A 52,543-nucleotide genomic window follows, 5' to 3' on the forward strand; every position below is an offset into this window, starting at 1 on the left:
TCCGTCGATCAGTTGAAAACTGTTAACCGGAAGAAGTAGAAAATTGAACCTGATTTCTCTTAAGTCAATTTTCGGTATTTTGCAGTCCACAAAAAGTTAAATAGCACATTTTCTTTGGTCAGTTGGAACTAGTGAAACGATTCTGTGTTGCATTGTTAATGCAACCTTAAACGTAAACATTACTGCCAAGGTAGTGGTGTATATAGAATACATCGTGTAGACCAGGGGTGGGCAAACTACGGCCCGCGGGCCGCATGCGGCCCGCCAAAGGAGTTTATGCGGCCCGCCAAATGTTTCCCAGTAACGCTGAATAGTACTATGAGCACAGGCGCAGAGTTTTAAAAATACCGGGGGTGCGACTTGCCGATACCAATGCCATATGCAGTATCTGTACCCGTTCGATACTTTGGAACTAAACACAGATACTTTTCACGTGCTTTAGCCTGTTGTTTCTGCCACGTTATTATGCAAATCGTTACTTGACACAATTTGTTCGTTCGATAAAAGTAAAAGCGATTCACGTTTTCAAAAACAGCCCACTTTGCACTGTTGACGCCCAAACTTTGGTCACTTTGGATCATGTTTAGGTCGTTGCAGTACTTTTTGTTTAATGTTGGCACTCGGACTTTATTAACAAAAAACGTGGTTCAGCCTTTGTTGCAACAAACGCTTGTTTTTTTTGAAACAATTACAATTGCAGCGTTTCAACCAATGTTTGTACAGTCATGAACAAACGTATTTGCATAAAGCTGAAAATATACTATGTAATAATTTTGCGCAGGGGTGCACAACCTGCGGCCGCAATCTATTTTGCTAAATATTTTGATTTTTAAACTGCTAAAACAGATTTCGTGGGACTGGAAAAAAGATTAGCAGTCTTGTAACCATATGTGCCAGGCTTTTTATATGCTTATTATGTGCAAACAATGCGAAAAAACAGGCACTGCAATCGTCACAATACAGTTTATGACGTCATAAACAGTTAGCGCCGTTGAGCTAAATTTATGCACAAGTTAGAAATTGTTAATCGGAGCATTTTAGGCGACTTTAAATGGTATATATATGATACAAACCTTATTCTTTGCATCAGTTGTTTTAAAACAAAACAACAAGCATGCAATTGGTGGTCGTTGGTGAAATACTATGCGGCCCGGTAAGATTATAAACTTTTGAATGCGGCCCTTGCACTGAAAAGTTTGCCCACCCCTGGTGTAGACGTTTCGACAATCTCTGTTGTCATCATCAGTACATGTTTTCAATCAAGCTGTAGAACACGGTATATAAAGTAGTGATGTACCGAATCGGCAAAATTTCGATTCGGCCGAAACCGAATATTCGGTGGTTTTGCCGAATAAATTCGGCCGAATCAACCGAATCATTTATGACGTCACGCGAAGTCGTACGCTATGCGTTTGACATGAAAATATATGTTTATCTACCAGGCAATTAGTGCAGAATGGTTGTGTTTAGCCCCTATTTTAGTTCTGTGGGGTTTAAAATTGCCTCATGCATGATTGCCAACCCGACAATGAATTACTGATTACTTGTCTGCAGTGGTAAAAACGATAATGTGTAAAAAAAGATAATGATTGGCGCGATTTTCGTTGGTACTAAGCAGAAAAGACACGTTTAACGCTTTAAATATGCGTTCGTAAAAGATTCGGTTTCGGCCGAATCGCAACAAATTATTCGGCCGAAACCGAATCTTTGCAAAAGTGGCCGATTCGGACGAATAAATTCGCAAACCGAATATTCGGTACATCTCTAATATAAAGCACTAAGGAAAAAAAGGGGAAGCCAGATGTGTGAAGTGACGTCACAGACGATAACAGGGAACGACGTTTAGAACGGTAGCGTAGACGAAAAGATAAGAACCGGAGATATGGGTCAGGTGTTGAACAGACGCAAGGGCATGGAAACTGTGTCGATGTTGAGCTCGGGTTCATGCCTTTGAATAAAAAGCGATTCGAGAAACAACAGTCTCACGCGGTCTTGGTTTGCGTCCAAAATCTCCGGCTCGGCAAAATTAACTTTATGTGTCGGATTCGATAAAATGTGCCGGCACACTTCTGATTTTTGGTCCATGCGATGTTCTTTAATTCTTACAGCGAGATTTCGCCGCGTTTCCCCAATGTATGAAGCGCCGCAGTTGCAAACCAACCGGTAAACAACGTTAGTTCTTTTGATGTGTTCCTGGCGCTCTTTTATAGGAAAATGTCTCTAAACAAGACTGAAGTTAATTACAAAATAATTTGTATTTAAAATATTTTCAAAAAGTACTTTGAACTGTCATAAACAAGATTAGCAGCACGAACAATCTAGGATTAAGTTCAATACCATTTAGGATGACCTTTTGGGTTTACCCAAATTTGGCTGAAATATTTTGACCGTTGTGGCCCAGAAAACCCAGTACTTTCTCAGAACTTGGCAAGGCTCAACCCACAGCAATGATGAAAACGCTAGCAATTTAGCGACCAATTCAAAAAGTGTTTTACGCTTTAAAAAGTCGAATTTGGCGGAATCCTGTTATTATTTGATTTGGCAACCATACATGCCATGGTTGACTTTACTGCAGAACATCTTGCATAGTATCACATGAAACACCGCATTGGAAATAATTTTTAACACTAGAACGGCCGAAAAAAGTGTATACCTTCAACAGCCGATGGTGTCGAAAACGAGATCATCATTAAATTTCAATATTTTTTATTAATTAACCCCAACGGAACATGTATAAAGTGAACATAAGGCATGTATTTTACAACGCTACAGTAAATTTACACTTTATGACCTTGCTCAGATAATTCATTCTCAGAGGCTAAAATGCAAAAAATATTGTATAAAAGGTCAGTTTCCAAAACACAACATTTTGCAGGCTTTCGCCCTAAATACCTCTTGCATACTGTAAGGCAGGGTGCCGCATGAATTGCAAAACTGTGGGCCGCATGAATCGCAAAACATTTTCGGGCGGGCCAAATATTTTTTTATTTTCAAATTCCGTGTTATAATACCCTAAGCGAGTGGTCGGCAACCGCCGGTCCGCGAGGAGTTCGTTACCGGGCCGTATGGGTTTTCAGGTTAAATCCTATTTAACATTTTGCCCATGTATCCCGGGGATGATAAACTAATTTAGGCGTATTTATTGCTAAATATATGTAGTTTTTTTAAAGACCGGTCCGCAATAAAATTTTATTTTCAAAAACGGTCCGCATTGCAAAAAAGGTTGCCGACCCCTGCCCTAAGCACACAAGTGATTTTATATTTCATTGCTCCAGTTTTGATTTTTTCTTTGCTATTACTTGTTTGCAACAAACAAGGCATACAGGTTTATCACTTAATTCGACTAAAATCTGTCCATTCTTTCTGGAACACCCTGGCACCATTCTATACCGAATATATTTTATGTAACAATATAAGGATCCACGCTAATAGCTCTAAAATCAATTTAAAACTAACACCAGATGGCAAACGATTTATTACAGCACGGAGAGACTATCGAGTGACTGTTACGTCACAAATACAGCAAGAGGTTGAATGTGTGGCAATTTTAATAAGTTTGGCGTCAAATGTAAAAATGTCTAAGTCTTCAAGTAAATATTTGTACATAAACATTTTATTGTTGTTGTTTTTTGATGCTATGTTTTACGTTGTACTTCAACAAAATTGTCACGCGGGCCACATTAAAAACGCAAGCGGGCCTCATGCGGCCCGCGGGCCGCAGGTTCCCCACCCCTGCTGTAAGGCGATAAAGGCTACCAGTTTTTCCATTGAAAAAACGAAGTTGGGTGCAATTCTTGCAGCTTCCGTCATTGTATGTGCTTTTATGTTTACCAACATAGGATTGTCGACGAACAATTTCCAGCGATCATAAGGGCCTTGTAGCGAACATTGGGATTGCTACCAGCCTTGTAGCGAACATTGGGATTGACACCTGATCTCACTCGCACTAAATTCGAAGGACTTAAACCGACTGTTCTGGTAGATAGTAAATGGGTCCATGTCTCTCCGTTTCTTGAGGTATAGGGATGTAACTGAACATTCATTATCATTTTCATCCTCTGATGAAGAACTCCCCATTACTCAAAGACTCAATCTCACATACTACAGAATCTTCCATTTCATCAGAGTCGGATTCTTCATTAAGGATTGTTAAAACTTCTGCTGCCGTGTATCTACAACGGAATTTCTGCGATGACATCTTATATCTGAGCAGATTTATGTTATAGCTGTACGATTAGTCTTTTAGCAACAAAGTATAACACAATTGTACAGTATATTCTACTTGCATAAAGCGGTTCTGTGACGTCATAAACTATGAGAAAATGCTGTATCAGTATGTAAATGAGATGTACAAACACGTATTTATGAAAACTTGGTTTCTCCCTAGTTTTATGCCACTGCATTCAGGTTAACAAGGAAGAGTATAAATTATTTTCCGCCTGAAATGTCATGGTGTCGATTTTGACACCTCGGTCGTTGGAGGTAAAACAGGTTGTAAAAAAAACGGAAACACACTGTTAAAGCAACTGCATTTACTAGCAAAAAATACACATCGAAATTCAAAAGTTGTCGATTTCGACACCACGGCCGTTCTAGTGTAGGTCTCATATAAATGTGAGCAGTAGACTTTACATGTTTCATTTAAACCACTTTTTATGCATTTGAATTGCGCAAATAAATCAAGCATTTAAACACAATTCAGCACCAAGCATTTCGGGATAAAAAGTTGTTTAAATTTGTAATTTCATTGATGAAATTTTTATTCTGCTGTTTCCAAACTGTGTTTTAACGGCAGCCACTGGTGTTGTTTAATTTTCTTACTCATTTCAGCCCTTTGCTTCAAATACTTCTCACAAGAGGTAAAGAAGGCTTTCGTGCTCTAGTTGATGGTCTTCGATCAAGATATGGTGCCTGGCAAGGATATCTTGCGGAAATGCTGGAATCAAAATGCCGTAATGAAACTATTAAAGGTGGGAATGTACTTTTTGTGGTTCTGTATAGGCCTAGATCCAATTTTCTCGGTAAAGGTAATTGTTGGATTGTGAAAGTTACTTCCCAGCAGACACATGTACGTCATATAGACGTCGAATTGTGGTCACAAATTGGTACATTTTTGGTGAAAAATGCAAATTCAAAAGACGTCGATAACGCTCCCAAATTAAGACGTATTTAACTGGATGTTGGATTGACGTCGAAACTTATTCGTTTTTTCTACTAGTGGTCGAAACCTGGTACGTTTTTGGTCGAAAGTGCAAATGCAAAAGACGTCGATGACGGTCCCAAATTAAGACGTGTTTAGGTGGACGTCAATTTGACGTCGAAACTTATTCGTTTTTTCTACTAGTGGTCGAAACCTGGTACGTTTTTGGTCGAAAGTGCAAATGTAAAAGACGTCGATAAGGGTCCCAAATTAAGACGTGTTTAGGTGGACGTCAATTTGACGTCGAAACTTATTCGTTTTTTCTACTAGTGGTCGAAACCTGGGACGTTTTTGGTCGAAAGTGCAAACGCAAAAGACGTCCATAACGGTTCCAAATTAAGACGTGTTTAGCTGGACGTCAATTTGACGTCGAAATTCATTCGTTGATCTCCTTTCGGATACCTATTCTGCGTCGATATTTAGTCGAAAACCCATGTCCAAAAGACGCCTGTTCTCGCCTATCGACGTCCATTTTTCGTCTGTACAAGACGTCAAATAGCCGTCGTACGTAGTCCACAACCTTCAAGTTAAAAATATTTAATGAAAGGAAACGAAGATGTATGAAAAGAATGCGAAAAAGTAAAATGAACAACACCACTGGTCCAGTTCAATTGGTACCCAACATGAAAAGTTCAAGTGGGCGAACTTGAATTGGAGGACAAGCGACCTCCTTTTCTAGCAGGCGCATGTTTCAAGTAACCCCCAACCCAACGTCCTTTGTATATGCGGTCTCCAGCACATGTGGATGAAGTTCCAGCGCTGCCTCTGCAAAAAATGGTTTTGTAGGAACAACAAGCAAATCTATATTATACAACATGTGGCACATGCAACAACACACGAGAGAATAGGTCAATTTTAAAATGGGGAACGCAGAAGGTAAAAATTGGGAAAGAGGACCCATAATAAAATGCATGCAACATGTTGCTTTAATGGCAAAGCAGAGTAGTTGCCTGAAAGCATGCCTGAAATGTATACATGTAGAAAATAAATATTGTGACAAAAGAAGCAACTTACCAAGTATATGGGGATAATAATGCGGATTTTGAAAAAGTCACTTTTTTATGCCCTCCTTGAAGGTTCATGTTTGCCATAAACGAATTTGTAAACATTCTACAGAAAAGGATACAGAGTTAATTTTGTTATTGCATTAATTCAAAAGCATCTGCCAAAACCATTTTTACCTTTTCAGAATTTGATTGACACTGTCTTTAGCTGTGTTCCTACCAAAAAGTTTCAGTTGTAGTCTCTGTAGAACATTAACATAAATGGATTGTTTTCAACTGAGCAAAATGCCTGTGTTACTGATAGCATTTGGAACAAAAAAATGAATTTTAAAGTGGATTGGAAACCACATATTAACGGGGTGGTACTAAACACTGTATGGTACCACATGTTAAGTTCTCAAAAAGCTCTTCTCATCAGCATTTTTGAGTTAATTATGAATGTACAAAAATTTTCTGTCAAAATGTTTATTTTTTTGCAAAAATGAGCCATGCTTGGCTATTTTTTTTAAAATATTCAGAAAACAATTTATGCCGCAACTAGTAAAGTTTGTTCCAAAACCTATTTGTTGGTATATGATGTTTCACACACTTTCCTGAGATACTGTGCAGCGTTCGGTACCACCAGATTAAAGTGTTGACATTTAAAGTTGACCAAATGTTGACTACCAATAAACTAATTTGGGTAATAAAGAGAAAAATGCATTTTCAGATATTATATTTGTGTTTTATGACAAACTTTTTAAGAATTAATCAAAGTACCTTTTATGAACATTACAAATCAATTTGTAATTGGCTTGCAAACAAAAATACTTACCAGCGGGTTTTGCTGTTTTTCATTTTCAATCTGTAACTCTATTGTTTAAACCCTTCTATATTACTGATCTTCTCAAGATGAAATGGATCTGTTTGGGGGAGGTGATTTCGTCCAATTCCATCAATCTATTGTGTAATGTTTTGGAGCATAAACAATACCTTTCTTTGAAAACCTAAATAACGTTGTACTTTGTTGTACTATACTGTATATGCTTACTTACAGTGCAGTATATTCAAACAAACAAAATCACAATCAAGACAAACCATTTTCTACCCACAAACCAAGTTTTACCAATTACAAAAAACATTAAAACTCAAACTTACGAAGTTGTGACATAGCAGGTTTTGCCGAAAGCCCTCCATTTAAGTTGGTAGAAGTTGTGCTGATATCTGCACCATAAAAAAGTTTAACTTGAAAGGAAACATTTTTGCACCATGATATGTATACATTCTTAACGACAATGCAAAAAGTAAATTGATTGCCATAAACTTGGTGGGTACCAGGGACAGGTGACTCACAGAGTTCATCAACAAAACTTATATTTAATTCTTTCATTCGATGCATGTTCTGGAAATGCAATACATTTAATGTTGGTCAACTATCGGGGCAGCACATACATGTACAAAAACCCTAATGTACACATGTTCATGGTCACTAATTAAATGAGAACATCAACCATGGAAATAATCAAGCAAAACACAAAAACTTTGTAAACCTTTTCAGCATTGAGGTAATTCATTTCTTCCTCTGGAACATCAGGAACTGGTATTACCTCCAGTTTGCAGTCACCAGATTCTGAGGGTTCTTTAAACAATAATTTACTATGCAGGAGTTAAATATACAGTTTTTTAACCAGCTGCAGCAAATTTGTATCAATTTAAAAACAAACAAACTTAATTCCCATTTTCATTATTTAACATATCATAAAGTAAAGTTGGCTGTATACTAAAGAGACACAGTGCAGATTTTAATGCGCCACCCAGCGGTACTAGAAAAAACAAATTTATTTTTCGTAATTTCTGAATCTTGTTTACGTTCAAACAAGATTGCGAATATAGTTCAATCGACAAAATCATGGCTAATTAGATGCCTCCAGCAAAAATAAACTAATTTTAGCGATTGCAATGACTTAATTATCCACGAAAAAAACGCACATATTTCGGTCGGGAATCCCGGGAAATAAAAAAATAATTTCCCAATTCCCGGGAATTAAAAAATCCGGGAAATAGAGGAACCCTAATCACTATCACTTGATGATGGTGAAAACATGACATTAACTGCTTTATTCAATTTCCTGTATCGCCTCCAATACGCCATAATCTCTTTAGACACAATAACGGTACTTCGTTAATAAAACAACAAACCTATAAACAAAAGCTACAACTGACTTCGCCTGATACCAGTTACCACGTTCGGTTCCGCGATGCTTCTTTCTTTCTCACTGGGCTCGAAGTTTGCGCGGGAAAGAAAATACGTCACAGATTTTGAGCGAGAACAAAAAAGTCGCGCCCAATTTAAATTCAAAGTCCTGACAATAAGTTTGATGGACATCCCGGCATAAACATTGCAGCGATAACAGCTGGGACGGGGTCAAACATCAAATGATTTTTCCATTTGACTGCATCGATACCCAAGGGAGTAGCTGATACAAAAGGCTTCATGGAATATTTTGGCGATGTGAAGAAAAACTGTTTCTTAACGCAGAAAATCCATTTAACTTGCACTGAGTCTAAAGTACAGTATTTTTGAACTCGCAAAGAAAGGATTGTTGAAAAACATCGTTGTCGCGACACAACTTTATGCCAAGTTTTCAATGTCCCAGACTCAAATCACACAAAATTTAAAAAAAAATCAGTTACAATTTCTACGTGTAAGGACGTCGATAACTAGTTCATAAGCGACCGACCGAAAATCTACTGATTTTTGACCTTTATTGGATGTAGGCCTACTTCAAAAGACCATAAAATGACGTCGAAAATCAGTTAAAATTTCTACGTCTAAGGACGTCGATAACTAGCTTATATGTGACCGACGTGAAATCTACTAAATATTGACCTTTATTGGACGTACTACAAATGACCAAAAAATGACGTCGAAAATCAGTTAAAATTTCTACGTCTAAGGACGTCGATAACTAGTTCATATGGGACCGACGTAAAATCTACTAAGTATTGACCTTTATTGGACGTACTGCAAATGACCAAAATTTGACTTCGAAAATCAGTTAAAATTTCTACGTCTAAGCAGTGGCGTAGGAGCATATGCTGCCACCCCTGGCTTTCGTTGAAAATGCCGCCCTAAGTAGACTGCAGCAAATTTTAAAATAGTTTCATGTTCAAGCAATCTTTTTAATAAAAATAATTACAAATAATGTGCCGCGTCTCAGAAGTTCTTTATTGCTCGAGAAAGAAGCCTCACTGTCTCAGCGTCGAGGCCAAAAATAAAAGACCAAAAATGGAGAACAAATGTATTAGGCAAATAAAAGATCAATAGCCGCCTCAAAATTGAACTTTTCGAGCTTTCGCCGAAGCAAAATCAGCGATAATATCTTCGAAATCAAGTTTTTGAACGTAGTCTCTTTCTCTAGAAAGAATCGATAGAGCTGATAGCCGATCATCATTCATGGTAGAACGTAAATACGACTTTATCATTTTGAGCTTTGAGAAACTCCTCTCACAGCTCGCAATTGAAACACCAATGGTAAGATAAAGTACTGAGTTCACCAGAAAAACAAAGATCAGTTTTTCGCTCCAGCAAAAACCTGTTGGAAATGGTTGAATCTAGCTGTTTGAGTTATTTTTTTCTCAAGGGACTTGTGTTTGTAAGAGACAACCATGTTCTCTGTGCTTTACAACTGGGGGTGCCCCTAAAGGTCTTAGGTGCCTCACTTTGAAGTGAGTTTTGACAAATAAATAATTTGAATTATGAAAAAAAGGCTTACAGATTAAGAATACTGATAAAATTTCCTTTTTCATAGGAACAAAAACGTTTTTTGAAAAATATTGACTTTTATGCAGTCTTTTTGCCGCCCCCTTGCAGCCTGCCGACCCTGGCGCAGAGCCAGAACCGCCAAGTGGCTGCTACGCCACTGCGTCTAAGGACGTCGATAACTAGTTCATAAGTGACCGACGTGAAATCTACTAAATATTGACCTTTATCGGACGTACTGCAAATGACCAAAATATGACGTCGAAAATCAGTTAAAATTTCTACGTCTAAGGACGTCGATAACTAGTTCATATGTGACCGACGTAAAATCTACTAAATTTTGACCTCTATACGACGTCCAAAAATGTCCAAACAAATGACATGTGACTTGGCCCGTATTTCGACCAAATATGTAAGTCGAAAAGACGTCTGAACTTCGACCCTCTGGTTTGGTCCGATATTTACCAAAACTGGACGTCTAATAGACGTAGTAATCACGGACAAATAACGACCGAACGTCGAAATTCGTCGATTCGACGTCGCGACATCATTTCGACATCTATTCAACGTCGATAGGACGTCGTGTGTCTGCTGGGTTGGTTCTATTATAAAGTAACATTAGGTTTTTAATAGACCACCTGGGTATGTATATGTGTTTCTGTTGTATGATTATCTAAAGCAGGTTTATCAACAAATACACCGGATAGTTTAATTTTAACTCTCGTACGGTTGAACGTTTTTATGTCGGTAACCGAAGGCAGGGCTACTCAAATGGCGGACCGCGGTCCATATCTGGACCTTTGAGGCGTTGGATGTGGACCTCGACGGTATTTTGATTACGGCAACATATAGAGACTATTCATTTGTGTGGTAATTACTTAAACATTGCTATGCAGACGCAGTTTTTTAAGTGGGGTCGGCATAGCGATTGATCGGCGGGCTGCGAGGAGCCTAAAGTCTTGCCAAAATCTTATGTGAGTTCAGATTGTCCAACTGTGACGAAAAAATGGTAGATTATTCCATTATACAATTAACAAAGCGGCGATTGTTTGCGCACTATTGTATCAGAACTGAATTTTAAGTCATTACCTTACCAAGCAATCCTGCCAGTGTTGCCTTTTTATTCAGGTTTTTATTGTAAAGGTTAATCGTGACTTTTCAAAGTGTTAGATGACCTTTTTCTTTTTCAAGGTGGTAGATACACTTTCTAATTCAATGATAACTGCAAAAACTGAAGCCCGTAAGTGCACTTACAGTCATCTTAAAAATTCACGACTAACCTTCAAACAAATAAATTAAAAGATGGTAAAATAATTATTTAACTGTACTCACTGTCGAACATAAGAATATAGCAAACGGGTTTGGTTTTGGAGCACAATATAGACCCGGAACAGACAACACAACTACAGGCCGGTTCACACGCTGCGTGATTGGTGGAGCTGCGCGAGTCGCAGCACCCTGTCGCCTATTTCGCCCGGCATGTAGCTTTTCCAAGTGCGCATGCGCACAAGTGCAAAACGTCATGAAACGTCACGATTCGTCATGAAACTGGAGCTGCAGTTCCAAATTAGATAACATATTAATGCCACAATTTTAAAAAAAAAATGAAAAAAATGCCGATCAAGGCGGAAATTATACTTATAAAAATTATACTTAAGAATAAAAAAATAAGTATTATGAAAGTTATCTGTATTGTTGTGGTAGGAATATTAAGTAAAAATATCTAGGGGGTGCTGCAGCTCCGCAGCACCCTAGCACGAGCCGCCCCTGGTAAAAAGTTATCGTGTATTCAAATTTGCAAATTCTTAGGGTGGCAAAGACCTACAACAATTGGAATAGATTCGAACGAATTTACTTAAGTTTTTGTATTCATGAATTGTTGATTCAAAGTTAACAAGTAACACCAACTTTTCAAATTGTATTCAATCACTACCGAACGAAAGCCAAAATCACGAATTGTTCCATGTCTGCCTACAGTTAAAGTTTAAAGGTATTTAGTAAAACAAATTTTGCCTAAAAGGGAGGGGTAAAAAGCATTCTGTTGATGTTAAAGTCGGTATTGCGCCCTTGATTTTAACCTCTTAAAAATTCGGATCAACGCTATCGCTCAAATTGCAACTTTACATTCACCAAGGTTTGACTTTTGTAAAAAATAACACGAAAATGTCATTGGACGAGGCCTTCGTAGAATGTATATATTGATATATCAACCTTACATTTCGAATGGACGAGTTTTGGAGTGGAGCAGCTTGTTTAGACACCGCTCACTTATGTGCAAGTGATCACCGTAAAATGGTTTTAAATCTTATTCCGATTGGTTTATTTAAAGGTACGATACGTTTCAAATTTTAAAATTTGGTACAGTATGTTCGTACCGTACGCTTTTCGCAACGAGATATAAATACGTACCGTATTGTCGTCCTTTGTCATCCAGGGGCGGCATTACGAACACATCTCGCTAAGTTTAGCGAGCTCGGTATTGACGCACGACCTCGTTAAGTTGAGATTTGGTATTACGAACCCCCGTCTCGCTAACCGTAACTCGCTAAACTCCTCGCTCACTAACGAGGACCTCAGACCACTCGCTAACGCTAAATTGTTGTTGACAAAGCCACACAGTCACGTCGAAAATCAATTGTGGCTACGTATTTTGTTGGTAAAAGTTTGTACAAACGAAGAAAAATCGCAAATGTCGGTTTCAATTTAATTTTAAAATGGAGTTTGCGAAGAATAACTGTATTGGATTGATGCCATCAATTCACGAGGATTTACACATTTTCCAGTTAAAATAAGTTGCAAAACTTCCGGTAAAAAGTATGTGATGCTGGAAGAACAAGTCCTTATTATATGCTTCCTTAAGAAATCTAATTTGGGCAAACACAACATTTAAGCTATTGTACTAACTGTCCGTGTGGTAGTGACTCAAAGTTGTTTACACCCTCCATATTTTCTTTCAACACTCTAGCTATAAGATGCACGTGTCAAAATAGGTTGTTTTTATTGATCACAGTAGTTATTTTGTGTTAAATTGATAACATTGTCATGTATTTTTTAAAATACTTGTCTGTTTTGTAATGTGTCTCAAATCTCTGCCTGCAAACACTGCCATTAGGGAACCGCCACAACAAATGTAATGATCTGCATGACAATATTGCCAGATACTGAAGTGATTCCATTTTAATAACATGATTATTCAAACAACATGTACTTGTGTTTATTAGAAACAAACAGTGACAGTGTAGCATTACATGAATAAAATTGAAATGAAAGAATCGAGAAAACAAATAAAACACAAAAACTTTGAACAAATTGACAATTAAATTGTTCTAAATTACCATGTGAGGTGGGTAATAGACAGAAACACTAATGCAAATAATACAAACACCATGTACAGTATTAACACTGTACTTTTTTCAGCTTTACAGCAGTCATATTTGACCTGAAATTTTGGTCACAATGCTCCAATTTGGACTTATTTTGTGTGTGTCCAGCAAGCCTCTTTCTGCATCATGGTTTTGGTCTGTCTCTTTGTAATGAGGACACTGGTTCTTATTTTGTTTTAAATCTGTAATTGAAAAATGAATATGTAATATTGGGATGGTTAATTGAAGATGCAAACCATTAAACTTTATAATATGAGTTGTACAAAACATGTGTTTAGGTATAATAAAGTTGTCATTGTTTCAAACATAAATGAAAATCACCCTCATGTCACCAGTTAGAAATTGTAAATCATTTTGTAAAGTACAAACTTACGTTAATCACAGATCTTACCGTATTGTTATAAAGCTCCAACGTTTTCTTTTCATAAAAAATTATACCAAAAGATGTTTTGCACTTTTTCTAAGATATGAAACTTCCATTTCAACTGTTGTCCACGTTTCAATAAATTCTTGCAGTGTTTCTTGATGTTCTTATGCTACTTTATCAAATAAACAAATTCCAAACTGTCCGTAAATTAGGAAATCCAAACATTTTGAGGTTATATTGCAAATTTACATTAAAAACAGCATAAATGACAGGCGAAAATTGTTTGTCGCAAGGTGTCGCATAGCGCGGCGTGACGATTTTGCTGAGTCAGACGTCTTTTTTCTTACGATTTTGACGCATTCTCTCGTATTTGCGTCAGGCTTTAGCGAGGCGTTTGCGAGGACACTTCGTAATACCAAATACGTTACCGAGTTGCTCGCTCGTTAAGTCCTCGCTAAAGATTTTTTTACCGAGCTCGGTAAGTTAGCGAGCGATGAAGTGTTCATAATGCCGCCCCAGGACTACTACAACAACAACAAACTCCTTTTGTAACTTTAAAAAACAGTAGACGATTACACGTAATTGGGTGCATATCAGTTTTACTATTTATGGACCCTGTTGCGGTGCACCGGCTACATCCCCTGTCTCGTGGAGTATACATGAAAGGGATATACCGGATTAATTGCATTCATTCAACCATAAAAACATACCAATTCTTAATGCGGGCGGTTTAAAAGCTGATGTTATTTTCAACACCGAAGGGTGTTGGAGGTAGGCCTATTTTTTTACATGTTGTAATATTTCTGCCACAGGCATCTAAAATGTGTGTCTGCAAGAGCTGGGATAACCCTCTTCAGTGGTTGTTGTATGAAATACTCCAAATGTAATCATGAAACTGCTGCCACAAATGGGTTAATTTAAAAATAAGTTTATATTGTAAAGCTAGTATTACCACCAGATGTGGTCAGTTGTCTGTTTGATCTCTTAGGTTTATTCGACGTTCTAAAAATTACCTGCCATGATTTGACAAAAAGTAACCCGGTGGGTTGGACAGCGTTACCACGACAACTTGGCATCAGGATTAAAAGTATAGAAAAGGTAGGCATTGTAATTATTCTGCAACTATGTTTTACAGAAAAATACGTTGTTTTGAGTTTTTTTTAGAATGTATTGTTTTTGTATATAGGTTATGAAAGCGCAGCAACTTTACTAACAAAAATTAAATTTATGAACACTATACACGGACTTGAAAAAGTAATTGAATCAAAATCATAACTGCCAGAGTACTTGTGTACATGAATACATCATGCAGACTTTTAAACAATCGATTTCATCATTATCAGTGAAAGTTGTCAATCGACTTAGAACTGGGTTTATATGAGCACTTAGGAAAAAAAGGTGAATGCAAAACAGAGTTGTAAACGGGCCGGACCTAACCCGAAAGTATAAGCCTGAAACCCGGCCCGAATCCGAATCGTTTTTAAGAAGTCCGTTCACACAATAGAAAATTGGTCTTGAACAGGCGTTTTAAGGTTGTTTGGAATTAGGTCAGGCCCGAATCAGGACCGTTTTTTGAAGAAATCTAAGCCCAAACCCTGCCTTTTTGTCTAACGCTGGTTTGTTTCACTCATTTGATCAATAAAGAGTGCTTAATTTTTGAAAAACGTAGTTAGTTTAACTTGTTAAATTATAGTTAGTTATCCTAAAGTGATTCACCAGAAGTTGGACTTTTAGTTAACCAAGCGGTTTACTTACAGGCCCAGCATTTTTACTAATTTAAGCTTACTAGCTTACTAACATGCCTTAGAAAATTATTACTTTGTTGGTTGGTGTGTTGGTTTAAAGCAGCGGTTCTCAAACTATAGGGTCCGCGGTCATTTAGGGGTCCGTGAGGCAATGTTGGGGGGACCGCAAAGCGGTTGAAGTAATTCTATAATCTCATTTAGCGTCAGTTTGTGCCACTAAATAAGTTTAAATCAAATTTGAATTGAGAATCGACTGTCTCTATCGGTGCATCTAAAATATACAGGATCGCTTGGATCACTTGGATCGCTTGGTGCATTATTATTACCACTTGGCACACCTTAATATCGCTTGATGCACATTTATATCACTTGGTGTACCTTAATATCGCTTGGTGCACATTTGTATCACTTCATGCACCTTAACATCGCTTGTTGTACCTTTATATCGCTTGGTGCGCATTTATATCGCTCGGTGCATGATTATATCGCTTGGTTCTCCGTTTTTCTGCTTGGTGTACCCTTATTTTGCTTGGTGCACCTTTATTGCGCTTGGTGCACCTTTATATTGCTCGGTGCAACTTTACCTAGCGATATAAATGTGCACCAACCGATATAAGGGTACACCAAGCGATATAAATGTGCACCGAGCGATATTAAGGTGCACCAAGTGATATAAATGTGCACCAAGCGATATTAAGGTGTGCCAAGGGGTGATAATAATGCACCAAGCGATTCTGTATATTTTAGATACTTCCCTGTCTCTATTGCTAAACAATAGCCTTTATTGGATAACAACTATCAAAAATGCAATTGTTCGCGCACAATCGTAATGTTTTTTTTGTGATGTCACAAGCTCTCTTTGGATCATTATTATGCGCAACTAGCTAAAATCCTTTTGCATAACTAACTAAAAATGCAATCAACTTTCGTTTTTCTGAAATACACGTTCCAGCTAAAGGACCGCGTGCCCTCGAAATAATGGCAAAGGGACCGTTTTGAAAAAAACACAATCAAAAGTTTGAGAACCACTGGTTTAAAGCATTTTGTAGGTTACAGTTAGATATATATACGCAAAAATGTCGTTACAGCTTGGCTGGGCTTGGTTCGATGAATAAGGCAGCTGTTTTAACGTTAACTTGAAAAGGTTAGTGAGAGAGAAACGTTGATGACGTTGCTGTTGTACAGGTCCAATTGCGCTTTAATCTTGATCCAAATCTCTGGGTGGGTTTTGTTTTGTCCAGTAAAGTTAAGTTAGATTTGGGTTAGGTTAGGTAAAGTTAAAAAAAAATGCGTCAAACATTTTTAAATTTACACAGACTATATAGTTAGTTATCAGAAGTTCATCTTCCTTACGTTTTTTGACCCAGTAGTTCACCCACAGGCTCCCAAAACGTGAAATATTCACTAAAGTTCATGATCCAGAAGTTTTCATTGTGCGCTGTAAATTGTTTTAAAACATTGTGCAACTTTTGGTTGGACTTAACCTGTTTTAACCTTTTAACCGTAAATATCAGTTTTTAGGTTTACATGTAGGCTATACTTCAATGTCACAAATGTTCAGACCTCCCGACAAAAGATGTACTGCGGCCGATTGTTGCATACGCTGTCTCGTTTTTGTTAATGTCAAACATATCACCTCACCTACATTCACTTGGTGCAGCTACCATGGTTTTATCTGTACAAAATGGTCACGACGAGTTAACACCCTAAACTCTAGCCATTGTTCCAAAGAGTTAAAATTCGCTCATTAGTATAGTCCAGCGGTTCTTAACCTTTTTTGTCCACGCCCCCCTAAGGTATTTGTCGGGCACTTCACGCCCCCCTGAAACAGGCAAAAAAACGGCAGTTTTTTCGAACACATGCAGCAATGGAACTACCAGAAGTTTGTTGTAAACCAGGGATCACCTAATTACGCCCCGAGGGCGTTAAAGATTGTGCAAACATTCATAATACATTTTACCTGGAACAAGATTACAAGGCATAGTATCATCCAAAAGCAGTTTGTTACGTCACAGACAAAAGCAAAGAATAGTAATTGTGTGCGAACAATTGCCTTTGTAGTTCTTTGTGGTAGAATAAACGTGCATTGGTTGGTATGTGACACTTCTATATTTTTCATAATTTTACAATTAAACAGCGGCACAATCTGAATACAAATAAGATTGTGGGAAGACATGAACCATTTGCGGTCTCGTCAAAATCACCTCGCGTGTGCCAGTTTGGGAAAGGCTGCGTCAGAGCTTGTAACCCATGCGGCTCTCGAGCGTGATTGTTAAACTTATCAGGCCCGTAGTTAAAAAAATTGGTGACCCCTGTTTTAAACTGACAAACTAAAAACTTTGCCACGTATGTCATTACTCAAAATTTGTGTTACGCCATAAGGTATTGCATCATCATATTCGTTTCTTTTTGAAAACGTTTGTGGTCGCAAACAATACACTACACTTGCAAAATTAAAGTTAATTTAACTTTTGGCTCACGCCCCCCCTTGGAAATGTCTGGCGCCCCCCTAGGGGGGCGTGCCCCCCTGGTTAAGAACCACTGGTATAGTCGCTATTGGTATGTAACTTGTGTTTGTATTATACAAAGACTATAATTGTAACCGAAATTAGTTAGGTAAACCCGAATTTCGCCCAGGGTTTTTGGGAAAGGCGAACAGGTTAACTTATTCTTACCTCAGCTCAGAGTGTCTTGTGATTTAAAACTTGAGGGAATAATGTCGTAGTTGCACAGGTGTAACTTGATTGTCGCGGTTGCGCTGTTGTTGTACGTTAAAGAAGTTGCTAGGTTGTACAGTTACCGAACTTAAGTGCAATTTCCTGTATCCTACTAAACTTGTTTTTGGCTGGGTCTCTGTTTGGCGAGACCATATCTAACTTTTGAATTTAGCAATAAGCATCTATAACGCTGGTAAAATTTACCATTAACCTTACACTTCAGACAGGCTAAATGATGTATAGCCTATGCCCTATGGCCCTGTGCATCTTCCATATAACTCTGTAATTATCACTTGATACACTTTTAAAAAGCCTCCAGCACTGTTTAATTATTTTATCGTATATAGGATATGTTGTTTTAGACCATGTTTGCCTTTATGAATTGTATTGGCATTTTTTTGTTTGATTCACACCCTCTACGATTTAATATTTGCAACTTTATTAAGGCGCGACAACAGAACAAGTTGCCATGTAATCAGCTAATGCAAACATTGTTGCAATGGATTGGACAAAAAAATGACCAAAGGCACATCCTTTCAGAAATTATTGATGGTTTAAACAGAATTGGCAGGTCCGATATAGCAGGTTAGCATATCGGTGACGTAACAAAATAGAACTATGTGCTCATTTACATGTCTAAACCAAACTTTTATTATATAAGTTTTATTTTGATATTAGTGTATTTCTTAGCCAAGTTGTTTGTATTTTCTTGTGCAAAGATACCCAAGTAAAATGTTAACAAAACAATCATTTACATTTACCAAAACCACATGGGAAAACTTTAAATAGACCGGGTTCATACATGCAGAAACTAGTAGTCAATGAAAAACGTCGAATATAACTTCAGATGTATGCTTCAAACTGATTTAAACATTTATTAGAGACATACATCTGAAGTTATCATACTGACTTTAGAACCGGGTTTACCAAGCGGTTGACCCACGGGCCCCCCAAACATTAAAATTTTAAAATAAAGTGTCGAAACTGACACATGACTCACGAAATACAATCTCGCATGCTTTGTCTGGCATAATCGGCTGGTGGAAAGCAAGCAGTTGCAGATTGCACATTAGTGTGCTGAGCTGTTCTTTGTACTACTTTTTTAGATTCAGTATGTAACAATTGTATGATTGAAAATACTTCTTTCTAAGCATTGGTGGTATGCGGTGACCATGCGTAACCTTAAAGTGGTAGGCGACGACAAAAAGGTTGAGAATCACCGATGCAACCTGATTTTAAGTTTTACGTTATGTTAAAAAACAAGTACACAGAGAACTTTGGTTGTGACGTGACGTAAATGTATTTGCAGTGCAAAGTAGGCAGTATTAGGTTATTGTCAGCGTGTGTCAAATTCCGAAAGCAAACACCTCATAAATTGGGTGCAACAATTTAAATGAGACAAGTTTATGTGGTAAAACAAAGCTTGGAATTTTTACCGTTTCTTTTCACGGGGTTTGAACCCAGGACTCTCCCGGGGACGAATCCCGATCAGGGTTTTTTATGTCTGTATATGGGTACGGTGGAGATAGGAAGGTCAGGCGCTTTTATCTCCTTACGTGCACGTGCCCCCTTGGCCCTTCCTGCGGACGACCATGGTACAGACATAATTGTTGCAGAAATCGGTTATGTGCGGTAATATCAGACTGCACTACGGGGAATTGTTTTGGTTATTAGTGCTAACAATTGGACTCCTTAAAAGTTAAAAATACATTTGTACTTGCTTCGGCAGTACATATACTAAAATTGGAAGTTAAAAATACATTTGCGGCGCAATAACTAAACGTACCCGCTTCCAGTAGTTAGCTACAACCGTCTGAATCAGAGCGAGTAGTCTTGTCAAACGTCCAAATAGGCTGTTTCGCAAGATATACGCGGTCCAAGATATATAAATTAGAAAACAAAATATTTTTTTAGTAAGCTTACAAGCAGAGCTTTATTTTAGAACAGAAAGTTATTTACTCGATGGAAATACACTGCAATGACATATGCATGGTAGACTTCATCTGTTTTTTCCGGATTACGTTGCATTGGAAAGATTATAAGTTTAGCACATCAGAGTTGCAAGCGGGCCCGAAATTTGAGCCCGAACCCGGCCCGAACCCGGCCCGAACCCGGCCCGAACCCGGCCCGAACCCGGCCTGAACCCGGCCTGAACCCGGCCCGAACCCGGCCCGAACCCGGCCCGAACCCGAAAGTATAAGCCCGAAGCCCGGCCCGAACCCGAAACGTTTTTGCAAAGCCCGTTTAGGCCCGAAATTTTGATTGACAGGCCTATCCACGAAAGCCTTGCAACAAAGGATGACAAAGAAAAAAGATAAAGACAACAAACACAATGAACAACAGTAGACGATTCGAGAAGACCAGACTGGATCGCTGCTGTGTAAAAGAACGCAGCTCGGGCGGTGCCACTTGTACTAAAATTCTTTTCTGATTCGACAATGAGGCTTTCAAATCCCAAATCTTGTGACCTCAACCTTAAATTATTCGCTTTGACCTCTTCTTGCACTGTGGTTATAGAAAACTTTACCCACTTTCCTTGTTACGGATGGTTCGTTTTTTTAAGTTGCAATGTAGCTTATTTTCTGGCACAAATCACACATATTTTTTAGTCAAAAGCCCTAACTAAGCGCTTGCTAAAGGTAACGAACAATAAAAAACACGCCCACTTCACGCTACGGAATTCCGTACACTGATTTGCACATCGTCAACATCACAGGTGATGTCTATTTATAACCCTTTAACTGTAGACCTTACAGCTGCCTGTTTGGCACCGCGGCCTAAACTGCAAATTGCTCCGAATGTTGCCGGACAAGCACATAGTCAAAATGATCATAGAGCTTGTCCACAACCGCAGCTTTGTACTCAAGACCAGCAACGGCCAGCAAAGCAGGTTACGCCGCCCCAAGAACGGCGTGCCCCAAGGATCTGTTTTAGCTCCCCTACTGTTTAATATCTACACAAGCGATGTACCAACTACAGTCTGTAAGAAGTATGCCTATGCCGATGACCAGGCTATCATGCATTGCGATAATGACTGTGGACACTTGGAAAAGACTCTTAGCCAGGACATGTCGGTACTGTCAGGATACCTTCGGATGTGGAGGCTGAAGCTCAGTGAGACTATAACAGTTTCAGCGGCCTTCCACCTTAATAACAAGGAGGCTAAACGCAAGTTGTCCGTCCAGTCTAATGGGAAAACTTTCACGACGTACCAACTTATCTCGGTGTGCAGCTAGATAGGTCACTTACCTACCGCCAACACCTTGAAACGACGCGCAAAAAACTCACCTCACGCGTTGCTCTTGTCAGGAGACTGGCTGGCACAGGTTGGGGAGCCAGCGCGGATATCCTCCGCGTGCCTTACCTTGCCCTTGTCTACGCCCCAGCCGAATATTGCGCTCCTGTGTGGGGAAGAAGCGCCCATACCCACCTTGTCGACAAGTGCCTTAACGACGTCATGCGCATCGTCACTGGTTGCCTGCACCCCACACCAGTCGACCTCCTACCCATTTTGGCAGGCATCCAGCCGGCTGACCTCCGCCATAAAGGAGCCACCTTGCGTTTAGGACGCCACGCTCTAATGGAACAACATCTTCTCCATCCAAGATCAAAGAGCTGGCCCACCTCAATCAAAGATTAAAATCAATGAGCCCCTTCGTGCCTGCTGCCGTTAAAATACTCGGCGACAAGAACGGCTCAGACGCAACCGACTGGATGACCACTCAATGGAAAATGAGATGGGGAAACATCAGCACCCCACTCCACTACTACTGTCCCTACCCATCAAACAAACCATCAGAGTTCGGCCTGCCTCGGCGGGCCTGGACCCGCCTGAACAGGCTGAGAACAGGGGTGGGCCGCTTTAGATCATCCAGGTACAGGTGGGGTCTGGCTACTTCTGCGGCATGTGAGTGTGGCGTGGAGGAACAGACAGCCGACCACATAATATCACGGTGTCCGCTATTCCGTCCACCAAGTGGAAAGAGCGGTCTGACGGCCTTGGATGACGAGACAGTCGGCTGGTTGCTCGACAACTGCCCCGACATTTGAACGACAATAACATGTCCAACAGAAAGAAGAAGAACTGCTGAATTTGTTTTGACAAAAATTAATGTTTAGACATGCTCTTGCTCCGTAAGGTTTTGTGCAAAATCGATAGAAGATAGGGAAAAACTTTCTCAGGGAAAGTTGTTGGGTATAAAATTTTCTACAATTTAAAGATAAAAAAAATTCGATGACGTCATCACTTACGAAATGTTCCAAGTTGTTTCACAATCAATTCCTTTGGCCTGTGCAGCTCAGTTGGTAGAGCGCGAGTCCCGGAAAGACTCCTGTCGTGGGTTCGAATCCCACCGCAGGCTAGATTTTTCTAGCCTACGCCTTGCCATATTGTGGTGAATGCTTGGTGACCGGCTGATTCGGTATAGCGCATTCAATGGGCCTGGCGTACTGTGATTTGACACTTGACTGACTTATTTTTGTGCTTACCAAATGGTTGCATCCACATAATGCATTTGTTACATAGTTATTACGTCACATGTGCTCTGTGGCGCCCCCAGTGTACTTTCTGTAAGTAGCGATACTCGTCGTGGCAAGGAATGCACGTGATAGTCGTGTTTGGTCGTTGTGCAAGACAGATGTGATATTCCTGTCTCGATTTTATATGCCGGTTTTTATATTGCCAATAAAGATTGCAACAACTGAAAACTGCAAGTCTGCACCGAAAAGAAAAAGGCGTGTTACAAAATTGGCGAGCACGCCAGGACCTGCTTCAGTTGTTTGCAAATATCTTGAGGAAGATATTTTTATTCCTTTTTTAACATTTTAATCCGTCAGAATGAATTTTTATTATCCCCCACCGCGCTTTGATAAAGGGGGCAACTTTATACATTTTTTGGCAAGTTTTGAAAGCTTCTGCCAAAGCATGGATGCTAACGAAGTGGCCAAGCGCCACGCGCTTTTAGCAAGCTTGCCGGAAGATGTAATTTTTGACATGAAGCAAGCAAGCGGCAGTGCCTTGTACACGGCTGATTACAAAGACCTGAAGGCACTTGGAATTAACGTGACCGGCGGCAATGTGTTCAGGAACAAGGCCAAACAAGATCTGGTAGAAAGGACGCAGAAAGTTGAAGAAACAGACAGAATGTTTATTATGGAGCTTTTCCAGCTGGGTCAAGCCGCATGTCCGGATGACGATAATCTGAGAAATCAAATGTGTTTTTTGGTGCTGACCAACGGTTTAAAAAATCGTTTTTTAGCCGATAAAATAATATGGGAAAACTCTTCTTTTTCATCTGCTTGTCAAATTGTTATGCAATCGGAGTGCTTTGCAAGTCCAGCTAATATGGGCATATGTGCGATGTCAACCAACCAATCTTTCTTAAACCAAGCTGTGCTGCTTGAAATGGTTGAAGAACTGCGTCACGAACTTCAAGACTTGAAAGATAAGGTTGGTTTCATTGTTGACAGGAACTGTCAGAATAACAAACCCTTGTGCCTTCACTGTGGGAAAAAGGGCCACATTCGAGCAAATTGTGGGGACGTATATAACCCTGAACCAACTACACCTCTGCAGAGCACGGCTGTATGTGCTGTCAAACGAAAATGAGAACGGACTAGAAGAGGCGGGTGTGCCGCAGGTAGCCGAGACGTTGTCAATGAGTACAGGATTTGTTCCGCAAGCATGGTTGCTTCAGTCAAAGGCGGTCACAAACGAGAAAAAGTTGGAAACTCTGGCGGCAACCATGAAGTGTTACCGCGTTGTGTAAATGTTGTTAAAGTTTCTCGTAATGGCTTAACCGAAGCTCCATATCTTGTACAAAGGAATGGATGCACGGTGACGTCGAATTTTGCCCGTGGCGTGTATGTTAAGAGAGGGTTGAGAAAAACATGTGCTGTGCATTTGAAGAACCCTGGACCGAAATGGGGTGAATTGTGTCAACAAAGTGTCCACGAGAAAGCCGACGATCTATGTTATGACGCAAACAAGAATGCCGACGGTTTTCTATCACTGGGTGCAAACTTTGCACCACGAAAACATATTCCACAGTTTGTGGAGCGCGTTAATATACGACCACCGAGTATTGTTCGTCATAGAACATTTTACCCCGCCGCCGTGACCTAATAGGTTCGTTTGTTATGTTTTTGTGTTTTGTTTGTGTTTCACTTAATTTCACGTTGTTTGTTGCAGGGGCGGCTCGTGCGAGGGGGCTGCGGAGCTGCAGCACCCCCAGTATTTTTACTTGACATTCCTATTCCAAGTTGTTATACCAAACAATCTTTACATATAGTTTTTATGTTTGATCAGTGTATACTAAGAATAACTTTTATGGCATTAATCGGCATTTTATTAAAATAAAATTAATAAAAATTTTGTATTATTTAAAAATTAAAAAAATAATAATAATAATAATAATAAGTTATCTATGGCGGAGCTGCAGCTCCAGTTTCGTGACGTTTCATGACGTTTTCAGTTGTGCGCATGCGCACTTGAAAAAGCTACATGCCGGGCGAAATAGGCGAGAGGGGGCTGTGGCTCGCGCAGCCCCTCCCGTGACGTAGCGCTAGTTGTGTTGTCTGCTTCGCGTCAGTGAGCTCCAAAGCCAAACCCGTGTACTGTGTTTTTAAGTTCGACAGTGAGTGCAGTGAAATAATTATTTTGCTATCATTAAATTTATTGTTTGACTGTTAGTCGTGACTTTTTAAGATGACTGTAAGTGGGTTTCAGTTTTTACAGTTATCATTGAATTGAATAAGTGTATCTCACACCTTGAAAAAGAAAAAAGGTCATCTAACACCTTTTAAAGTCACAATTAACCTTTATAATAAATAACTGAATTAAAAAGATTTATGAAAGTATGGGACAAAAAATCTGCTACTCAAATGTCATGCAGGAATAAGCAACAACAAGAAATACTCAGTTTTAGTTCCTAATGCTACCAAAAAAAATTAAATTTGTGACTGTGAAGTTAAATGCCTCACTGAAATTCAGGCAATATCAAATGCAGAACAAACAACTGCAAGCAACAGGAATTTTGAAATGAAGACAAAAAAAGAGTGAAGACAATTTAAAGTGTGGATTTCTTAACACACCATGTGGACAGTATTTGCAACCAAGTGCAATCATGTGTATTGATATAATGGACATGTACTGTTTGTCTAATCTAAACAGTAGCTGCTAAATTGCTTCACAGGAAGTGTTTCTTAAGAATGAACATTCTACAGACAAGATAGTAGTGACACCAAGCACGTCCTATTGTTGACAAAGAAAAGCTAGTTACTCAAATGAAAATGTTTCTGTAGATCTGATGTTCATGATTACTTTGAAAATAATTAATCTAGAGATGATGTTTTGACAAGTTAAATTACTAGGATGAAAAATCCTTTTTGCTGTTTTCATAATTCCTTCAAAGGCAAAACAGTTCTTTTTAACACTGAAAAAGATGCCAATTTTTCTGGGGAACACCAATATTTCCAAAAGACTTGCACTTGCAGTGCTAGTACTAAATAGAAAAACAGTTTCTTAGTTATCATTTGGGATTAAGGAAGAAGCTATCAATTATCATGCCCAAACTATAACTTCATGATTCATTTTGGTTGGAAAAAGGAAGCACAAGATTTAATAATATGGTTTAAATTTAAGTGAGAGTGTTGTAAATTTTAAAGCTTGAAGGCGTTTTGCACTTAAAAAAGAAATTATAAGCTATTTGCCAGCAAGCAGCAATTATAGCAGTTAAGAAACTAAAATACAATTAATAGTCTGTACACAAAAATTCAAGAAAGATGTTTAAATGAACAAGTTCTGAAACCAATGTAATGTGGTTGTTAAATTTGTTAGTTATGATACCAATAAAAAGCTGTATGGCTAGTTTTTTTTTGTCACAATAATCTGTGAAGTGTCATAGAATATGTTGAAAACGCTGACTGTGGCTAAATTTACTTAAATGAAACCTGACAATTTTTGTTGTCGAACTGAAATACTTCGACCTTTTTCGACTCATTTATATCTATTTTTTCTATTACTTTTTTTTCTATATTCCTGTTGTGTTTTACCGTATTTACAACCGCTTCGTTTCGAAGCTGTGCCACGTGTGCTTTTGTTTTTCACATTATTACTGAACGTTATTGTGTTTGGCCCGTCGCTGTGCAAGTAAACAAAATACACAAATGATGCCGTCTGCTGTTTACACTCGTGTACATTATTGCGTAACAAAAATTACGTCACAATGGAGTTGCTAATTAAGATTTGTATTACTTGTTTTTCTGCACAAAACAAATGGCTAGAAAACTAGAAATGTAGCTTTTCAATATATTGCCAACTCATATATATTCAGTAGAGGGGGGGCAGCACCCCCACAAATTTCAGGCACGAGCCGCCACTGGTTTGTTGTCATTCAAATCAGACTTATAGAATCTTTGCGTTGTGTCTTGATTTTGTTTAACTGTTTTTACTGTGTTTTGTTGTTAATTTACTACTAGTTTACTGTGTTTTGTTATTTGCACAACAATGTTTTCACGATTGTTCACTGACTCCAATTCTTTGTATTTGATTTTGGGCATTAATGTAATTAATAATGCGTTACTCATGCACTTATCACATCGTATGTTTATTTATTTTGTGCCCGCTTGGCAGTTATTGCTTTAATTTGTTTAAGAGCGATTTGGTGTAAAAACTGGTTGCGTAAAGTCGTACGTTCTGTGCTGTCATATGCGTTTTCGTGGTATGTCGTATTGAGTGTGGACACTCTATTTTATGTGTTAGGGGGAGTGTGTTACATAGTTATTACGTCACATGTGCTCTGTGGCGCCCCCAGTGTACTTTCTGTAAGTAGCGATACTCGACGTGGCAAGGAATGCACGTGGTAGCCGTGTTTGGTCGTTGTGCAAGACAGATGTGATATTCCTGTCTCGATTTTATATGCCGGTTTTTATATTGCCAATAAAGATTGCAACAACTGAAAACTGCAGGTCTGCACCGAACAGAAAAAGGCGTGTTACACATTCACAAGCGTTTGTACATGGGATGTTTATTACACATATAAAACTTGACTACACAGTTCATAGAAGTTAGCTGAAAAAACACAATGCCAAGCATTCCCAAGTACTTTGCACTGATTCTTCTGTATTTTTTGTCCAGTCATGAGGCCTAATTGTAAGTTTTAAGGCCTTCGCCTTGCGTGTACACGCCTTGGACCGTGACACCGTAGAACTTAGTTGGTTTTTGTTTATTGATTCTAAACTGACCAATATGCCAACAGCAGAAATACATTTGAGAATTCAACGTTGAGTAAATCCGATGGTACAATAGGAATAGGATAGCAATATGGAATGAATCTCGTCACTAAGAACTTGCTAATATATCACACGACTAACGTTACGTTTTTAAGTACCCTTGGGAGCGCACAATAGAATGCAAGACTATCGTCCTGTAGTGTAGCGGAATGTAACTGGGCAACCGCAAAAAGACCCTTGTCGAACACAGTATAAAAGAACTAATTACATGATTACAAGTGACCAGAGGGCTATGTAGTTTACCAAACTAGAACATTAGGCAGGAGGACAAACAGCGTTTCGATGTGTTCATTGTGTCAATCAGCGACTTTAAGTTTTGGCAGTGGAAAACTACATGAAAACATCAAACAAACTACACTTAATTAATACCAATTCGTTACAAAATCCCTCCATGATATGATAAATGTAAATGCAGTTGAGGGACAGACAATCAAAATATCAGTCAGCAAGCACCAACTTCCAAAGCCAGTGCTTCTACTACAGTTGTTTTCTTGATAAACAACTGCTGTCACCACTAATAATAAAGTTAAATTGACTGATACAGTTGTATATTCAAGCAAATCAAGGCAAATATACAGCCTTCAACTACTCACTTTCTAGCCCAATTCAGCTCAACACATATCAAACAAAGATCGCCGCAACACACGCGGAAAGCCCTAAAAATAAACTCCAAACAGCTGTCTGTCAACCAAGAAAAACGGCTCGTTAGAAAAATATGTATTTTCCGAATTTTCACTTTCTCCTTACTGTAATTATTTTTTTCCACATACAAACATATCATTTTTTTCGAAAAAATTGAAGCCAATATGCATAAGCAAGCCAACGCACCCCAGTTGGCATATCTCGATGCGCATTTATGCGCCTCCCGCAGTGAAAAGTACCTTTTCCTATCTTTAACTAAACCAGCGGTTCTCAAACTTTTTTAATTTTTTGGTTTAACAGTCCCTTCGCAATTTTTTCGAGCACTCGTGGTCCAAGCTAAATATTCATAAAATTTATAATACCTTGGCAAAATAAACTGTCCTGTTAATAAACTAAAAGTTAATTTATTCCTTTCGAAAGCATTCCCACAACAACATACAGAATGAATTTAGTTTAGTTTCGTAAGATCACTTTGCATGGAAATGTTTTAAAGGCAATTTTTTACGTCACAAACAAGACTAAAACAATATTAATGTACTGCCCTCACGGTGTACAAATGTTAACACTCCGTCTATCTGACTCCTTTAACGAAGAAACTAATTGCTGATCCAAACTTGCTAAAACTACTACAACGTCAAACACAATAGTTAAGTTCTCAAGTCTGTAATTTAATTCATATCGCGAAACAAACATCGACACTTATTTAAGATACGCAACACAAAGTAAGTTAGTTCTGGTCTAGTCTGTTCAGTTAAGCTTAGTCTAGTTCAGTTAAGTCTAATCCTTAGTTCAGTTAAGTAGTTAAGTCTGGTTATTTAGTGTCTCAAGTACTACGCATACATAGTAAACCAAGTGACGATGACGTAACTGTACAGATGTAGAAGGTGCTAATTGGTGACAAGTGACAACTGTATACAGTCAAACTTCGATACTATGCCACCTTGCTATTATGCCACCCTCGCTACTATACCACTTTTGATCGTCATCAACTAAATTTAATAGAAAATATATTTACTATGCCACCCCTTACCCTCGATACTATGACACATGAGAGAACAGTATTACTGTATTAACGGTCTGGTTATGGATTGAAAAATTGGGCCTTCTGACAACTTTCGGTTTAAGCTCATGATAAAACAGAGAAAACCCGAAAAACAAATCGTTGAATAAACAAACGTGGCCATGTTAAGAGGTTTCACGGCTTTGCAGCGAGTTATGTAAACACCGTTCTTTGCTTGTGTCACGGCAAAACTAACAGATCTTGTTTGTTCTAGGCACGATCTATCCGTATTTTTGTAATAAATTATACTGTATACTGTAATAAATTATAATCGTACAACACAACGTGGCATTACAGTACAAGTCACGTCACAAGTTTTTATGTTTAAAAACAACCCTCGCTATTATGCCACCCTCGCTACTATGCCACTTTCTCTCGGTCCCAAAGGGTGGCATAGTATCGAAGTTTGACTGTATATGTAAAAGGTAAAACAGATGTAAAAGGTGTGACAAATTGAATGTGACAAATGGAAATTTAGGTAGAGTCCGAATGAAAGTTCGATATATAAACATAGTGCGCCAACAATCGCCTCTGTTTGTAACTTGAAAAAGTAATAACCACTTCTTGTCATAGAAAGTAGAAACCCTGTTTTGTTTATCTAAATTTTGCTTATACTCTCGCAAGATCTCATATTACATAAGATTGTAGAAATACTTTAAGCTCCCCGCGGTCCCTCTGAAATCGCGTGACGGACCCCTAAGGGACCGCGGACCCCAGTTTGAGAACCGTTGAACTAAACAGTTTTTAATTGTTCCTGAACAACAAATATGTTGAAAAACGCATTCTAATTAGACATGCAGTGGTTTGGTTCATGACTTTTTTCGGTCTATAGATATGTTTGACAACATATTGTTTTATTTTCTATTTTTACAAGGCACACAAACCCAACGTTATACAATCTTGACTGTGGTCATCATTTGGTTACTTCCAGTGTTTGCGAATTGTAATAATGAAACATTGCTCAAAAAAGTAAATTGCTTAAAATACTGTTTTAGCTGGACTCTCTCTCCTATTGGTTTCTACTGCTTCAGATTTCCAGAAACTTCATCATTCAATATTTTGTGAACAGGAAAAGGGTTTTCAGGTATTTACCTGCTGTTAACAATATTGTTTTATAATGATGAGTCCAATAATTGTTTTTCGCATTGAATATGTTCACAATTTTAACCTCGAATTCTTCTCTGACAATAAGGTTTGGGAAATGCTCTTTGTTGCCGATAAGTTTGCTTTCTCAGGTTTATAGAGCTCCTCTGGCAAGTATTTTTGTTCCGACGTTTCGATGTCCTATACAGGTCGACTTCATCAGGGCTTACCCTCTATAAACTTGATATTATGCCTGGCATCAATAGCTTATATAAGTTTGTTTTTTATTATAATAAACCTTTCTGGTTTATGACTTAGGCCTTCCTACATTTTGTCAATTTTATATACCATTTAGTGTGGTAGCTGGTTTTACATTAACTGAATAGAAAAAAACTAGGAAAGCCTGAAATTATTTGGGTGGTGTCATTGTAACACGTCCATTGTTATTTCAATTTGTGTTTGTATGTTGAGTAGTGTCAGCGTAATAGTTTAGTTGTAATTTTTCGTCATGGACACTGCAAACCTGTTAGTTAAAAAAAAAAATTGTGAACTGAATCTCCGCTGCACTCCTTATTACTGTGGTTCTTAACCTTTTTATAACGGCCGAACCCGACATTCTTCAGCCTTCTTCAACTCAAACTGCTTCGAGGGCCAAAAACAAACTTTTGAGTAAGTCGAGAGCCGCACTATAGAAACATTTTTTTACAATGTCACATGACAATAAAGATATTGCATGAATAAAAAGTGAAATGTTCATTAATGCCATTAACATCATATTAAAACTTTGCATAAACCACTATTAGATCATATAAACTCAATGGTCTGACAGGGTATTCCGTCTGAGCAAAACACATAATTTCTAAATGATACTAGGCCGCACAAAAAAGAGAGAAAATATTGAGCCGTCTTAAGGTGTAACGCAGTGGTTCTCAAACTTTTTAGGCATGCGGCGCAATAAAGAACTAAAATTTCCTTCCGCGGCACACTTCGCAGGTGAACATAACAAAAGTTGTTTAAAGAATGTTCATTTTCAAATTTCTTGTGTAGGGAAAGGATGCTTTTTATAACCAGTTACAAAAATATGAGCTTTAAAACGTTGTCACGCACACGAGTATTTCGTCATAAAGTCCTAAAACACCAGTGAATGTTTGCACTTTTAAATGGAAAATATTTCTCGACACGCTTGGAAATCTCTCACAGCACATTAGTGCGCCGCGGCATATAGTTTGAGAATAACTGGTGTAACCTATTAAAGATAAAGAACGCAATACACAAAGACATAAAGTACACAAGAAACCGTACGATAACGGACAAACATGATCACAATATCATAACATATAACAAAGAATAAACATAAGACAGACATTGCGTAATAGTACAAAATATAAGTTATGTCAAATTCATCATTTCGATTTAGAACAGTTATGCTTAAACTGTTTGTTGCGACTTACTAGTGCACCCCGAGAGATTTCCAAGTGTGCCGCGAAAGTTTCGAAAATTCTTTTGTAAAACCAATAGTCTTATTTTCTTGTGAGATCTGTGTAGTTATTAAAATATAAAAGTGTTGCAAATTGCATTAGAGTGTGTGAATAAAAAATGGGCCGACACAGCAAGTTGATTGACTTCAATTTGCAAATCTCCAATCTTTTCTAACAAATGTCTTTCATTGTTTTAGACAAGTACAATACAAATGACAGTATACTGCTATAGCAGAAAATCGTAAAAGATGTCTTAGTATGTAAACAAAACCTGTTAAGAATTGAAAATGCAATCATCCATCGGCGGTGAAAAGGAGACTCATGATTGATCAAAAAGGCCCCGTTTGCAAAATAATTTTATTTAGAAAATATGCAAACGCGTTTGCGCTTTATTGTTGCGTAAATATAAAGTATGTTTGATTATAGTTTTACAGAAAAGGATAAATGTTAAACTTTATTGTTGGATCTACATCAATGATTTATGCTAATACAGACAACATGCGACAAAGGGCGTGAAGTTGCGGCTTTAGGTGACGTACCGGCTTAAAATCTTTTCTATCTTTACTTGGGAATTAAATTCTGCCTCCACACCGATTTGGCAATTCGGTTTTCTAAACGTTGGAGCTATAATCAAGCAATAAGAATAGCAATTGTAAACTCAAATATCCGTTAAAAAATAAGTAAGCACAAACTTTTTTGCATTTTTTTTATGCAGAGACATCCATGTGAAGAAACCAAACCACCAATAAAGCCTAAAAATGGTATTTACTGCATTTAATATTTGTGTTAGGCATTGCCTAGGTGTTTATTTGTATTGTAGTGTCAATTTAAAGCAGTGGTTCCCAACCTTTTTGTAGTCACGGACAGTTTTTTTTTTTAAGGTTTGGTTTGGGTGACCGCTAAGTAGTTTTAAGAGACCGCAAGTGTTTCATTTAAATACCAAAAAATAGCCATATTTGCTTAAACGAATTATTTATTAGGCTACTGGCAAATTTTGGGAAACCGCTGGAGAAATTTGGGACCTTTTTTTAAACACCTTAAAAAAACACACACTGGTCACGGACCCCCTTTATAAATTTTATAAGTCTGGGGACCCCAACGCAATTTACCGTCATTTTCACGTTTGTTGCATTGTATTACACCTTGTTATGGATTTTGAGCATTTTAATCCACCTTCACAGTCCTTTTTTCAATGAAGTTTCTGTATTGTAGCGGTCAACACAACAAATCGATAAATTTTCTGGTATATATAACTTGACATAACGCTTGCCCTGTAAAGTTTATTGTCAATGTGTTTTCTGATGTCACAATAGGGAAAATAATCACAACAAGTAATTGTTCTTGGCCCAATTAAGAATTAAGGTGTGATAAACAGGGTGCACTCATATGAATGATTGTAAAAACTGTTAAGAAACGTAAAATATTTTTCTGATGGTTAATGATAGAAAACATATGTGCCCCCACGGACCCCCTGAAACCACCTCACGGACCCCTTGGAGGTCCGCGAACCCCAGGTTGGGAACCACTGATTTAAAGGGTAATGCACATTTACCACACAAAAGATTGTTTTTATGTTTTTAATTTGGATTTTCAAACAAACAGCTCTATTATGGACCCAACAAAATGCATTGTTACTTTTCGGTTCCGCGCATAACATTTGACAGCGTAAACAAAAAAATATTGTAAAGCGTTTGTATATTTAGTTTTTTAATATGGTACAACAATTGAAAACATTTCACAAATAATTAGCAAAATCTAAACGGGTGCCATGACAAACTGCATCTAAACTCCACCAAAAGTTGCCTTTATTGTTAAGTTCAAATAAAACATATCCGGAAATAATGAAAACTGGCAAGAGTAATTGGCTTCTCAAATACAGCGTGCAACATGTAAAAACCAATGACAACCAAATATAATTGTGTATTTACAGAGATGCCACCAATGTGCATACAAACCAATAAAACAACGCAAAAAAACAGGCAAGTACAGTCATCTAAATAGCCTACTCTGTTTTATATACTTCTAATATATACCCCAATTTCTCACATCAAAGTGTATTGTTGGCCAAATAATAGCTTACATTCATCAAAGTAATGATAGAAAAAAGTAATAGTGTGATTTGATAAAAATGTGACCTACTCCAGGAACTAACACAAGATAAATATGATAAATAACAGGTCAATAATTGAGGATAGTAAATGTGAATAAATGTACTCTATTAGTGTACAAAAATGCCCCATGATTTGAAGTAAAATAATATATTTTGTTAAGTTTACGGAATGTAAACTTTAAGCGAATAGATTTTTGAAGAGACTGAAAAGTTAAAAATTTTGGCAATGTTAGTGTGCTAAAAGGCAGTGGTTCCCAACCTTTTTTTAACGCGACCCAAATACTTACCAAAATTTTGTTAAGTGGTTCCTCGCGACCCATGGACATACTATTTTAGTTGTATGTTTGCCTGTAAATTAAGAAAGCTTTTTGAAAATTGCTACGGCAGTTTAGCAAATCAATAACCTTATAACGAACAAATACGGTTGTTTTTTCGACCAAACTTTTCCATTTAACCCAAACTTGGAGCTGAATCGATGTATTATTAGCCAGACAACGCTCAACTGTGAGCTAACACATCTCTTTATGACGTCACAAACACTTTTAACAATTACCGCATCAAGTTGTGATGAAATTATTATTGAGCAATAATTTAAAGCCTTAGGAAATATAAAAATAACGCTACCAGGCAAAGTAAGTAGATGCTCTTACTGTCACTAAAACAAGTGACCTAACAGAATGTTCACGCGACCCAACTTTTGGTCGCGATCCATAGGTTGGGAAACACTGTGCTAAGGAGTTAGCAATAAGCGGATTAAGATTGCAGCTACACCGTCATGATAAAGCAGTTTGTTATATCAGCATACAGGAAAGTAAGTTTGACAAATTGTGGTAAAACACCACTGGGGATAAACATTGGTGGAACCAGAGACTACTAAGCAGAGACTGCACACTGCCGGCATAGCGACGACATAAATGGGGCAATATCTTTGCCGATAAGCAACGGATCGAACTAAAATTTTGCATATAAGTTTTAATTAATTAGTCTGATTTTTAGGTATTTTAATCTGATACATATTAGACTTCGTTTGTGTTTTAAAAATAAAAATGTTCTCTGCACGTATTAAGATTGGTTCCGCTTGAACGCGACCAGTAAGATTTCAGCGTTTACAATGGAAAAGGATGGGAAAATGTGGTGCTGTCGTCTGTTTTTCGTGTTTACGTGAAGCGTAAGCTTTTAAATCGGATTTTGATGGTTATTAAACAAACTAGACTACTTTTTGAAAGATATAAAGGTAAAACACCCTTCCGGCCCATTGAGATACAGGCCCAGGGTAGTGGTAGAAAGCGAGATTTCTGAAATGACCACATGTGTTTCGTCAAAATTGGCTATAGCTAGTTTTAAATTGTGCTGCAGGCTTTTGTTGACAGATCCCTCTTATACTAAGAATGTATTGACTAAAATTCACCACTCCTAAATGATTTATTTGTCCTAGTATTGTTAAACTGAAATTAAAAGGGCTGTGGCAAAACTTTCTTTTGAAACTAATGTTGTAGTAATTTTTTCTACAATAGAGTAATTGTAGAATGTTAATAAGTTGTTGATAGACTCCTGTTAAAGAAGATGGAGTTGCGTCATCCCAGCAACATGCTCAACCTCATCAAATATGAAACCAAGACACAAGTTTAATGTTACTATTAAATAAAAAGTTTCTGTTTTTGTGCTAATGGCCTTTCAAAATGTCATTAAAATATAAAGTAAACATCTACCAATGTATTAAAAAAATATGATATAATTTAATTTATTTTGTACATTGACACAGGCAAGAACAACATTTACTATTAGCTGAACTTGACTGATACTGGAAAGTGTATCTTTTTAATTTGTTAGGTACGTCAAGTACTAAGCATTTCCCTATTTTTGCTAAACGTTTATGTTTTATAACAGACTACATTTGTATGCACCTTGCTACTTCAGAGTTCAGAACTAGATAATTCCAAAGTATATGTTTCATATTTTTTTATTTTTGCGACAACAATACATTTGTTTACTAAGTATTAAGCTGGCAGAGAAAAATAAAATTACATCAAGATGCAGTGCAGTGGTTGTTTGGCCCATTTTACCACATGAACAGAAATAAAAATGACTTTGACTCATGCAAGTGGAACGAAAATGTCACAACTCAAAGATAAACAATAGACGGAATATATGACTGAACAATGTACAAAAATACACACACACACAAACTAGGCAGTTGATTTGAAAACAAACCAGACTCAGTTGTATTTTATATACAATACCATACAACTTGTCAAATGCCTAAAAAATTTTACCTTAAAACCAATGGTATTGTCGATAAAAAGAATGCATGATGCTTTTTCAGTTTCATCCTGATAATCATCAAACTAATATATCTGGGATCAACACCTATGATGTTGGTTAGTACAAGCTGCTTAAAAACAAAATCTAAAATTACTTATGTGTAAAAATGTTGAATTGATTTAAAAAAAACACAGTACCAAGTACCAGAACAAAACACAAGATGATAAAATTCATTGCATTTTAAATGTGTTAGACCTAGCATGGTCTTTATCTTTATTTAATTATGTCTGATTTTAAAATTTAGTGCCATTCCTTTGAGAACATTTGTAAAATAATGCGTGATGCTATTTCCGGTTTCATCCTGATATGCATTAAATTAACATATCTGGGATCAACACCTATCAGGTTGGGTAGTTTGAGCTGCTTGAATTGATATTTAAAACACACAAGTACCAGAACAAAACACAAGATGACAAAATTCATTGCATTCTAAATGTGTTAGGCCCAGCATGCTGTTTATTTAATTATGACTGATTTTAAAATTTAGTTACATTCCTTGATAATTTTTGTAACCTCGCAAATTATGATCTATATATGTTGGCAATGGTACATTTTTGGTCATACATGCACATTCGAAAATTTGGTAGCAAATTTCGTACATTCAACAGCCATCTCTGCCGTTATGTTTCCATCTGCGGAGAGTTTGTTGGTTCAAGATATTTTCAAAAGTAGTCTAGTTGATGTACCAAACAACAAAATCAATTTCAAAAGCCTACGCTTCACGCAAACGACAAAAAACAGACGATCGCACCACTTTTTCCTATCCTGTTCGATTGCAAACGCCGCAATCTCACTGGGCGCGTTCAAGCGGAACCAATCTTGTGCAGTCTCTGCTTAGTAATCTCTGGTGGAACTATACTATATGTGGAACTATACGGCTTCAAAAGCTGACAACTGTTAAAAAAGAGCGCAGTTCAAATTTTGTAAATACACTTTACTGAAGCATGTTTGAATTTTATAACCCAAAAGTTTTTGCAGCCCTTTCCAGTTTTGCAGGGTTATTGGGACACATCCAACCTCCATAGTAAATCATCTTGATAATTTTAACTTTCTATCTACTTTGAAATGATAGACAAAGTTGTTGATAAGTAATTGTATGCTGCACTGCTCAAAGCAGTGGTTCTCAACCTTTTTGCCTTTGCGTACCCTTTTTAATGCTGTATGCCAGGCCTGCACAACTCAAAACAACGCAAGGGCCACAACGGAACACATAAATGTTTATCGGGCCGCATGCTAACGTATTTTAAATGTTTGTAAAGTAAAATTGGCGAGCACTTGGCCGGAAACCGTACGTCCCTGTATAAGTATATTACAACTTTATTGGAGTATACCACAATACTGTTTAAAAAACTTATCGGTCATGCTGAATATAACTGTTACAACCAAGGCAAAATTTAAAATTTGTCCTGTCTATCTCTTATAGTTATAACAGAGCTGATAATTTGATACGACGTTTTTTATTAGCTTTCTTTCGTCGCTGACAAACAATATCACATGAACGAATAAATTTTCTTAAGCATCAACAACAACCCAAAGAACACAATTTGTAACTAAAATTCAATGAGATATGTTGCATATTTTGTTGGCAACAAGCGCGTCGTAATCAGGCACTAGGCTGGAACTTGAATTTTTAGAATATCCTCCAAATGTCCACCAGCCAGTGAAGATCGCTGTTTGTTTTTATTAAAGTTTAATACAATGAAAGTTTGTTCAAATATGTAAGTGCTGCCGAATAAGCTGAACATTTGTTTTGCGAGAGTTACCAAATTTTTAAACTTTTCTTGGTGCAAACACTTGTAAAAGTCTTGCAAATTGCCTTCTTCGTGTTTTCTTTTAAGTAAATCTTTTAAGCCTGCAAATCAATAACCTCCATTTGCAAATGTGAAGGTGCCTCTTCCGGATCTATGGAAAACGGGTTTTCGACGATTTTAAGCTGCAGGTTTTCTTCACAGGAAAAAAAGGCAATTTCGTGGCTCAAAAAAGGTCAACTTGTACAAATTTGCTCTTGAAACGAAAAAAATCGTCAAAAATGGGGGTCGTTTTGTTCTCGAAAGAAAACACTCCCAAGTCCTACTGCATACCTCCTTCAGGAGCAGTTACTTCGCTCGGTAGGGATTATAACGTTCCCGATCGTCATTCATCTACATCAACAATTTACAAAGGATTGCAACATGGAATGTACAAACCATGCATCAGAAAGGAAAAGTGGACAATGTGATTTTGGAGATGAAGAGACATTCTTGGCATATCTGAAATGAGATGGACAGACCAAGGCGAAATTACCAAACAAGGAATTTTTTTTATATGGTCTGTAGGTAGCAAGCATCAGCATGGCGTTGGCTTCATGTTGGGAAATAAAACTGCTAGAAGTTTTATGGGATACTTAGGGGTGTCTGAAATAATCATTCTTCTTAAACTGAAAGGGCAGAGGACTAATCTCAAGATTATTCGGGCTTAGGCCCCCACTGAACAATCCCCTGATGATGAGATTAGAATGTTTGAAACACAACCGAGTCTAACTAAAAAGAAATGTAAATACCGTAAAATAATATTTGTGATGGGAGATTTCAATGCAAAGGTGGGAAGAGGAAGAGACGGATACATTGTTGGTGGGCATGGACTTGGCGACCGCAATGATCGTGGAGATATGTTCGTGAATTGGTGCCGTATCGACGATCTCACTATAAGCAACACATGGTTTCAGAATCATCCACGCCGCATCTGGACATGAAAATCTCTAGAAGACCAGATAAGAAAACAAATAGATTACATCACAATTTCAAGACACTTCAAGAATGGTGTTTTAAATGCAAAGACTTATCCAAGTGCTAATTGCTCGAGGGACCATGTGTCTCTTGTCGCAAATATCTATACCAAATTGAAGATTTGTTGTAAAACGGTGAGAAAACAGCAATACAATATTGACGCATGTAAAAATGCAGGCATAAAGGAAGTACTGAAATGTGAGATGGGTAATGCACTAAAACACTTGCAGGACAAAAGAGAGAACTCCCGAAGTAGGATGACAGATGGCATAAGATGTCTATTGGAAAAAAAGGCGCAGAACCAAAAGAAATCCTTTAAAGTACAGAGAATGATACGTTTGTTAAGTTGCAACTCTGCTTGTGCAGAATTCCTAAATCAAAAATGTCAAGAGATAGATAAGCTTTTTAATATCAGCGCAAAAGAAGCCCACCAAAAAATTAACCAGCTCGTGTTTAATCAACCACTATCTGGACCAGACATAATAAAATGTGAGGTTGAGAAATCCATGGCTAGCATAAAAAACGGAAAGGCGGTTGGTCCTGATGAAATTCCAATAGAAGTTGGGGAGGCTTTGGATGATATTGGAATCGACTTACTACTCCACCTTATAAATAGCATCTACAATACTGGTCAAACCCCAGAAGACATGCGTAAGTCGATTTTTGTCGCACTGCTCAAAAAAGCAGGAGCAATTGAATGCAAAGGTCATAGGACAATTAGCCTTATGAGTCACATTGTCAAATTACTTCTAAGAATATGTATGAATCGAATGAAGAACAAAATTAATGCAGAAATTTTAGCAGAAAAATGCAGAAACAATATGTGTTTCTGACTGATGAAGGGACACGAAACGCGATATACGTGATGGGAATACTCAGCGAAAGAGCAATCGAAATGCAACAAAAACTTTGTGTTTGCTTTCTTGACTACAGAGGAAAGCTTTTGATCAGGTCAAGCATGAGCAGATGCTACAGATGCTAAAAATATCAACATTGATGACAAGGATCTGAGAATCATCCAAAACCTTTATTACAACCAAGGTGCAGTGATGCGCGTGGGAGACTCTGAAACCGAACTTTTTTAAGAAGTATTAGAAAACATGTTAAGAAGTATTGGCGACCTGGAGGGGATCAGAGTTGGTGGTGTAAATATCAACAATATTCGATATGCCGATGATACAGTATTAATTGCAACAAGCTTTAAAAGCTGGTAACAAATGTGGAAGAAGAAAGTGAGAAGATGGGAATGACCTAAAATGTGGATAAAACAGAATGTATGGTGATGGCCAAAGAAGCAGGACCAAATAAATGTAACATACTGGTTTCAGATAAACCAATCAAACAAACCCGAAGATTTAGATATCTTGGGTCTATACCTCAAGTCAATTTTAGCAAACAAATAATTGAATATGAATACTCGTGTAAGAGTACTAAAAAAATCATGTGTGTCCAGTTCTGCTATACGGTTGCGAAAGCTGGACTTTCACAAACGAACTGATTGACAACCTGAGTGCGGCTAAGATGTGGTTTCTCAGACAAATGGAACGAATCTCTTATACCTCCCACAAGTCCAATCAAGAGGTATTGAAACCAACGAACCAGTAAAGATCACTGCTAAGCACAATTAAACTACGACAACTCAAGTTTTATTGGCCACATAACAAGAAAACAAAAACAGGAAAACAAAATCTCTCTATGTTAAGTACAAATCCGCCTAGGCAAAACTATGGAACCACTTGTTACTACCAAATACTGTAGGTTAGGCTACTATAGACGCTAAAATTCCGGACAGTAACATTGTTTTTGAAAATTATTTTCTGATACAGAGTAGAAAGGGGTTAAGGCAATGGTTGCTTCCGCTTCCTGCATCACCACGCCTTCCAACCACTCTATTCCCCTAAGGCAACAGCTGACTTGCAAAAATTATGGTGTATACGTGGCCACTTGTATAACATGCAAAGAGCATTACGTGGGACAAACAAAAACCGTTTCAGTACTAGATGGAATTCACACCGATCAACGTGGCGAACAGAGGATTTGACCGACGCTAAGGGCGACAAGATGGCGCTGGCAAAACAGTACATAATCAACCATCCCTTTCTCGAAAAAAAAACAAGCCGGACACTTCAAGTTGCTTCACGGTAACGTTCGTCGAAGAACCGCCTATGAGCCGTCTGGACATTTGTGAGGACAAATGGTTAAAGGATGTAAGGGCGTCTATTAACATACAACTTATGATTTTGCCGCGAACGAAATGATATGCTTTCCGCCCTGTACGCGCCACCCCTTATCAACACGCACGCCATTTTTACACCTGCTAGTTTTTGTTTGCTACCGGCGTTGCTACCGTATTCAGTCAGTTTTGGCTTTTATTACAGTCGTTCTCCATAGTTTTTTCGCCATTGTCTGGTTTTCGCAGCTGTTAGTTGTTTTAGTATTTTAACGTTTTAACTTTTATGTGTTTTTTATCGTTTCTTTTCTTTTTTTAGACAGAAACTGACGATTCCTTAATAGGCGAAATTAACATTTCTGTTGCAAATAAAACTTTACACTGACGCTGATCGTCTGCCACTCTTTATGAGTATATTTTGTATATTTGACAAGTGAAGACAGATCTGTCGGTCACCACCCTGTTACAGAGGCTGATTCTTGTAGTCTGTTATGACATCACACTTACTGATACAGATTTTACGCCAAAATTCCCCATGTAACAATACCTTTACCGCCAAATGTCCATTTGGTTTCTCAGTGTCTGTAATACTAGCCAGGTTTTCTGGAAGATAAGTTTGAACTGTTTCAAAACGGGCTTTTGGCAACATTTTTGAGGATTAAGTTAAGGATTGGTATTTTTTCCTATTTATTATTACTTTTGTAATGCAAAAATCATCTGAAAAAAGCAAAACAAAATTGCCAGTGATGTAGAACATAACGTAGACATTCTATTAAGCAAACGTTTCGACAAAAACAATTGTCACAATCAGTGAAAAATGAATAATGCACAAGCGGAAACAAGCGCGTTTATAAATTATAATAAAAGAAGGGAGAAAAAGGCCCAATCAATTACGTCACACTGATTTATTCTACATCGCCGGTTATTTTGTTTTTAGTAAAGCTACTTTTCAAGTCCGTGTCTTGTGTATCTAAACATGGACAGAAACTTTTGGCGCGATACTTTGTACTAGTTTGTCTTTTAGAATCTAAACGCATTCACACCACATTACTACTCTTAATACTCTAATTTTTTATGTAGCATACACGTGGTCGGGACCCATTCGTTTTTGATTGCAAAAACAATCATGTTAGTAGGTCAAATGGTGTATGTAGTAAATCGTTAAATACGAAATGGAACATATAAATATGTACAAAAAACACCTTTCTAGTTATTAGGCGATTTTTAAACAATTAAATAGCGTTTCAAAGGCAGTGTCAGTTTCTTTAATTATGTAGAAATATTTTTTTTTATCTTTAACGCTGGATGGACATATTGTCGTTGTTTCCCTGCATTTGTTCGTAAAAAATGTTTCTGCATAACGCTGGATTGTCCCGACCATCAGGTCAAGGAAAAGTGCTTCAGACGTAAATTTAAACACATGTTAGTTTGTTATCTGATTGGTATTCAGATATAAGCACATGATGTTAGTTAGAGATAGCCACATACGCCCGACAAACTGCAGCCTGACGTGATAAATGCAAATAAATTTTGACAATCCTATTGAGTGACGCTGCAGCTTTTTACATCATCCCGGGGTGTTAATATTTGTGCTAAGCTCGATAAACTTTACATAATTGCCAAAGTCAAGTGATAACTCCTGTTGAAAGCAGTGTGCTTTTAACTCGTAACGACGTCGGTTACGTCAAGATTCGACAGTTGTATCATGAAAATGCTTAAGAATGACTTGTCCAGTGCAAAGTGTTGTTGAGTTGAGTTGAGTTGAGGTTATTTCGCTCCGTGAAAAAATCGTAATAACACAATTGCACTAAAATATTCACCTTGCCGAAGATAGCTGCGCAACGTTGAGACGTTAAAAAGCGCGACAAAGTAGAGGACACAATTGGTGGAGAGATGAGAAACGCGCTGCAGCTACACCGTTATTATAAGCGTTATGTGACGGGGACTCACATCATAGGGTGAGGATGGCACATTAGGACGTCAAGACTGGGGGAAACGTTGGTGGGACCAGTCAAGTTGGCATCTAATTTAACCACCCGTGTTAGAGAAACGAGGGAGGGTTTCGATAGGAAAAGAAACCACCAAAAGAAACCCTGCCGGATAGTTTTGAGCGGCCGAAGAAAGGGTGCAGAACACACGACACATTGTGATGTTAGCTACATTTGACTTATTTGTAATAAATTCTAAAGCTTGAAAACTAGTCGTAGTTCGCATTGGACTACATAAAAATAAGTAGATAACAGATTAATTTAAAGGAGCACTTCCTCTAATATGTACACGGATAATACATAGGCGAAAAACAAAAGGCGAAATGCACAAGCAAGACGTATTCGGTCGAGGGCATCGAAGGATCGAAGTATCAAATCCATCCGTTTTGTTGGACAGCTGTCTGTAAAAATATTGGCAGCAAATCAACTGCTCGAGCAATTACTAAAAAACAATCACACAACGCAAGTGATTTTGTTAGTAAGCACACATGCACACACATACTAAAACAGGTGTTTGTGACAAACCAAACTTTTACAGTGTAGGCTGTTGGATTATTATTATAAAAATACCGATTATATAATCGCAGGCGGGAAAATTAGTGGTCAAGTGGTAAGTTATATCAACCGTGGCAACGCTATTACAAAATTTTGTTAGTAGTGATAAAGTAATAGTAGACCTAAGTCAAAATGTGGCTGCTTGCACTATACAGTCAGTAACTGAGAACGCATGTTAGTTCTCTGAATCTGTACTAGGGACACAGGTTGTCCAAGTGGCAATTTAAAAAAAGTTGTGTATGTGAACAAAAACTGATTTTGTAGGCATGCACTGGTGTAAGAAGTATCTAAAAAAGTTTTTGTTCACATACACAACAAATAATCTTGCAAATCATTGAAAACAGCTTCCTAGACTCGTTGTATTTCAAAACTAGGACCAACCACAGACAGAGCAATCTGGCAAAAAATATGGTTTAAAATATTTATTTTCTGCAGTATAAGTTTGTTTCTGAAAAAAAGGTTTGCAAAACCAGCATCATAAGCTTAATTTGTTAATATTGGCGGTTTTAATAATCTCCTGTCGATATTTAGTTTTCAGGTTGGAGATGTTTATGAATTTGGATTCTACAAACAGAGCCTAAAATTGAATAGAAATCGAAGTCCCTCCATTTTACAATTCGATCACTTGACCCAACTTGCTTTTGACAATTTTTTTGTGGATTACTTACCATTCTTTTAAGAATGGTTGGTCTATCGTTTATATAAATGCATGCGTACGTTGTAGAATAGCCTACTTTTAATAAATGAAACTGGAACCCAGGTTTTTTTTAAGGTTTGGTTTGGGTGGCCGCTAAGTAGTTTTAAGAGACCGCAAGTGTTTCATTTAAATACCAAAAAATAGCCATATTTGCTTAAACGAATTATTTATTAGGCTACTGGCAAATTTTGGGAAACCGCTGGAGAAATCTGGGGGACCGTTTCGTTCCCCCAAAACACCTAAAAAAAACACTGTTCAGGAACCAACAACGAGTTTAGTTTTACACTTCTGCAATTTATTACCAAGGGTGGTATTGCATTCAGACATAGGGTCGAATACACGCGTCCTGTATTCGAATACTTTACGAATACCTCCATGACTGTATTCGAATTCATAAATACTTTAGTAATTTTTGAGTGACAGCAATTCGAATAGTATTCGAATAAGACGAGTCAAGTATTTGTATTCATGAATAGATGACAAAAAACAACGACATGTAATTCGAACACTATTCGAATAAGCCCAAGCATGTATTCGTATTCACGAGACTTTACGCACTTTTTAAAGTCCAGCAATTCGAATTGTATTCGAATAATGCGAGTCAAGTATTCGTATTCACGAATAGTTTCGTAATGTTTTAGTGACATCAATTTGAAATGTATTCGAATAAAACGTGTCAAGTATTTGCATTCATGAATAGTTGACCAAAAAATAACAACATGTAATTCGAATACTATTCGAATAAACCCAAGCATGTATTTGTATTCATGAATACTTACGTACTTTTTGAGATGTAGGTATTTGAATTAATAGTTTCGGTTCTTTGTGTTCACGAATTGTTCAATTGTTGTAACAAGCAGACTATCCGAATGTACCGATTCGGGTATTTGTAGTTGTGGAAAATAAAGGAAATGAAACCGCCCCGAAACTAAAAAAGTATTTGAACAAAAAGTAACGTTTGGGTTTATAAATTACAAATTCAATTGTAAAAATGTAAACCAACGAGCTTGTTTTGCCACATTAGCTTAACTGATTTAATTCTCCGTCATATAAATTTTCGCAAATTTACATATGTTTGCTTTCAAAACATGCTTCACCTGTCATGTGCTGAGAGCAATCTAATGGTGCAAGCTTTGTAACACAATGACATTTCTGTAACGTCACAATCAAAGTTCTATGTGTCATTGTTTCGCAACACAAACAAAAACATAAATCAGGTCACATTCACTGCCAAATCGAATTGTATTCGAATCTAATTGGCAAAAATATGTGGCAACATATTCTCGACTACTCCTAGTCTGGAGATAATCGACAATTCGAATTGTATTCGCAAAACACGATTGAATCAAAAACACAAACAACACGAGATAAAATCAAACGGTTTTCACAAACCAAGTTGGAATTGCATCCAGAAACAGCTCGCAAAGTTACAGTTAGTTCTTGTAAGCGAAACAGAAATGGCAAACGAACATCATACTTGTTTTCCAGAGCACGACCGTAAACACGATGAAGTAGGTCCCTTTCGTTTTAATATACCTTGATGGGTCTAAAACGCGAATCAACTGAGATAAAATTAAACGGTTTTCACGAGCAAACTTGGAATTGCAGTCAGAAATAGCCAAATTTGAAAAGTTTTCAACTTCATAACTCACGAACCAATGAACCGAATTTGACGCCCCTTTGCAGGTGATGTTTGCCTCGTTGGCAAAACGCATATGCAAAGTTACAGCCCAATCGGACTTCTGTATCGCCCTGTGCAAAAAGGGATTTTCAGCAAAAACTGAGCATTTTTGTCAAAAGTTGCAACTTTGTCAAGTCGATAACTCACGAACCACTGAACCGAATTTGACGCCCCTTTGCAGGTGATGTTTGCCTCGTTGGCGAAACGCATATGCAAAGTTACAGCCCAATCGGACTTCTGTATCGCCCTGTGCAAAAAGTGATTTTCAGCAAAAACTGAGCATTTTTGTCAAAAGTTGCAACTTTGTCAAGTCGATAACTCACGAACCACTGAACCGAATTTGACGCCCCTTTGCAGGTGATGTTTGCCTCGTTGGCAAAACGCATATGCAAAGTTTGAGCCCAATCGGACTTCTGTATCGCCCTGTGCAAAAAGTGATTTTCAGCAAAAAATGAGCATTTTTGTCAAAGTTGCAACTTTGTCAAGTCGATAACTCACGAACCACTGAACCGAATTTGACGCCCCTTTGCAGGTGATGTTTGCCTCGTTGGCAAAACGCATGTGCAAAGTTACAGCCCAATCGGACTTCTGTATCGCCCTGTGCAAAAAGTGATTTTCAGCAAAAACTGAGCATTTTTGTCAAAAGTTGCAAATTTTTAAGTCGATAACTCACGAACCACTGAACCGAATTTGACGCCCCTTTGCAGGTGATGTTTGCCTCGTTGGCAAAACGCATATGCAAAGTTACAGCCCAATCGGACTTCTGTATCGCCCTGTGCAAAAAGTGATTTTCAGCAAAAACTGAGCATTTTTGTCAAAAGTTGCAACTTTGTCAAGTCGATAACTCACGAACCACTGAACCGAATTTGACGCCCCTTTGCAGGTGATGTTTGCCTCGTTGGCAAAACGCATATGCAAAGTTACAGCTCAATCGGACTTCTGTATCGCCCTATGCAAAAAGTGATTTTCAGCAAAAACTGAGCATTTTTGTCAAAAGTTGCAACTTTGTCAAGTCGATAACTCACGAACCACTGAACCGAATTTGACGCCCCTTTGCAGGTGATGTTTGCCTCGTTGGCAAAACGCATATGCAAAGTTACAGCCCAATCGGACTTCTGTATCGCCCTGTGCAAAAAGTGATTTTCAGCAAAAACTGAGCATTTTTGTCAAAAGTTGCAAATTTTTAAGTCGATAACTCACGAACCACTGAACCGAATTTGACGCCCCTTTGCAGGTGATGTTTGCCTCGTTGGCAAAACGCATATGCAAAGTTACAGCCCAATCGGACTTCTGTATCGCCCTGTGCAAAAAGTGATTTTCAGCAAAAACTGAGCATTTTTGTCAAAAGTTGCAACTTTGTCAAGTCGATAACTCACGAACCACTGAACCGAATTTGACGCCCCTTTGCAGGTGATGTTTGCCTCGTTGGCAAAACGCATATGCAAAGTTACAGCCCAATCGGACTTCTCTATCGCCCTGTGCAAAAAGTGATTTTCAGCAAAAACTGAGCATTTTTGTCAAAAGTTGCAAATTTTTAAGTCGATAACTCACGAACCACTGAACCGAATTTGACGCCCCTTTGCAGGTGATGTTTGCCTCGTTGGCAAAACGCATATGCAAAGTTACAGCTCAATCGGACTTCTGTATCGCCCTGTGCAAAAAGTGATTTTCAGCAAAAACTGAGCATTTTTGTCAAAAGTTGCAACTTTGTCAAGTCGATAACTCACGAACCACTGAACCGAATTTGACGCCCCTTTGCAGGTGATGTTTGCCTCGTTGGCAAAACGCATATGCAAAGTTACAGCCCAATCGGACTTCTGTATCGCCCTGTGCAAAAAGTGATTTTCAGCAAAAACTGAGCATTTTTGTCAAAAGTTGCAAATTTTTAAGTCGATAACTCACGAACCACTGAACCGAATTTGACACCCTTTGCAGGTGATGTTTGCCTCGTTGGCAAAACGCATATGCAAAGTTTGAGCCCAATCGGACTTCTGTATCGCCCTGTGCAAAAAGTGATTTTCAGCAAAAACTGAGCATTTTTGTCAAAAGTTGCAACTTTGTCAAGTCGATAACTCACGAACCACTGAACCGAATTTGACGCCCCTTTGCAGGTGATGTTTGCCTCGTTGGCAAAACGCATATGCAAAGTTACAGCTCAATCGGACTTCTGTATCGCCCTATGCAAAAAGTGATTTTCAGCAAAAACTGAGCATTTTTGTCAAAAGTTGCAACTTTGTCAAGTCGATAACTCACGAACCACTGAACCGAATTTGACGCCCCTTTGCAGGTGATGTTTGCCTCGTTGGCAAAATGCATATGCAAAGTTACAGCCCAATCGGACTTCTGTATCGCCCTGTGCAAAAAGTGATTTTCAGCAAAAACTGAGCATTTTTGTCAAAAGTTGCAAATTTTTAAGTCGATAACTCACGAACCACTGAACCGAATTTGACGCCCCTTTGCAGCTGATGTTTGCCTCGTTGGCAAAACGCATATGCAAAGTTACAGCCCAATCGGACTTCTGTATCGCCCTGTGCAAAAAGTGATTTTCAGCAAAAACTGAGCATTTTTGTCAAAAGTTGCAACTTTTTAAGTCGATAACTCACGAACCACTGAACCGAATTTGACGCCCCTTTGCAGGTGATGTTTGCCTCGTTGGCAAAACGCATATGCAAAGTTACAGCCCAATCGGACTTCTCTATCGCCCTGTGCAAAAAGTGATTTTCAGCAAAAACTGAGCATTTTTGTCAAAAGTTGCAAATTTTTAAGTCGATAACTCACGAACCACTGAACCGAATTTGACGCCCCTTTGCAGGTGATGTTTGCCTCGTTGGCAAAACGCATATGCAAAGTTACAGCCCAATCGGACTTCTGTATCGCCCTGTGCAAAAAGTGATTTTCAGCAAAAACTGAGCATTTTTGTCAAAAGTTGCAACTTTTTAAGTCGATAACTCACGAACCACTGAACCGAATTTGACGCCCCTTTGCAGGTGATGTTTGCCTCGTTGGCAAAACGCATATGCAAAGTTACAGCCCAATCGGACTTCTCTATCGCCCTGTGCAAAAAGTGATTTTCAGCAAAAACTGAGCATTTTTGTCAAAAGTTGCAACTTTGTCAAGTCGATAACTCACGAACCACTGAACCGAATTTGACGCCCCTTTGCAGGTGATGTTTGCCTCGTTGGCAAAACGCATATGCAAAGTTTGAGCCCAATCGGACTTCTGTATCGCCCTGTGCAAAAAGTGATTTTCAGCAAAAAATGAGCATTTTTGTCAAAGTTGCAACTTTGTCAAGTCGATAACTCACGAACCACTGAACCGAATTTGACGCCCTTTGCAGGTGATGTTTGCCTCGTTGGCAAAACGCATGTGCAAAGTTACAGCCCAATCGGACTTCTGTATCGCCCTGTGCAAAAAGTGATTTTCAGCAAAAACTGAGCATTTTTTGTCAAAAGTTGCAAATTTTTAAGTCGATAACTCACGAACCACTGAACCGAATTTGACGCCCCTTTGCAGGTGATGTTTGCCTCGTTGGCAAAACGCATATGCAAAGTTACAGCCCAATCGGACTTCTCTATCGCCCTGTGCAAAAAGTGATTTTCAGCAAAAACTGAGCATTTTTGTCAAAAGTTGCAACTTTGTCAAGTCGATAACTCACGAACCACTGAACCGAATTTGACGCCCCTTTGCAGGTGATGTTTGCCTCGTTGGCAAAACGCATATGCAAAGTTACAGCTCAATCGGACTTCTGTATCGCCCTATGCAAAAAGTGATTTTCAGCAAAAACTGAGCATTTTTGTCAAAAGTTGCAACTTTGTCAAGTCGATAACTCACGAACCACTGAACCGAATTTGACGCCCCTTTGCAGGTGATGTTTGCCTCGTTGGCAAAACGCATATGCAAAGTTACAGCCCAATCGGACTTCTGTATCGCCCTGTGCAAAAAGTGATTTTCAGCAAAAACTGAGCATTTTTGTCAAAAGTTGCAAATTTTTAAGTCGATAACTCACGAACCACTGAACCGAATTTGACGCCCCTTTGCAGGTGATGTTTGCCTCGTTGGCAAAACGCATATGCAAAGTTACAGCCCAATCGGACTTCTGTATCGCCCTGTGCAAAAAGTGATTTTCAGCAAAAACTGAGCATTTTTGTCAAAAGTTGCAACTTTGTCAAGTCGATAACTCACGAACCACTGAACCGAATTTGACGCCCCTTTGCAGGTGATGTTTGCCTCGTTGGCAAAACGCATATGCAAAGTTACAGCCCAATCGGACTTCTCTATCGCCCTGTGCAAAAAGTGATTTTCAGCAAAAACTGAGCATTTTTGTCAAAAGTTGCAAATTTTTAAGTCGATAACTCACGAACCACTGAACCGAATTTGACGCCCCTTTGCAGGTGATGTTTGCCTCGTTGGCAAAACGCATATGCAAAGTTACAGCCCAATCGGACTTCTGTATCGCCCTGTGCAAAAAGTGATTTTCAGCAAAAACTGAGCATTTTTGTCAAAAGTTGCAACTTTTTAAGTCGATAACTCACGAACCACTGAACCGAATTTGACGCCCCTTTGCAGGTGATGTTTGCCTCGTTGGCAAAACGCATATGCAAAGTTACAGCCCAATCGGACTTCTCTATCGCCCTGTGCAAAAAGTGATTTTCAGCAAAAACTGAGCATTTTTGTCAAAAGTTGCAACTTTGTCAAGTCGATAACTCACGAACCACTGAACCGAATTTGACGCCCCTTTGCAGGTGATGTTTGCCTCGTTGGCAAAACGCATATGCAAAGTTTGAGCCCAATCGGACTTCTGTATCGCCCTGTGCAAAAAGTGATTTTCAGCAAAAAATGAGCATTTTTGTCAAAGTTGCAACTTTGTCAAGTCGATAACTCACGAACCACTGAACCGAATTTGACGCCCCTTTGCAGGTGATGTTTGCCTCGTTGGCAAAACGCATGTGCAAAGTTACAGCCCAATCGGACTTCTGTATCGCCCTGTGCAAAAAGTGATTTTCAGCAAAAACTGAGCATTTTTGTCAAAAGTTGCAAATTTTTAAGTCGATAACTCACGAACCACTGAACCGAATTTGACGCCCCTTTGCAGGTGATGTTTGCCTCGTTGGCAAAACGCATATGCAAAGTTACAGCCCAATCGGACTTCTCTATCGCCCTGTGCAAAAAGTGATTTTCAGCAAAAACTGAGCATTTTTGTCAAAAGTTGCAACTTTGTCAAGTCGATAACTCACGAACCACTGAACCGAATTTGACGCCCCTTTGCAGGTGATGTTTGCCTCGTTGGCAAAACGCATATGCAAAGTTACAGCTCAATCGGACTTCTGTATCGCCCTATGCAAAAAGTGATTTTCAGCAAAAACTGAGCATTTTTGTCAAAAGTTGCAACTTTGTCAAGTCGATAACTCACGAACCACTGAACCGAATTTGACGCCCCTTTGCAGGTGATGTTTGCCTCGTTGGCAAAACGCATATGCAAAGTTACAGCCCAATCGGACTTCTGTATCGCCCTGTGCAAAAAGTGATTTTCAGCAAAAACTGAGCATTTTTGTCAAAAGTTGCAAATTTTTAAGTCGATAACTCACGAACCACTGAACCGAATTTGACGCCCCTTTGCAGGTGATGTTTGCCTCGTTGGCAAAACGCATATGCAAAGTTACAGCCCATCGGACTTCTGTATCGCCCTGTGCAAAAAGTGATTTTCAGCAAAAACTGAGCATTTTTGTCAAAAGTTGCAACTTTGTCAAGTCGATAACTCACGAACCACTGAACCGAATTTGACGCCCCTTTGCAGGTGATGTTTGCCTCGTTGGCAAAACGCATATGCAAAGTTACAGCCCAATCGGACTTCTCTATCGCCCTGTGCAAAAAGTGATTTTCAGCAAAAACTGAGCATTTTTGTCAAAAGTTGCAAATTTTTAAGTCGATAACTCACGAACCACTGAACCGAATTTGACGCCCCTTTGCAGGTGATGTTTGCCTCGTTGGCAAAACGCATATGCAAAGTTACAGCTCAATCGGACTTCTGTATCGCCCTGTGCAAAAAGTGATTTTCAGCAAAAACTGAGCATTTTTGTCAAAAGTTGCAACTTTGTCAAGTCGATAACTCACGAACCACTGAACCGAATTTGACGCCCCTTTGCAGGTGATGTTTGCCTCGTTGGCAAAACGCATATGCAAAGTTACAGCCCAATCGGACTTCTGTATCGCCCTGTGCAAAAAGTGATTTTCAGCAAAAACTGAGCATTTTTGTCAAAAGTTGCAAATTTTTAAGTCGATAACTCACGAACCACTGAACCGAATTTGACGCCCCTTTGCAGGTGATGTTTGCCTCGTTGGCAAAACGCATATGCAAAGTTACAGCCCAATCGGACTTTTGTATCGCCCTGTGCAAAAAGTGATTTTCAGCAAAAACTGAGCATTTTTGTCAAAAGTTGCAACTTTGTCAAGTCGATAACTCACGAACCACTGAACCGAATTTGACGCCCCTTTGCAGGTGATGTTTGCCTCGTTGGCAAAACGCATATGCAAAGTTACAGCCCA

General features: G+C 38.3%; 1 protein-coding gene, 1 long non-coding RNA gene and 1 other non-coding gene across 5 annotated transcripts; 2 read left to right on the forward strand and 1 right to left on the reverse strand.

The window, feature by feature from the left end:
* Nucleotides 1-5,721: 5,721 nt before the first annotated feature.
* LOC145237286 (uncharacterized) lies at nt 5,722-20,318 on the reverse strand. 3 transcript variants are annotated; one of them, XR_013861973.1, is made up of 7 exons: nt 13,721-20,318; nt 7,734-13,511; nt 7,342-7,407; nt 7,019-7,190; nt 6,382-6,446; nt 6,215-6,310; nt 5,722-5,965 (listed from the first exon to the last, which is right to left on the reverse strand). It is a non-coding gene; the product is annotated as an uncharacterized LOC145237286 (long non-coding RNA). The 3 variants fall into 3 exon arrangements; XR_013861974.1 differs by having other exon boundaries at nt 7,019-7,143; nt 7,734-20,311; XR_013861972.1 differs by having other exon boundaries at nt 7,734-20,311.
* A 665-nt stretch (nt 20,319-20,983) lies between these two features.
* On the forward strand, nt 20,984-21,798 carry LOC145239028 (uncharacterized). Its single transcript, XM_080102317.1, has 2 exons — nt 20,984-21,366; nt 21,468-21,798. Exons 1-2 carry the CDS (start codon nt 20,984-20,986, stop codon nt 21,796-21,798), a joined length of 714 nt encoding a protein of 237 aa, XP_079958443.1.
* Nucleotides 21,799-22,445: 647 nt separating this feature from the next.
* On the forward strand, nt 22,446-22,519 carry Trnas-gga (transfer RNA serine (anticodon GGA)). Its single transcript has one exon. It is a non-coding gene; the product is annotated as a tRNA-Ser (tRNA).
* Nucleotides 22,520-52,543: the final 30,024 nt, after the last annotated feature.

The sequence above is a fragment of the Phallusia mammillata genome, chromosome 7, assembly GCF_965637545.1.
Source record: "Phallusia mammillata chromosome 7, kaPhaMamm4.hap1.1, whole genome shotgun sequence".
Lineage (NCBI taxonomy): Eukaryota > Metazoa > Chordata > Ascidiacea > Phlebobranchia > Ascidiidae > Phallusia > Phallusia mammillata.

Excerpts from the sequence above, each read along its gene's own strand:
- LOC145239028 (XM_080102317.1), top strand. The coding sequence starts at position 20,984 with ATGATCATAGAGCTTGTCCACAACCGCAGCTTTGTACTCAAGACCAGC. Across the intron at positions 21,367-21,467 it reads AATGGGAAAACTTTCACGAC|GAGACTGGCTGGCACAGGTT; the intron begins GTACCAACTTAT and ends TGCTCTTGTCAG.